The 72,089-nt window shown below is 40.6% G+C and overlaps 1 protein-coding gene across 1 annotated transcript; it reads right to left on the reverse strand.

Moving 5' to 3' along the window:
- Positions 1-4,531: 4,531 nt before the first annotated feature.
- LOC128968111 (interleukin-1 receptor type 1-like) lies at positions 4,532-28,750 on the reverse strand. The gene is made up of 13 exons (XM_054382486.1): positions 28,730-28,750; positions 24,670-24,726; positions 23,935-24,033; positions 22,647-22,713; positions 20,831-21,065; positions 18,609-18,798; positions 17,394-17,568; positions 16,164-16,229; positions 12,234-12,354; positions 8,689-8,834; positions 6,992-7,135; positions 6,491-6,655; positions 4,532-5,195 (listed from the first exon to the last, which is right to left on the reverse strand). The coding sequence occupies exons 1-13, from the start codon at positions 28,748-28,750 to the stop codon at positions 4,819-4,821; spliced, it is 1,863 nt and encodes a 620-aa protein (XP_054238461.1). The 3' UTR covers positions 4,532-4,818.
- Positions 28,751-72,089: the final 43,339 nt, after the last annotated feature.

Raw genomic sequence — 72,089 nt, forward strand, 5'->3', positions numbered from 1 at the left:
CTGCAGCCAGAAGCCTGAACACCAGCATGCTTGCAGAGAAACTCAGTCTGAGAACCTACTGCATGTTTAACACCCTTTGTCCGAGTTGTTACCATGGTAGGTACCTGCAGACAAGAGATCTTAAGATCAGAGATTTTATTGAGGGTTTTGGTTTTTTTTGTTTTTTTTTTTTTCCCCTGTACCCTGTCAGCTGACCTGGCACGTGCAAGCAGGCAAGAAGCCTATAGCTCACCAGCCAAAATGGCGTCGCGCGCTCAGCTCCGCCGGGTTTTAAAAATTCCCGCGGCTGATGTCACAATCCCGAGCAGGCACGCGAGAGGACGACCGCTGGTTGTCGCTCTCTGCCAGGGTCCTTCCGCCCCGCAAACCCCGAAAAGAAACGAAAAGAGAGAGAACCCAAAGCAGGCACAGCGGACCCGGTGTCGATCCTGATCAGCTCACCAGCCAAAATGGCCTATGCATGTGACTGCATTAGCATTTTAATTTGGAGCAGGAAAGTGCATTTAGAGCTGATTTATCTCTCAACCCTATACTTGCATCACTAGGCAAGCCTGGAGCTCATGGAACTGATGCCTTTCAGAAAAGACAAAACTTGAAGACAAGCTCCAAACATTTGAGCCACACAGATAGCCTCTTCTCAACTTGTGCCCTGTGATATGACAAGGGAAAATGGATGTAAACTACAGCACAGGAAGTTCCACCTCAACATGAGGAGGAACTTCTTTACTAGAAGGGTCATAGAGCACTGGAACAGGATCCCCAGAGAGGTTGCAGATCTCCCTCTCTGGAGACTTTCAAGACCCATCTTGAAAGAAACTTAGTTCAAAGGTGCTGTATCTTGGAAGAGGTCAGGAATGAAGAGCACCTTAGCAGAAGCAAATCATTCACCACCTCCCGTTTAAAAAGAATTTGTGCTGTGATGCTGTCAGCATGAAAGTGATGCCTACAATGATCTCCTTCCTAAGGGGGAAGCAACAAATGCATAGGGCCTTCAAACATACATTAATTTACAGCCTGAACTCTTGCCTGGGCTTTAGACAGGTGTATAGTATAGATTGGCCAGAAAACAGCAAAAGCATCATCAATATAGCTCTTGAAAATAACTTCATTTGGAAAATTTCACATGAAAATGCTGATATAAAATACAGAATAGACTTAATGCTGCTGGTTATACAGAAGTTAGCAGAAGTTCTTGGTCCTGAAAAGCAGCCACACAAGTATTTAAAAACTCATTTCAGAGAACTCCTCAAATGGCTTTCTTATCTACTTATCTTTCATGAAAAAAACAGGCCCAGGATTAAACCAGCAAGTAAGCAGAGCAGGCATTACATGTGCTAGAAAGTCAGAAATGGTATTCAGTAGCAGTTTAAGAAGTTCAAAACAATCAAAATGAAGAAAGGACAGACCAAATTTAAAACCTACTTTTATAAGCTCCTTTAGATTGAAATTTATTCTATAAAACCCTATGCTAAGCACGTTAGCTCCTCTAATCAACATGACATCTTGTGCAAGACCAGCCCTTCAGTCCCACTGCCAAGGCCCTTGCTTTCCTTGAGCAGATTAGCATGTCAGGGCTTGCCCAAGGAGACAAGCAGAGAATGCTGTCTTTCCTTTGCTACTGAGAAGCCCTTCACACATCCCCAGTTTGAGCTCTCCTGCATTTCCCCCAGCTCTTGAGGAGCTGCAGCAGGTTGCTCAGGGAGGCACTGCTGGGGACCATTCAGGTCCCAGAGAGAAAAGCAGCAAGCAGCCTTGGGGCTGCTCTAGCTAGCTTTACGTCACTGCAAGGAGAGTCCAGAACAGAGCAGAGCCAAGCTCACAACTCTCATTTGTACAAGCAGGGCAAAGTGGCTAAGGCTAAGGTTGAGCCAAGACCAGATTAACACAGTAGTTAATGAGGCCCTTTTCCTCACACACATTCATCAGTTAGAATGAATATAGCAGTCTTGACACACTTCAAGTCAAGGCTGCTGATTGCTGTTGTTCACTCTCCACGTGCTTTAGTGGAGGAATGAGTTAACAAACCATCAGTGATGTAAGAAAAAAAAAATGTAGTGCCTTTATTGAATTAAAAAAGGACATTTCTACAAAGTGCTTTTACATAATACACATGAAAACTTTAGTATCACTTATATAAATACAAAAGGAACAATTTTATTTTTTTAGAACAGTATTTTGGCTCAGTAAAATAACTTTTCTCTCCCTAAAGGTAGGGATAACAAGTAGCAGTTTTTCATTCAGTCTATTCCAGTCAGCAAAAATAATGAAGGAGGCCTGAGGTCACTGAAAGTCTGTTGGCTGGCTTGTATACTGCAAGCTGTCAAGATGGAAGCCCAAATTCAGTATTATACCCTGGTCCTCAGAGTACAAATACTGTAATTCTGGTGTCTAGTTTTCACATCTGATTCAGGGTTCTTTTTACAGAAAATCAAACTGTACAACTTCCATCCTATTCAAATCTTCCATCAATGTGAATTGTAACAATGAGCCTTGCTCAGATGGGTCTCAAGGCTCTTACTCTAAAACGGGTTGTCACTGAAACACACACATTTAAAAGCAGACTATGCACAACAGCTAACTGAACATGGTACTTCATGAGCAAAACTGACATTCCTGTCTTGACTAAAACACAGAATGAGAATAGAATGTAGCCACATGCCTTGGTCTATACATACAATATATACAGTCATCAATAAACCACTCCAGTACCATGACAGTTTGAAACAGTCTGATGTTTCAAATTCACATTTTTCCCTTCTTATCGTAAGATTAATAGATTCTTATTCCATCCTGGCCAAGCACACACTCAACTCACAAAGCTCAGAAGGTACTGTCTCTCAGAGCAGTGTTTCAAGTTTCCAGCATACACCAAGGGAACCAAAGCACTTCAGCTGGGAGAGTAACCTATTTCCACTGCTTTTGTTACTTAGCAGGCAGAACACAAGGCTCACACCATCCCACATTCCCTGGGCAGTTGTTCCACAGGATGGTATCTCACATTCAATTTTGTTTGGCTGAGGATGGAGGCATAAGGAGGTAAGTGCCATGAAAGAAGAAAAAGACCACACTGCATTGTCAAAATAAGTAGACAAATTTGGAAGGATACAGAACATGAGGTTTTTTTCAGATGAAAAAGTGGAGATACCAAAGGAGCTACCTAAAGGAAAAATTTCTACCTAACACTGTACTAGCAACAGCCTTCAAGGACAGTTCAGAAAGTGATGGAGCTTGACACAATAGTAAATTGCTTGTTCCAAGATAAGGGAGCTGCTTGGGAAATGACAGGCTGGAGTTTGAATCAGGGGAGAGAAAAAAGTGCTGCAATAGAGAAGCTGATAGGACAAATTGGAATTCAGAACTGCAAGCAGCAATGAAAGGTAATAACAGTCAAATCCTGAAGCTTCCATACAAAAATAGCTCTCATAACTTTAAAATACAGTTTTCAAGGACACACTGAAACATACAGGGAAATCTGGCTCTTGCATCTCCTGCTCCTATAAAATTCAAAGCTATAAACGTGGCATTATACAGATTTGATTTTTTTTTTAAATCAGTCAAATCCATTCCCTCACAAAAAAACAATAGATCACTACAAACTACATTGCTGCCTACACACAAGTCAAACAACTTCAGAGTTAATAATTGTGACATACATAATATTGTTAAAAAAAGGAAAGAATTCAACACACTCAGCAAGTTTTAACAACTTCCCTTCCCAAACAGCTGTTTGAAAGCTGCCACTCCTACCTCCCACTGGACTCTCTGGGAACCAGATAAACTCATTAACCTGTGAGAAAACTATACCAAAGAAATGACTACTTCCACATCAGTCTGTCAGCCAGCTTTCAGCTTTGAGAGCTGACAAATGCTAGAGCCAGCACTGTGGCTGGGAACAAAGACCTGCTCTCCTCCAGCAACAGCAACTCACAAGAAGTATCCCAAAGCCACTCGATCCGGAGGCAGATGAAATCAGCCGTCCTGTGCTCTCCATCAGAGAGTCTGTCACTAGCTAATTGTTCCACTTGGGTAAAATATGAACAAATACACTAAGCCACTTAACTGGACAAAAATCCTCTGGAGATGAATGCTTTTACTCAGTACAGCATTATAATGATATTTTTATGATGCCTCTATGGGATAAGTGACTAAAATTTGTACAGTTCTTTAAAATGTAAAAAAGATCAGGGAAGAGCATTTATGCTTTCAGGTTCAATTGCACTTTTGAGGGGCTGGGATTGCCTCTTTTCTCTTGGACAGTAACAGACTGATGCAGTAACACAGAGGGATTTATCTTTCAGCACATTGAACAAGATAAATAACAAACTTGTAATAAAGAAAAGGTTTGTGTCATTTCATTCAAAAAACAACAACAAAAGCATTCATGGGCATCAACCATGCCCATTACATACTATCAAAATTATAATCAATAGATTTTCCTTCATATTCAACCATTAATTTTAAAGACTCAGGTTTCTCATTTGTGTTTTGTTTGTTTGTTTGTTTTTATTATTTTTTCTTCTTCTTCCATTTTTAATACCAAAAGAATTCCACCAAATGATAGTGCAATTCTTGGAAAAGGCCTCCTGTACTTCCTACGCAGCTTCCATGTCATCACTGACAACATTTCAAGGCATTCTGTTGTCCTGGCCAGAAGAAACAAGCAATTCACATCTGTAGATGAAGTCGTAGTACCTTCAACCCAGAACATAGGGATAAGATTGGCTGCAAAGAACAGATGTGTGTGACCTTCCATCAATCCCATCACTGACTGTGAACAGAACCAGTCATTCAGTGTCATGTTCATGTTTCTTTTGTTATTTAGGGAGAACTGAAGTGTTTTGGTAACAAATGTAATCCTGGTGAGGTTCCATTTTTTCTGGATGGCATCTGGTAGCGCACTTTCTTCCAGAATCTGGTACTTGCTGAGTGAGACCTTTCTGAGAAGTCCCCTTTCCATCGGATAGCCCCATGCTTTTGCTTAACATATTGGATGGATTCTGGCATGGTTGCATAATCTTGTATTTTTTCAAGTTCAATGAGAATTACTTTAATGCCATCTTGAATAAGAGCATTATACATGGCTAGCTGCTTTTCAGATACATCTTCTAGAATACTGTAAGAGGAGGGCTCCGGAACCAAAACAATTATCACTCTTCTACTTTGACAGATTTTTTCATCAGCAGTACTGATCACAGCTGAGGGAGGAAAAAAAGTGCAAAATTAAGGCTGTATGAAGTTTTTTGGTTATTTGGGATTTTTTTTTTTTGAGGTGGGGAGGGGGAGGTTTGGTTTGGTGGGGTTTTTTGGGTTTTGTTTTTTTACCAAAATGTTGCAGGTTCATTCATTGTTTAATATTTCACCCCACACACTCTACCTCACATAAAGGGACAGGGAAAGAGCATGCAAGCAGTTACACTGGGTTAGCCAAGTAAAGATTTGTCCAAAGCAACAGTTTGCACAGTTTGCAACACAGTTTGACCCATCGGACTGCATGTCTATATTCTTGTTTTACATGAACAGAGAAGAGCTACCAACAATTTCCTACTTATCTCATGAATGCCATTTTATTACCATCTTAGGTGCAATTTCAAAGAAATAAACAAGTTCCAAAACCATAGGCCTAGATAAAACTATAACATTGTTTCTTCAGCAGTTTGTTCTGCTATGTTTTGTTTATTGCTGTAACAAATTTTTGTCATGTGTAGGTGGAAGAGAAAGCAAAGAATCCTCCCTTCCATGAAATTCCAGACAATGCTAAACCAGCAATATATGGTAAATACCACACAAAAGTCATATGGGCTAACCCCGAAAACAGATTATTGCCTTTTTTGCAACCTGGAAAAATAAAACAGCACTTTAGATTCTACTTCTCAGGAAACTCTTTCTTTATAAATACTGCCTAAAGCCTCCAGATCTAAAAAAGCTGATCTACAAACCATCCCACATAGGTTCCTTCACAACTTTTTTTTTTTTTTTTCTAAACAAAATCTTCTATTTGAGGCCTACTCTGCAAATGTATTCAGTTTCAGCGTTATCTTGTCAAAGTCATAAGACCAGGAAAGATTCAGAAGACTTTCCATTATTTCACCTCACATAAGCAGTAACTGGGACAGACCTGCAATTTTTATTGTCAGATGCTAAAAATTTAATTTTATGCACATATGAACACACAGAAGAAGCCTCCACAAGGATTTCAAATCCTTGAAAGTCAGGCAATGTTTGCAAGAACTTTCACTAGGGACAAATGGTCTTTGATATAGCTGATTGTTCTTGATAACTTAGTGTTGCTCTGCATGGTTGTTCCCCACCTGCAGTATCTAAGATCTAAGGTCTTCAGGCCCATCCCACTGGTTTGACAGCAATTTTCACAGCAGATAAAAAAGGAGAGCAGCCCCCCTGCACCTCAAAGCGATGGGCTTTTTTAACAGCATTCACAAAACATACTTCTCTAAGTTTTCTGCCATTAGCCATCACTCTTCAGATAGCTTACCTTCTCCTGGTAAATCATCCCTCCCAAATATGAAGAGGTTATATCCACACTGCCTTTCTAAGACCTCTGGCAGTATCTTCAGAGCAAAAATATCTGATGAATACAAGCAGCTCTCTCTGTTCTTTGGATATAGAACATAAGCATCATAGATCTTCCCATCTGAAACTAAAGAATAAGCAATAGGAGTGATCTAAAAACAGATTCTAAAGACACAAAAGCAATCAAGCAAACAAACAAACCAACCAAACAAACAAACAATCTCTAAACTCCATTTCCCCCCCCCACTTACATCATTGGTTTAGGCCCTATTCCTGCTTTTAGGTCCTATTCCTGAAATTCTGCTGATTTCTCATATACTTCCCTATCTGAACTAATTCTAAACATCCTAAAAACATATTATCCTTTCAAATATCTCAAGGAAGACCACACACACTCCACAGGGTTAACTCACTGCTTTGCAAGGGAAGGTGGAGGTTTGTTACAACAGTTAAGCAAACATACCTTTTTTACTCAGGAAAGGATGGCAGGAGTCCCGATACCAAAGCACAATATCAACTTTGAAAATCTTGTAGATAAAGAGGGTAAAAAATACTAAAAATACCAAAGAAACTCCTCCTCCAATTAAGTAACCCTGAATGTTCCAAGCTGTGGGAGAGTGGAATAAGAAGAGAGAAAACATACAAAACACAGTTATACACTAGGACCAAAGAAAGACAAAAGAGAAATTAAAAATTCTTTAGTCATTATTATTTTTATAAAGGAAGTAATGAATAGGACTCAAAGTTTTTCCATGTGTGTGTTCTGCAAATACTATTACTTGACATGCCTACTTTTATCTTTCAGAGAAAGTTACATTAGCAGCGTGGCAAATGAGACTACTCTTCAGCCAAACACCAAAATACTGACATCTATCCCACTAGAGCAGTAAAGTGAGAATTCTTGTACAAAATTTTATCAGTCTGAAAGCAAGAAAATCAGGAGTAGGGAGGTGATGTAATGACCATGCTTTTCTCCACAGACCAACCAGGTTTCCATTATCTCTAACCTCTTTGAAGATCTGTCATTGAACCTACTTATTTGCTGTCTTAATGGAGGGTGTTTAAGAACACCAAATCTACAAACTGCATTTTCTACTTCATGCATATTACAGAAGTTCTAAGGATTTTTAAATCCTGCCCTGACAATCTTTATGAAGAACTTACATAACAAGCTAGAGCTCAGATCCACTTTCAGTCAATATTTTTGTTTACAATGTGGCCAGTTAAAAACAAGTTTGAGACTAGCATTTGTTCAAGTATTGGCTCACAGTGGACAAAGTCAGCTCAATTACAAGGTCAATAGACCAGAGGCTCTTCTGCAGCCACATTAAAAAAACAGACACTTAAAATATCTCGTGATTTGCTTTTATGTATATCTGCTTTTAAATAAAAAGAACTAATTTATTCAGCCTTCTATTTGATTTTTTCAAGTTAACTTTACCTTCAAATTAATCTACTAAAATTTCATGCTAATCAGCAAGAGGTCTCTGAAACGCAACACTGGGGATCTCCAACAAGTGCAGCATGCTCCCAGTCAGCACGCATGAGCTTATCTAGAAGGTGGTAAACACAGCACATGCACCAGTAATGGAAACTTGATAGCTTTCCTAAGCAATTTATTTCATTCCTTCACTATCATCATTATATAGTAGGAGAAATTAACAAATAGTCTGTTGGGTATTTTTCTTTCATCTGGTAACCTGAGCTCATTAGTTGTTATTGAAGGACAGGACAACCACATCCACATATATAGTCATATGCTCTTGACAGTCTGTTCTACACTTAGTTACGACTTTCCCCAAGTGCTTTAACTGAACTGGTCTTTTCACTGCTCTTCTAGACACACAATCTCCTCTGATCCACACTTAAGTAGAAATGTATAAAATGAAGCAGAGTATTCCACTGAGGAATACTCAGAGAATTTGCTTCAATTAAAATGAAGTCTTTCATTAATGTCTCCTAAAACACTGAATGAGAAAGACAAAGCAAATTAAATGTGTTACTTCCTTTAATTTTGCTAAGAATATATTAAAAAAACATTACAGAGAAAGGTATTGAGCTGCGTTGCCTACTTTGCACAGTGTTCTATCACAGAGGTTTAGCTCTAAGTAGGGGGCTGTCAAACTGTGAAATATGCATACTCAAGATGAGATCTCTTACCTGGGCGTTCCAATTTGATGTAGGCTGTAAACTGTTGAGAACCATATATGAAATGACAGAAAAATTTATGAGCATAATCCTTCACTTCCACTTTTGAAATGTTAAATTTTGTTCCAGACACTGTGAGTCCATGAGGCAACCCCACTCTGTCATTAAAAAAAACGGTAAATAGGAAGTATCTATAGAGAAAATTAAGTATCAGTGCTTAACATGGGATAGATTCACCTATCCACACATACAAGAACATTCATTCTTTTACTTCTATAAACCTAAGAAGCCAGTGAAGCACAGTAAATATCACCCCTGTAGCACACCGCTTCATGACCAGAGGAGACTTGGAGTTTTCCATATACATTGGGTTGTTGGTTGTTGTTTTATTTTGCTGGGTGGGACAGAGTGGACCATTAGCAGTTTTGCAGATAGACAAAACTCAAAGGGATGGCTGATACATCAGAGGTTCATGCTGCCATCCAAAGGAACCTTGACTGGCTGGAGAGATTAAATGGGCTGAGAGGAACCTCCAGAAGTTCAAAGAAAAATGCAAATCCTGAACCCAAGGAAGAATAATCAGTCCCCAGGCACCTTGGACTTTATTAAGAGTAGCACTGCCAGCAGGTCGAGTGAGAACATCCTTCCCCTCTACTCAGCATTGGTGAGGTCACATGTGGAGCACCAGGGCCAGTTCTGGGCTCCACAGGACAATTGATCTCTGGATTTATTGAAGCAAGTCCAGTGTAGGGCTGTAAAAATTAGTAAGGGAGTGAGGCATCTGTTGTACAAGACAGCAGGGACTGTTCAGTCTGGAGAAGGGTCAGGGGCATGCGGTAGGTGGTGAATCTTATCAATGTGTGCAAATACCTGATGGGAGAGCACGGAAAAGAGGAAGCTAGGCTCCATTCAGTAGTGCCCACTAACAGGACAAGAGAACAAACTGAAGCACTTTCCCATCTGAAATCCCACCTGGACTCTATTTTTACTGTCACAGTGGTAAAACACTGAAACAGGTTGGCCAGAGAAGTTATGAAGTCCCCACCTCTGGAGATATTCAAAACCCAGCTGGACACAGCCCTCAGCAACTTACTCTGACTGTGCTTTAGCAGGGAAGTTGAACTAGACAATCTCAATAGGACCTTTACAAGCAAAATGATTTTGTGAATGAAAGACTATTGAAACCAGTAATAACTAGTATCACAGTACATTAGAGGTTGGAAGGGACCTCAAGAGATCATCGGGTCCAACCCCTCTGCCAAAGCAGGATCCCTTAGGGTAGCCCGCACAGGAATGCATCCAGGTGAGTTTTGAAAGTCTCCAGAGAAGGAGACTCCACAACCCCCCTGGGCAGCCTGTTCCAGTGCTCCATCACCCTCTCTGTAAAGAAGTTTCTCCTCATGTTGAGGTGAAATCTTCTATGCACAAGTTTGAACCTGTTGTTTCTTGTCTTATTAGTGTGCACCACTGAAAGGAGCTTGGCCCCCTCCACCTGACACCCACCCCTCAGATATTTATACACATTGATGAGATCCCCTCTCAGTCTTTTCAAGACTAAAGAGCCCCAGGGATCTCAGTTTCTCTTCATAGGGGAGATGCTCAAGTCCCCTAATCATCCTCATGGCTCTCCATTGGATTCTCTCCAGCAGTTCTCTGTCTTTCTTGAACTGGGGAGCCCAGTTAGACTCTGTGCCACTGATGACATCCCTCTGAATAATAATAATAAAAGTGTCGAGAGAAAAACACCTTCTAGGGTTCTTTATACTGGTGATGAAGCAGAGCCTTTACCAAGCACACTAACAGACTCCCCAGGCCCATATTGTCCACGGTCAATGGAGACAACCAACTTGGGAAATAACAACAAACAAAATTCACAAAGGCTGGGTGACTGTGGTGTCAAATGACAACAAACACAGTGATGCTGCCTTTTTGTCTGGTATCTATTGCCACAAGAAATTTGGTATATAATGTGTTCTTCTGCTAAATACTATCCTGCTTTAAGGTAGATTTACAAGGTGGGAATGGCAGCAAAACTGGCATCCTACTCTATATGAGTCTACGTATCAGTGACATCATCTTTTATACTCAAGGGAGAAAACTCATTTTGCAGAACATCTTGAAGACCGAGTTTCTATTATACATATATATAATTGCCAGCAACGTCTGTCATGGCACACCAATACAAACCTCATTGTGCTCAGATTTGTTTGAGTCAGTTTTAACTTTCCTCCCAGCAGAAGAATTGCCCTGTAGGTGTAAGACCTCAAGTCCATAATCCTGGCTGTGCCTACAGTGCACTTTGCTGCTGGCAAATGCTCCACAGATTTAATTGCTGAGAAATTGCTACTAATTTTTTGAGATCATTATAATTGTAATTAGATACATTAGATACATTTTTCTGATACTGAATAACTTGTATTGAACTGTTAATCATAATTAGAACTTCCACAGGATATATTTTGCACATTTCCATCTCTAGCATAGGAAAATTATCAGGCAAGGTAGCAATTAGAAATAGACAATTACTTCCAAACAGCCAAAACTCTTAACAGATAATTGCTTTAAGTCTGTTAAATGCTTTTCATAAAAATGTGTTTAATAGCAGCACCAAGTTAACTGCAACGTCTTCTGAAACTATTTTAACTTTAAACATAGCTACACAGAGCTGCACTTCTGTCTTAACTGGTGAAGCTGAGAAACTTCATGGCTGAGGGCCCAATATTTGTAGGCTAATACCCAAGTATGCAGACCTGTAATGAAAGTAATCATTTCCCCTAAAGGAACATGAGGACAAACTAGAACTAAAATTCCACAGTCTGCAACCTAACTCTCTAGCCATACATTGCACTGATGATGGCTCATGGTAGAGATGGCAATGCCTCTGTATGAGTATGGATTGATCAACTGAGATTTTTCTTTTTAATTTGCACTATATTTTAAGGGTCGTATTTAACAGCAGTGAACGGTGCGATGCGAAAGCAAACAGTACATCCACACTCTGCTAGAGCACAGACCAGTCACTGAGTAACAAAGGCACTGCTCTCTCTGAAGAATTTCTGGTTTTACAATCTTAAATTTGTGTTTCATTTGTCTGAACGTAAGAAAACCCGTCTGCTTTGAGCTCTTAATCATTAGGAGCTGTGTCTGTACTTTGGAAAGGACCAACTTCAGAAATATATACAAGCTGGGGGATTTTTTTGCTTTTTGCTTTGGAACTATCTATCCTTCATATATTAAAGGGCTGGCTTTAATTTATTAGCAAAAAAGATTGCAAAAGAACAAATACACTAATAAACCTTACAACATTATGTTTCACAACAGCATATAAATACTTACATATGACTGTTTCACTGCATTTGTATCAGATACAGGTGTATTTATAATAAAATATTTGGGGTTTGTTTTGTTTAAACCAAGCAATAAGAATATAACGTACTTGACACAGACTTCTAATCAGAAGTTGACTAGTAGTCAGCTTCACAGCGGATTCAGTGCAAATTACTGCAGATTACTTCACCTACAAATGCATTTACAATTTGCTGTATAAGGATACTTACTCATAAAACTCTTCCCTATAGGTGCTATCAAAATAATCAACATCCTCCTCATTAACTTGCCAGAATGGAATCAAGCCATTTATGCCACTTGATATATTACATTCCATAACTACATGAGAACCTACAAAAAAACACAAGTAAATAGAGCAGTTCAGAGTCTTGTAACAGAAGCAGGATCAGGTGATTGGGGAAGAGCTGGGATATCAAAAAACCCACTTACCTTATGAAACTAAGATTCATTCATTCATAATCCACATTTGGGCGTCTCTGATCTGGATATAAATTCTATCCTAATGCAGATGTCTAAATTTTATGTCTACATGCAAGCCAGATGTCTAAGCTAGAAATGGAGTTCAGTTCTGCTGACGTCTACTCACATTAAAGTAGACGTCTGGACCTTATCAACTGCCAGGTTGTCCAGATTCCATTGACAGATCTTCAGGGCTCAAATCAGTTGCATGTACTCATGTACCTGTGATACCTGAGATGTTCTTCAGCACCCAAAGCATCTGAATGGAATTGGCAGATCAGAGCTTCTGATCTCCAAGACACCTGCACTGCCAGAGTAGCCAGACCAGCCAAAATAGCACATCCATGTGTAGAAAACTGCACTGAGTCCCCACTGATAACAGTATGAATTAAGGACCCTTGCTTATATGCAGATGCCTACATGTAGGTAACTACACCCTGCAGCTGAATTCCATTCTTCGTAAAAACGTTTATCTTTAGTTCCAAATCAGAGTCTTTTGGCCAACACTGATCACTGGGATGGTTTCTGAATATTCTCACACTGCTCCCAGAGCAAGCTCACCTGACACTCATCTCCTTTGCCACCAGGAGTCCAGATCTTATAGAATGCCTCAGCAGTATTAAGAAAGCAAGACAAGTTGCAGAAGATATTAATTGCCAATGTACCTCAGAGAGCTCCATTTACAGGAAGGTAAGCAGCTTTCTTGGAGTCCTTTCCTTGTGCATTTTACGCATGGAAGTTAGGATTTGATAGAAGGTGGGCTCTCAATTCACCTATGTAAAGATCTCAGTGTTTAGTTTTCCTAGAACCACATCAGATCTAGATGCTTCCACCAAGTATGGAATAAACCTTTAGCTCATATGCAAAGCAGTTACTTCAACAAGAGTAGTATATACAGAAATCACAGATACTCCCAAGTCTCTTCCCTCATGCCCTTCCACCACAATGCTGATTTTTTTCTAAAGATGTTTTTTATGCATTGCACAGCTCTTTGATGGGAAGAAAGCCCCTCAAGTGTTCCATGCCCTGCATTTCCATTCATTCAGACATGCACTTTTAAGCTTCTAAACAACCTTCCCCTGCCATTTTTCATTCAAAAAGCAATCAGATTCATGCAGGTGTTTCCAGGTTCTGCCCCACAGCCAAGCATTTAATAGGAGCAAAGACTGTGTTTTCTTTTTCCAGCATCTCCTTAAAGGTGCCAGACAGAGACTACTACTTTTGAATGGCAGTGCCTTTAAAAAAGGAAAAAAGCAAAACAAAACACCACACCGAAACCCCACAAACCCAAAAAAACAACCCGAACCAGAAAAAACAAAGCTAAAACTTAATCAACTTCCTTTAAGGGGTACCCCTGTAGTAGAGAATCATTTGTAGTTCAGAAGCCTCAATAAACTCATTTTGAAGGTGGAGGCATTGTGTCTCCTTTTACTCTCACATGTGACTCCCTTCCTAATGCCTGTAAGGCAGTCAAGGTTTGCTCATCTTAGCTGGTCTGAGGCATCCAATCATACATCAGCAACTTTTAATTAATGTAGGGTCCAAGTCATAACAATTACAGAGCAATGCTGTTCTAAAATAAGGAGTCTAAGCAAGTTGTCCCATAACACATCTTTGCACAGGCTGAGAGGCACAGGCATCCCCTGAGCTAATAAATGCTCAATTCTCCATTTTCTCATCAAATATTATCAAGGATTAAGAAAATCCTAAAGTATGTCCTCAATAAATTAAAGAGCCTTTTAAGGTCCTATGTACAAGAGATGAATTCTGAGTAGCAATTTCATTGGTAAGAACGTTTCTGAATTAAACGGGAAGTCGTAACTTATTACCAGTCAAACTAGGGAAGAGACTTGCATGATATTTTAATGGGTGGGAGATGCAGTACAGGGAAACCCCACCATAATTTTGCTTCATTTTTTTCCACAGTTACAAAGGAAAAGTAAATTTTTCACACAAAGATTGAGGTTATGTAATGCTAAACTACTGTTTAATTTGATGAACAAATTTTCTTATTAGTTGAAGAGCACAAATAAGGTTTTGCAGGCATGCAATTGGAATGAAGCCAGAAATTGTAATGAATTTCCAGAAAAGAAGATGCTGTTGAGCTATTTCAGAGTATTTCCAAACATAATTAAGCAACCATCTGAAGAGTTCAGAACAGAAAGTCTATAAAGTAATACTGTTTGTATCAGATTCTCAGCATTCCCACTGTTTAAAATAAAGCCTTCTAGACTTTGGAAGAACATAATTTCTATTAAAGCTCATTCACTATTGTAGTCAAAAATCTAACTAAAACCTACCCAAGTCAAACAAGTAAAACCACAAAACCCACCAGTGTTGCAGTGTTGTTCACTTCAGTTTAATACTATACACCTAAAGTTAGAATTCGGGCCAGAAAAAATATTTCACATGATGTGAAAAGGAACATGAAACATCAGCATGTGAAAAGAGCACCTGATATACATAGTATCTGTAAGCAGAATGTCAGGAAAAGCAGCAGCAAAAGTAGCTGTCCTGTATGTGGGACTACCATTGGTGTGACATACATAAGAAAAATCCACACTGCTCTGGTTTCAGCTCCCACACACTGCCAGAGCTCAAACACAACCTTTCCTTCTCCAATGATCTAATAATCCTTCCTCAAAAGATTACAAAACAGCTTAGATTCTGTACTAGGAAATTCTAGTGAACAGCCAATCACACTTCTCCAAAATCAGCTAATACCCTTTTAAATAAAATATTTTGTTTAAACAGTTTTCACTTAGTGCAAAACAAACAAAAATTAAAATTACAGTCCTAGATCAAGCAGTTCAAAACCTCATTCTTCTGGACTACATCATTGGAACATAACTCTGTCCAATATATGATGGATAGGTTTGCTTTAGGAAAAGAAAAACATGTATAGGTTTGCTCAGGAAAAGACTTTCATACCATATACTTGGCCCATAGAATCACAGAATATTTGAGGTTGGAAGGGACTTTACAGCTCAAAGCAGGGCCAGCTCCGAGGTCAGAGCATGCTGCTCAGGGCTTTATCCAGTTGAGTTCCAAAACATCCAAGGACAAACTACACAACTTCTCTGGGCATCCTGCTGCACTGCCTGGATGTCCTCTCTGGGAAAAAGTTCTTCCTTATAACCAGAATTTCTTTTTTAAGAAATTTCTAAGTTACACAAAACCTGGGATATCCACCAACTAGCAGCTGACTATTTCACAAAAGATCAGTACTAGAAACCTTTTAATCCCCTAAAATGAGGAATAAAATCCAAATTTGGACAGGGGACACAAGAGGAAGAAAAGCTACTGAACTGATCATCTGGTAACTAATGTGTTACATATTGGTAACCGTATTTCCAAAGATACTGAGGGTATGTCAAGACAAACACTTCAAGGTGATGCAGAGGACAGGTGGCAATAATAAAAAATAAAAATAAATAAAAATAAAAATGCATCCCACCCAGCCCTGCTGGTCAAGAGACTCCAATCTTAGGCAAAGAGTTATTTCACCTGTGAATTACTTGCGGGAATTATATTCTATCTTCTGTCTTCAAGATCTCCTTGATTTATGTGCCTATCTCCCTTGCTGATGTCAGTGGAACTGTTTACATGCTGTTTCAGAAAGGCCAGGAGTTTATTTGTTTCACTGAAAGTTAACGACTTCTTAACTAGCTACTACTTACCAAGTTCTACTTCAATTGTATTGTTCTTTGGATAAATAAACTCTGGTCTTATCTGCTGTGGTCGTTCTAAATAGAAACAAACAAACAAAATCTTCAGGCAAGAAAGGTTCCACAACTTACTTCAACTGACAGCTTTACAATGTTTTTGTTTTATTGTTTAGTAGTACTGTAGTGCCATACTTACTACCAGTTTCAAACTCCCAACAGAAAATCTCATACAATTCACTTTCCAAATCATTCTATTTTAGGTTCCAAGTTAACAAAAGTCTTTCGCTCACCTTACAAATACTTTAAAAATTCTCAAGTTTACTGGCAGTCAAAATGAAAGTAATAGAAAACCAGAAACTCAAAACCGTAAATTGTGATTAGATTTGTCAGAAAGATAGATAAGGAAGAGAAAGAGGGATTTCATCAATGACGTTCTACATCCGGTGAATACATTTAAGTAAAAAAGTAAACAAGCAGCGTACAGATTTGCTGCCAACAACCCAGTGTTCTTGTATCTGTCTACCTACAGTCATAATTTCTATTTTAATCTTAAAAAACAAAACAAAATAAAATAAAAAAACCTCTGTCTCCAGGCAGCTTTTCTGATAGAACTACTATCATGGCACTGGTCAGGTCATCATCAATAAATGACAGTATGAGGAGAGTGAGACAGCCAGTTCTGAGTCCTGTGTACAGAAAAGCATAGCCAAATGCCAACAGTAAGCCAACCCTCTCCAGAGGAAGATTTATTAACTTTATGGTATTTATACAGCTTGTCGTGCCTCCTTTCCCACCAGTTGAGATTCTAGGGAATTCTGTGAGCAAGTTCACTAAAAGGGACAGAAGTGGGCGTTTTGCTGAGATGAACTCAGCAAAAATTACTCTTCTTTTTTAAAAAATAAAATAATAAAAAAAAATAATGGTGCATTCTTTAACAAAAAACAACCCACATATGCACCCCAATAACCACCACTTACTTCTAATTCTCATTCCTAAGACCACTTTTCTCACTTCCCCATGACATTCTCCCTCAGAAGCAATGCTCAAGGGTAGCAACATACATTATGTATTTTAATTGTATATTCAGGAAAAAAAATTTAATTACAGAAAATTTGCAACTCGACGTTCTTTCATAAAACTGAAAAGTAACATGCCAAATGGCTTACAGTCTCTTACATTTACAGTGTAAATGTAAACATTTACAGCAGAGCCAAGAGAAGAGAATAACCTCACCGCACTCACCTTTAACCTCCAGACTGACGGTTCGTGAAACATTGTATTGTTTTCCCATGTATGTGTACACCATACGACAGGTGTAGTTTCCTCTGTCCTGCACAGTTATGTTGCGAACCAAGACAGCATTTTGACCCTCGGCCAAAAGAAGTCGCCCGTCTCCAAGAAATCCAGACTTACACTCCTAAATATATCAGAAGTACCTGTGATTTAAGGAAACTAATCATCTGATAACTTAGTTACTGAACTTCAGTGATTACTAAAATACGTGCCAAATATTTGGGTTTGGTTTTTTTTTTTGAAAGCCACAATGTGGGTTCTTATCCAAGCATCACTACACTCTTAACGTGAAGCCTGATGGAATCTTGCTGTGTTTGCACTTTTTAAAAATCACTGCAGTCAAACCAATTAAGTTTTCAAATGCTGTGGCGTAGTTCACTGCCTTCATTTAATAGCTTGACAGTGATTTGACTCAAGTGTAATGGAAGTTATTACAGATGTAGCAGAGTTTAGGAGTATAATTCATGGGAACGAATGAGAGCTGCTGTAACAGTGCCTCGTGCTGTTAGGTGTGTTACCATTTCTGTGGCAATGCAAACACATTGAAAATCCTCCTTCTTTTCCTCAGCATAGAATCAGTGCAGAATCTCTTTATCTCAAAAGTAGGTCTGTATGTGCAGCACCAAGGTTACTTTACACATACAGGCCCATGTAGCTACTTTAACGCCAGCATCAAAATTAAGAGCTGAACTACTTTAAAATTTTACCTTAACACAGACAAAAATACACGTTTCTTAGCATGCATAGTCACAGAGTATTTTGGCAAAAATCAGAGCAAATAGGCCTAAGAATACCACACTGATCAAGAGATAGGATAAGCCTAATATTCAGTGAAACTGAAATAATCATGCAGAGCCTTATATTTAAGGAAACAAGCTTTTAAATACAAGTTTTAAAATGTATTATCTACACAAACTAATCTAAGGATAAACTAGATTTTCACAAACCAAAGCACAATTTTTATTCTGAAAAAATCTGCAATCCGAAAGTGGACAACCTCCTTACACCTCCCCAAGAGCATAAGAGCAGTTTAATAAGTGCCTTACTCAAACTGTAAAGATAACAAACCTTTCCTTCCAAAAGCTGCTTTTCACAGCTGCATCACAACACATTTGAAATGGATTGTTTCACATCTTGTATACCTGAAATACATGTGCACAATACCTTATACCAGTGTACTTCAGGCTGATTATTATCTTCATCTTTAAAATGTTCTAGATCAGGGCATATAATCTTTCCAGTATTTGTGCTCGTCACTTTTTGTTCAAACTTCATTTTTCCATTAAAACACAAACCATTGTCATTCTTAAAAACTGTTAAATTTATTGTTCTCTTGTTAGAGTGGTTAAGGCTCCTGTAAATTAGAACAGCAGACAAGTCAGGTCAATAACAGTTGAGTTTCCTTGATTCTAGCAGGTTAGAATGTTTACAGAGAAGGACTTCAGCATCTCCACCCACTTTGCCTCTAACACACCTCTTACATCCCCCTAGCTCTTAAATACTACCTTCAGCTCCTCATTCCCTTTTTCAGACCAAGAGATGAGAACAAGCTCTGATTTTGTGTTGTGAGCAGATGTAGGATCTGCTCTGGAAGCACCAGAGGGGATGCCAGGATTTCTCCAAGCTGGAGCTCCTACCACAAACCTAGCCTTGCCATTTTTCAGCACTGTTTGCCAACACACAGCAGTGCAGAGGAACCCAAAACATGTCTGCACTGGGAGACTCTCAGCGCCAAATGAACAGGAGAAGACACGTTCATCCCAGCAGCGACAGGTGTATAAAGAAGAACAGAGTGTAACTCTTAGCAGAAGAGAGACAGAGCTTTTGACTAATAAATATCAAGGCTCAATAACAATGTGAAAACAGCCCACACCAAGAGCTCACAACAATCTGTGGCACAGTAGCTCTGCAGAGCAGAGATAACACCAGAAAACAGAAGCCTACACCATAAGTAAAAGGAATACTTTCTATTAATTCATTCCTCAACTCTTAATTTCTCACCACTATGCTAAGGGAAAAGTTTTCAGACGAGTGAGCTGCATGTTTGACAGCCCTTTCAACTTCTATGTACTGCACCTTGACAAGCTCTCTAATTAAGGTTTAAGTGACAAAACATAGCCTACAGTTAACATAACTAAACTTTATCAAGATTTTTGTCTCCTGTTGACACTACGCAAGCTAGGGATGTGAGGTGCCCAGAGGGACATGTCATACAGCTAGAGTAACTAGAAACACAGCAGGAAAGACTACAATTGAAATTCTTTCACTGAGTAGTTTTGAAACTATTAAATTTGTTTTGACTCCCAGTTTTAGCTTCATTATCGACACTGAGGCAGGAAGGCACACAGGTCTGCAACCTGTGCCTACACTGGAAGTTTTTGCTGATACACATTATTACATTTACAAACCAAACCCCTTCAGCGTAACTGAGGTACTGTATGCACAGCAAAACATGTAACTACACACTACTAAAAACTACCTGAAAAGTCTGCATTGGCTATTGCCAGTGCGCTCCAAGACCATGAAGAAAGAACAATTTTGGTGTACCTTACCAAAATTAATTTCCTTTCGAGCACATAGTGAATTTCAGCCATTATAATTAAGATTTGACCATCTGAATTAGTGAAATCCAGTGCACTAATTTGAGCTGTAAATAGGGCAACAGTTTTAAAAATACCCAAGAGGTGAAAAGAATATATTCCTTTCCTCTTCTCTGTGCACTCAGATCTTTTCAGCAGCACTGGGTACACATCACTTTCACTGCCCGTAAAGATGCCTAGCATACTGCTTTATTCTTCACATGCATTCTCATTTTTAACCAGTGACATTTGGTAACGCTTTAAAGTAAAGCATAAAAAAAAAAGGTCTGGTTGTTAATTTTCAACCTTCTAAAAGGATTCCCAAAAAGTTGCTAAGCTCTAAAGAGGTTGCTGAGTCTGTGTGTTGTGATACTGCATATGTAACACACAGAGCTTGCTCCCCTTAGATCTTTCTTCCATTTAACCATGTCCAATGAAGAAACCAAGGTTTTCTTCTGATCTGTCACTATTAAACACCAATTTGAACACAGGAAAAACTAAAGCAGCTAAGACTTTTCCCCATGACCTTCACTTCATCCAAAGCAAACAAACAAAACAAACAAAACACCTACACAGATGACTGTCAATATTGCCATGCTTTAACATAAAGTGTTCTGTATGAACCACTTCCATGTGTGGGAATAATAAAAAAAAAAAAAAAAAAAAAGGCAGTTTGCAAAAACAAAGGACATAGTCAAAATACTGCTTTTAACTCATCTAAGCTCTCTATGTAGACAAAAAAATTCTATACACTCAAGTTCCATGAATATATTATCAATCTAGTTGTTTCCCTCCTCTCTCCCTTACCTTACAACACATTCATAAGATCCAGAATCTTCCAATGTTGCAGGAATAAGCCAAAGCAAGCCCTCTCGCTGATGGATCCTGGAGTCTCTCTCTGTGGTTACTGGTGTAGCACTACCATTTTTATACCATGTCAGTTTGTAATCGAAGTGAAGCGCTGGCAGTGTAATTACTGGGCAACTAATAGCTGTAGGCTCTCCAACAAGCACAAAGTAATCACAAATAGCACATTCTTCTCCTACACCAAAAAAAGAAAAAAAAGAAACAGTGCCTTTAGTCTGTATACTTTTGGTTTAGAAGTATTAATATCAACCCCAAATTATATGGTATTAGAAAATAAAATCTGTAACAATTCACCATTAAAATACTGCAAGCTATATTGCTTATTTACCACCTTCTTACTGAGGATTAAACCAAAGCTTAAACCACAACTTCCCTCTATGAAGGTAGTCAGCTACAAGCATATGTATGTCAAATAGCCTCAGTGCAAACCAGGGCATAAGGAAATTCATGGGATTCACCAGGCAACATAAGCTTCACAACTCACCTGTTGCATCCTTGTTATTTGAGCATGCTAGCACTTTTGCAGAATTACCAGATTCTTACTGTAGGTACTATCTACAGAAAGCATGGTGCAAACAGCAGCACTGCAGGGCTCCTCACAGTACTCTGCCCATTATGACTATGAGAAAATGTTTTTTTGACCTGAAGCACAGAACAGCATGGAATGAGATCAAGACTTCAACACACCAGAGAAGGATGTGAACCAACACATCCAGATTTCCTTTGTATTATGAGAGAAGCATTGTTTAATTAAGAAGTCTTGACTATAATGTATAATTTCCTTACTACATTTGCAATTTGTCATCTTTATCCAGAAGGCATCAAAGGTATGCATAAACACAATTTTAATAATTATGGCCGCATAACAAGTTAACAAGATATAATCACACAGCCTAGCAAGCAGGTTTTTTTAAATATCAGCCAAAAAAATACCAGAGAAAGAAGCACAGACACTGAAAGAATTTATCAAGAACCCAAAACCATAAGCAAAAACTACTTGGAGAATTCCAGTTTAGCACAAACAGAACAGGTCATATGACTACTTTAAAAGCTTCCTAACTTTTGCACACATGTGCCACACACAGTTCCTAGGAAACTGCAAAACATCTGACAGAACTGACTTTACAAATCTTGATGAATGACTGCATTAATACAAAGCTAATGTATTTCACGTCAAAAAGTCTTCAATAATCTTTGCAGACCCACCACCCTCCTACTACATTATTTAAAGATTTCCAAGTAGATCCCTGTGGAGCTTAAACTAAGGCAGAGACATCAGTACTACACTGCTTATGTCAAGAGCAGCAGGACAAGCATCATTATTTATGTCATCTTAAACTTTACTGAGAAATTAGATCTACTATTAATTAATGGTAATGGAAACCAAGCCTTATTGCTTTGTGGACTAGAGCTACAGCACATATCTTAAAGATGGCATTCAACAACTAAGTAAGTCAAGGAAGCCAATCTCTTCCAGTTTTCATCACAGGAATCAGAGAGAGGCTAAGCAAAGCCTCAGTAGCCTACATTTACGGGGATAGACTTAAACATATTTATGTCAATTTATCCATTCCATCCTCAGAGCAACTTCAGTCCAAAAACAGGTATTCAGCACATCTTCAATATGCTGAAGCAAAGACAAGCACCAAATTTACTGTTTATTCTCAGTTAAGTCTTTCCTACTAAATACATACAACTTTCTCTTGTAGGTTTGGGGGTTTTTTAAATGGTAATTTCAGCAATGCATTTAACTTACCAGTACTGAACAGAGGTATCAGCAGAGTGAGATGACCAATAAGCAAAAACGTAGATGTCATCTTTTGCTGCAAAGAAGAAATTTTTCCATTAGCAAGGCAAGAGCATTCAAGTTGCACTGTCCTCTGCACCCTGCATTACTCCTTTAAAAACAAAAAACCCCAAACTAAAATCAGGAGAAGTATTAGTCATCTTGAGGAAGTCAAGCCCCAGGCTTTGAAGATTTCATGTACAGGAATTGCTGGCCTCCACCGAAGACTGCTCAGTTTTTCAACTTTCTAATGATTTTTTTCAAAATTTTGCTTGGAATAACTCTTGCATGAAGTGAGATTTTCTTTTGCCAGGAAAGTCAAGCCAAAAGAACCCAAACCCAATCCTTTAGCACAGACAAATTTTGCTAGCATACAGCAATTTAGGCTATACTATGGAATTCAGAGACTAAGCTTGATTAAGCCACTCTTCTTCCCACATGTTTACAAGAGACACAATCACAGAGATGTATGAGGTTTCATTCCTTGAACTATTCTTGTACAGGTGAGGCAGTACTGCTTTTAAGCGCAGGTGAGCTTGAAGTTCTTTGCAGGAAGACAGAATCACAGAAAACATTTGGCTGGAAAAGACCTCAAAGATCATCCACTCCAACTTTCTACCCACTTTAGGGTTAATCCTAAACAATGTCCCTAAGTGCCAGGTCCACATGCTGCTTTAACATCTGCAGGGACAGCAACTCCACCACTGCCCTGGGGAGACCATTCCCTCTCTGTGAAGAAATATTTCCTAGTATCCAGCCTGAACCTCCCCAGCACAGCTTGAAACCGTTTCCTCTAGTCCTGTCGCTTGCCACCAAGGAGAAGAGGCTGGCCTCCTCCTCATTCCAACCTCCCTTCAGCTGGTTGTAGAGAGTGATGATGTCTCCTCTCAGCTTCCTCTTTTATAGATTGAGCAACCACAGCTCCCTCAGATGCTCCTCACAGGCCATGTGCTCCAGGCCCTTCACAAGCCTTGCTGTCCTTCTCTGAACATGCTTCAGAACCTCAATGTCCCTCATGTAGTGAATGGCCCTGAAGTGAACACAGTACTTGAGGTGTGGCCTCACCAGTGCTGAGTACAGAGGGATGATCACCTCCCTGTTCCTGCTGGCCACCATGTTTCTAATACAAGCCAGGATGCCATTGGCCTTCTTGGCCACCTGGGCACACTGCTGACTCATATTCAGTCAACTGTCAACCAATACCTCCAGGTCCCTCTCCAAGTCACAGCTTTCCAGCCTCCCCCAATCTGTAGCTTACCATGGGGTTCTTGTGACTCAGGTGGAGAACCTGGCACTTGGCCTTGTTGAACTTCATACAGTGAGTCTTGGCCCATTGGTCTAACCTGTCCACGTCCCGCTGTTAGACACACTAACTTCAGCATGATCTGACACTTAAATTGGTGTCTGAAGTCCAACAAGTGGAAACCACAGCTTATACAATTTGCCGTGGTCAGACATAAACCAAAACATTCAACTTCTGACCCCGATCTTCTTTGCAGCTTTCTCCAACAAAAGCATGACTGAACAGACAGACACCACCCTCATGGCCAGCAAGTGGCTTCCATAAAACCTCTAAATCTTAAGGAAGTCCTTCTTCCCTCTCAGATGTCCCTGTCTTTTCTTGGCAAGATGTCATCAGAGCCCCTGCGGTCTGCACTTAGCTGTCTGGCTTTTCTTCAAATCCCAACTATTTTACACACTGCTTCTCCTCACTCTGAAGCAATCTGGTTTCCCACATAGCACTCCATTGCAAAACACTCATTGCTCAGGGTCTAGTTAATATTTGTCTTCCACTCAGCTAGAAATGGCTGGAAAAAGAGACAGTATTCCCTGAAAAGAAAAAAATGCACATGGCCTTGACTTACTTTTACATAAAATGCAGTTCACTTCAGTGACAAATAAGTCACGCTAGGTCCTTCTTTTGAAACATTTCAAATGCAGAAGTGTTGAGGTAGTAGGAAGGGAAACCATAGCCTATTTAGTTGCCTTGTACATATTTTTCCTGTAACTTGCCAATCAGCTGATCATCATTCTTGGAGTTAGAATTTACCTGTAAAGAGTGAAGAAGGGGAGTGCAGAAAGGGTTTAACAAAACATATGGCTTGAACAGTAGCATACATACACAAAACCAAATTTTCTACAAACACCCTAAATACAAAAGCAAGAGCCTCCCTTTGCCCACATTAAAGAGATTACTTAAAACAAAAGAGCAACAACAAAACTTGGTTTAAAGATTGATCAAAAATTCTAGCAAAGACCTTTGGAAAATTAATTTATGTCAAAAACAAGGTAACATTACACACATGTCAAAGAAGCAACAAAACCAGACATAAGTAGCCACTTTCTAAGACAGATTTAACCACCAAAAGGAAACAAGGAATAATTAAATTTAGGGCAAGATATGAATAACTAAGCTAACCACCAGGTTAACCTTTACATTTTGCACCCACGACTGGTCTCTAGTACTGGAAGTTGGAGTACCTTTCCAATACTTCCTGCTAAAGCTCAACTTTTAAAACATCCTGTTCTTTGAAAATTCACACCCACACACCCCTTCAAAGCTTAAAAAAACTCTAGAAAGAAGAGAAGAAGCCTTTAGCTTTTGTAGTTGCAATACCTCAAAGTATATGAAGCATTTTTGTTCTGGTCAGTATGGTTTCAAATGATCACACAAGATTTTTACATTTTTCCTTAAGCAGAACAGTCAGAGAAACGCTACGCAAAATCTACAAATGAGAAACAGCAACCTTTGTTTAAAAACCAAATGCTTATTTACCTACCTAACAACTTCAGCTTTGTAGTGCCCTCTGTCTCAGTCTTAGCAATATGAAATGCCCCTGGGATCAAACCACAAAAGCTCAGAATCTTGTTTATGTAGAGAGAATGCCAAGTTCACTGATGACACTGCCTACATGCTTAGTTTTGAAAACTCTTTCAGCTCAAAATTTGCTAAACTTAAAGAAAAAAAAGTGTATGAAGTCTTTTATGAAATAAGGGGAAAAAGATAACAAATAAACAAAACCCCACACTACCAATCAGGTCTGTGGCTCAAGCTATTAAAACAGAAAAGGTCTGATTTCCAAGTTACTTTCCTAATATTTATATTCCCATTGTTAAAATATAACTTACTACTGCTCCTTCAAACTTCTAAAATTGCCATCTTGAAAACAAAAATAGAAAACATGTAGACTTAACTCAAGATTAGGACATTTTGGTCTTTGCAGAATGTCTGTCTTCATAGAACTTGCCCTTTTACTTGCCTTATGCATGCTGCCAGCTTTAAAAGTCATAGAACATATCTAGAGACATACTGGGCCCCTTAGTCTGCAGGCAGTGGAATTCGCAAATCTGTCCTTCAGGAAGCTTTGCAAAACATGTAATTGTGTTCTCCAAATGTTCTGTCTCAAATTTTTCATACATGGACATGACAGATCTTTGCAAGGTCAACATAATGAGACAAGCAGGATAGAAAACATCCACAGCACATCACATCAGCACATCACTACTAATTTAAGTCAGTTTCAAAATTATCATTCTCTATGCAGACTCTGTCCTGCATGACATCTTTGTCTTTAAATTGGAGAGACATGGATTTGACGGATGGACCACTTAATGGACAAGGAATTGGCTGGACAATCAGAGTTGCAGTCAGTGCTCAGTGTCCAAGAGAAGACTACTAACAAGTGGCATCCTTCAGTCTACAGAAGAAAAGGCTTCAGGAAGACCTTACAGTGGCCTTTCAGTACTTTAAAGGAAAGCACAGGACAAATGGCTCAGGACTCTTTATCAGGGAGTACAGCAATAGGACAAGGAGTAATGGTTTAAAACTATAAGAGTTTACCGTATATCGGGTAGATAGAGATTAGATACCAGGATTCTCTACTGGTGAGGCATTGGAACAGGTTGTCCAGACAGGTTGTGCATGCCCCCTCCCTGGAAGTGTTCAAGGCCAGGCTAGTGTGGCTTTTAGCAATGTGGTCTAGGTGGCAGGGAGGTTAGAACAAGATAATCCTTAAGGTGCCTCCCAACCCAAATCATTCTATAGTTCTATGACTCTTTATAACAAGGGCAACCAATAGAACCTTAGCCATACAGAAGACAGAAAATGTGATTCAAAAGCACCTCATTATCATCTCTACAAACAAAATAAGAGCATAAAGTGTCCCAATTTAGTGGCATACCTATATGAAAGAAGCACATTAATTTTTTTAAGTAAAACTTTAATGCAGTTTAATTGCAATGTGGGGAAATGGAGAACCAAACCATATATGGCCACTTGTTCCAAAGTAGAACCAGGACAAAATTCAACCTACCACAATTCATATAGCTCACATATTGTTCCTCAATGTGCTTACTCCTGTAAACAAGAGTGAGCTGTCAACAGATGTAAGCTATTGCCTACCACAGTTAAACCACAACAGCAAAGTAAGATAAAATCTCTAAAAGTCTATACCCTGTTTCCAGTCTACACTTTGCTGAGGTCCCAAGTTTTCTGCCTAACATGCTCAATATATAAACAAATTGAAGGTGACCATTTCACAAGGGCATGTGTGAACACCGAGTCACACGAAACTATACAAAAGCACTCTCTAAAAGCAGATCTGGTTATCCACTGTGGTATTCTGACACTGAAGTGATGACCGCAAATTTTAGCCCTTACATGCCACCTTTCCAGCTGAGTCTGTGAGCTGCAGGACTGCAGAAAAGTAATTTTAAGGAAAACCCATTCTCCAAAACATTCTGTTGAAGCTACACCAAAATGAAGTAACAGAAAACAAAGAATACAGAAAAAGAGTATGTTCACTAAGAAGCCTGCAATGGTTAAATCTTCCTGAGATAAACTCTATTTCAACTTTGCAACAAAGTATTAACTGTTCTAAATCTGAACTAAGTGTTTGTTACACGTACTGCTCCAACTTCCAGCAAAACACAGAAGGGGAAAGAAAAAAGTAACAGGCCATCACTGGCTGATTCTAGTACAGTGAAAAACTACCTATTTACCCGCTTCCACCTCATGCCAAAACCATCTTGAAAGGAGTGATCTCATCAGTACTCGAATGAAGGGAAAACAGTACCTCCTTTCAGCATCAAATGGAGAGAGCTCATTTTGCAGTCAGCTTTTTGAAGACTTTTCTATGTCATTTCAAATCCTGATACCTGTTAATATAAAGTAATGCATGCTTTAGTGTAGAATATTTCTTAAGTCTAAAGTAAATTACCACTTTTCCACTGGTATTTTGAAAAAATGCAGTTAAGAGCCATTTAAAAGGAACAGAAGGGCTCATAGAAATAAAACTGTAGGTATCAAAAATACAGTGATGCAAAGTATTACAAAAATTAATGTATCAGTCATAGGGGCAGGGGGTGGGAGCAGGGAGGGAGTGGGAAGGGAGGTGGAATGATAATTTTGCTTACCCAAAAAATGGTAATGTGTATTTCTCATTTAAGGATTAATTTTAAATACCAGAATTAAGGATTCTGCATCATAAACCAGGTTTTGTGCAAAAGTTTTATGTCAATTTCTCCAGCTTTTACAGCACTGCAATTTTGCAATCTATATGAAAGATGAGCATGTTCATTTAGCAATGGTTCAAGTCAAACAAGCACGACAAAAATAAAACACATCCAGCAGCATTTTCGTCAAGTCCCTGGTGAAAACTCTCCAAACTTAAGAGCTGCTGCTGGAAACCTCGATACAGCTCAGTAGCTTTTAATGGGACAGCTCACTCCAACATGTTGTGGCTCCACAGGGTGCTGCCAACCACCATCTCGGCTGCGACTAGCACAGGTCCGGGACCGTCAGACCAGCACCCCGCTATATAAATACTGGTGGTATTTCTGCAGACATCTTTCGCCCAAAGCCTTGCTCTTGTAGTCATACAAGCAGTTAAAAAAGAGCTCATATTTGATCACGCTTATGCAATAAATAGTTTCTGTCGTGTTTTACTAGGTCAAGAAGAATTATGCCAAGTTTTATCCGGCTTCCTGTTACAAGTACTTTAAAAAATGTACAAGCGTTCAAGCACTCCAAGCCTTCATTTGTTATACCATACTTCCGACCTAGGTTTGCACATCGCGGCACACAACGAGGAAGCAGACACAACTGCAAAATAAAAAATACTTCCGAGGAATTTGTTTGGTGCCATGGAAGCTGGAAAAGCAGCAGCCACACGCAGAGGTTGTGGGACTCTTCAGAACTACCGCGCACCGAAACAAGTGGCCTCAAAACACGTCTTAAGTTAACAGAAACCGAGGGGTTTGGAGTTGTGTTTTCAGAAACCAGCAGCACTGCAGTCTACCTGCCGAGGAGCTGATCCTCACCTCCGCCGCAATCCATCCACACCCCGACCGGCCTGAGGACGCCGAGCGGCGGCGGGGGGGAGGGAGGACGACACGAACCTCGTGGCACTTGCCCCCTCCCTACGCTGCCTTACACAGGACCCAAAGGAGCCACGGAGCGGCGGGTGACACAGAAAAAGCTGCCCCCCACCCAGCCCACGCCACAGCCGAACATCCTGCTGCCCTCCCCGACACGCTGGAAATCGAGTCGAGCCCCAGGAGAGAGCAAGGTGGCTGGCCATGTACCTCCCGTCTCCCTTACCTCAGCTCCCTTCGCTCCTCGTGCCTCCCTGGCCGCACCGGCCTCCCCGACCCCCGCCACATAGCGGGCGGCCCAGCATCAAGCCCCGCCTCGCCCGGCGAACCACGGCCGCGTCCGGCGCCTCGCCCCTCCCAGCAGCACCGTCCCAAGCCCGGCCCACCGCCTGCACCGCCCAAGGACCCGCCCGCTGTCCGGTGGCTGTGGGTAAGGGCGAGGGTTGGGTTGTTCTGGCCGGGCTGAATGGCTGTGAGGAGCCCGGCGATTCAGCGACTCTCCACTGGCGCAGGGCACCAGACCCTTATGGGTCTTTGGGACTTCACCCTGAAATTTGAGTTAACCCTGTTTTCTCTGGCACCAACCCACTTTCTTTAGCTGCCACGCCTGGATTTAGTTCCCCTTCAAGCTGTGATTCCAAGATGTCTGAGACGACTTCAGCGCTGTGTGGACACCAGTTTCCCCCAGGCTGCCGTCTGGACTTATGGCTAAACCTGACCAGGCTGATCTTGGAAAGCATGAGAACCCCATGGCCAACTCAGTGCACAGGCTTTGCCACAGCACAGGGCTAATGCCCATTTGGCAGCCTGCTGGGAGCCCAGACATTTCATGTCTTCAAGCCATCCATACAGCATGGTGCATCAAGAACATGCCGAACATAACCATACTACATAGGGAACCTGTATGGCACAACCAAAACCCATCCTTGGTGAATTCAGCACTATACTCATGAAGTGAGTGCAGGGTGAGTACCTGGTGCCACCATTCCCATATTCCAGCACCTAAAATTGCTCAAGGTCTCTATTTGGAGCAGAGATTTGTTTGCTTTCCATTGTGAAAGTGTTGGGGTTTTTATGGTTTGATCAGCTGTCCCTTCCACAGTGTCCAGGTGTCACTTTTTTGTTTCAAACAATAGTTTCTTCCTTCAGGGTTGGGATAATAACTCTATATGGTTCTCATTCTTTAGATTGATCATAAAATTAAACACGTTCAAACACAAATGCAGTCAGGCAGAAGTCTCTCTGTAATTGTCTCCTTCACCACAGTTTTCAATTCAGTGCCTTTTCCTCCTTGAGTTTACCTTCAGCTCCTTCATTTTGGTTCCCATAAACTTACTTTTAGTCATTCCTCAAGAAATTACTGTATGGTACTCAGACTGATTTCTTACCCCCACCTCTACTTTAATTCAAGATCTGCATGCATTAGCTTTATTTACATTTCAGCTGCAGTAAAAATATATTTGAATATGAATTGTAAAAATGTAAGAAGAAGTTTGATCTTGGGTGTTGAACAATTTCCAAACCAATGTGAAGGGACGGACAACTTGATTAGGGGTTTGGAAATATATGGGAAGGGGTGTTTTAACTTACTAAATGGTAAAGGAGATCCTCTGTTTCAGTCTTACAGAACTATTACTCTCTCCAAGTTGGAAGCTAAGGCTTTTGGGGGGTAGAAGGGTTAGTTTGCCTCCCTCTTAGTTTCATTAATAGTAAATAGAGGAAAGAAAAGAGTCTTACACTGGCCTTCTTCCATGTTGGTAACATCAGTATGAAGAGCTGGCTTGAACCACAGAGCTTTCAAAGAGGAAAGCTATGAAATGTTTAGCAGCTTATCCAATGATATAAATGGGGAGAAAACCCTTTCTTGGATGAGTTGGATGGGTACATTCCTGTTCCTGTGGCTGTGTGTGTGATTATAAGCCTTTGAAAGCCTTCTTTCAAAGATTCTCTTTCTTAGACTATTCTAGCTATGCAAGTTGTTTCTGTCTTTTTGAGTTAAGGGTGCTGTTACGATGACTGGCTAGATTGGGGGAACTTCATAGGCCATAGCAATCTTACGAACAAAGATATTAGAGTGCTCTAATTGTTTGTCTGCACAATACCTGATTCCACAATATCCAGTGCATAACAGCAATGCTCCAATTAGGCTGCACAAAGTTTGAAAGTTGATCACACAGCAGAGTTCAGAAAAAGAAGTGTCTCCCAGTAGCTATCAATGACCAGGAAAGCTCTCCACCTTGTAGCAAGAGAATAGGGAGCACACCAAAACCTCATCAGTCTCAAGAAAGAGTAACACTTATATATTGGATGTATATAATACTTAATATGTGTTGAAGATAAAATGGTAATCTGTAGAACTTACAACACATCACTACTGCCACAATTCTGATATCCCACGTCTGTTATGACCACACTTTTAAAATAAAAATCCAAAGTACTCTCTGGCGCTCATTTTAGAGAAACTCATTGCTTTAAACTGAAAGTTAAACACTTCCAAAAGAACACACGCAAGTGTCAGCACTGCCAAATCATGAATCAGAAGCAAAGGGTGTGTTTTTCTTAGAGCAGAGGGTTTTCTAGAGATTCCTGAGAGTACTGTAATCTTGTAAATTTCTGTTCTTGTTTTCTCAAGTGAATTTTACGACTCAAGCTGCTACCTGAGTTGCACAGTCAGTTGTGTCAGTGTACCTAGATGCTGGGTTCACAGGTAATTGGGAAAAGCCTGCTGTTGTTTCCAGCTGCAAGCTTCTGAGGCATGTTTCAGGGCTCAGACCACTGGATCTATGCCAAGTTGCTGCTAGCAAGACTGCATTGTTCAGAAATCAGTCAGCACCAAGAAGCCAGACAGAGGTGTGTGTCCTTCAGTATCCTGGAGTAACTGGCCAGGGTGAACTTCAGAGCAACCCAGTAAGTTATTCAGGTTGACCCTGAAAGATATGGCTCCTAACACATCAATCACAGATGTTTGAAGTGATGACTATGTCCTGATCATTAATTCAAAAGCAGTCTGGTAATTCCTCTGAAGTCTCTGTAATTTAGCATAGGTTAATGTGGCAAACAAGCAAGAAACACAGATTTATGCCAGAAAGCCTGTGTATTAAATCTTGCTACAGCTTGCTGCAGCACCAGAAGCTCATTGAAAAGATCACCAGAAGATCATTGAAAACAAGCCATTTCCAAGTCTACAATCTGAACACACCTGTTTTACTACAACAACAGGGCTTGTATCCTCCAAGATCCTCATTCCAGAAAATCTCAAATCTAGGGATGGTTGATTTTCTGGTTGGCCAAGTCCAAAGTCCAAATCAAAACTGAGTAGCTGTGTATCCTACTAGAGCCCTTCCATTGATGCACTCTTATACACAGCTCTTGATTCTTGGAGAGGACAGTACCGGTAGCAAGAGAAACATCAGGACACAGACATCACATTGCACTCATAACAGTGCTTTCAGTGTGACTCCTTCAAAGGTGGGTTAGACCTATTTTGTACATATAGCAGTAACTTAAGACGTGTTTTCAGTCAAGGTCTCCACCATTTACACACAGAAGAGAGTTCCTCCTATAACCATCTGCACTTAAAGCAAGTGATGCTGATCTCAGACTGACATTTTAGTAAGTGAAAAACATGAACACACCAGTTATCTCAAAAAGCAGCTTTTGCATCAGATTCTCATTTAAAATAAAAATAGATACTTGACTTTTATTTTTTAAAAGATCTTTCATCAGCTCTACATGTTTTCATGTGCAATTCCATTTAAGTGGAGGAGGTTTCTGCAGTTATTATGATTGTCACTGCAATGCTTAACCAGGAATGAATGCTGGGAATGCCTTTCTCCTCCTGTCCATCTAGAATCACTGTGGATTTCTTTACAGGCTACTTGTCTCTGTCTTTTCTGTGATTCTTTTCTATGCCTCCTGAGAGCAATGCTGACAGTAGTTGGGGATTTTTCCTTTTTGCCTTCAGCATGCAGAAGACCTATAGGCTTGTTCATTTCCAATGTGCCTAAGAAGGTCTAAACCCCTGCTTTATTTTTGCTTTACCACATTACTACTTAAATAAATTGGTACTGCTTGTATTACTGACATTACCTCAATAGTTTTGGTTAGAACTGATGCAGTTCTCAAGGCAATTCCCCGAATGACTTCAAGGTTACTCTTGGCCTCCTTAGGACTTCCTTGAGATGGAGGCATTATGTTGGCATGACAATACTCATCAGACTGAAAACAAGTGAACTGGTGGGTGAGTCATTGAAATGAAAATCAAGTTTTGCAACTTGATATCTGCCTGACACGCAACCACCTCAAGATCTTATCCTGTTTTGTGGGCTAGAGCTCTTAGAGTCATCAGAAGTGCAACTGGCTGTAACTAATTTGCAGTAAGGCCTGTAAGATGGATGCAGTGGTTTATCTCTCATATATATCTAGTGTGAGCTTAGAACATCCTTGTCTGTAATGGTGTGATCTGTCTGCTGTTCTGATGGAGCAGCTCTCTAACTTCTGCTTTTGCAATTTGCTATGTACAGTGTGCTCTCAGAAATCATTCTGGAATGCTGTATGGTGAAGGGCAACTTGCTGGGAAGGCAGCTGAAACTATGAGCAAAGGGAATCCTAGATTTAGCCTTCTCACCCAGCCAGAAAGGGACAGCACACAATAAAATCTAGACAAACTGTACAACGGCTGCAAGTCTATGGTCAGATTATAGAGTGTCTTGCTACAATACTATTGAAAGTTTTAAAAAACAACAAGTAAGGTATATAAACAATGTGGCCTGAAGAAACCCATACAAGAATATTCTTTTTTAAATTGCTAAGAAAATGTGAAAAGGATGCACAGCAGACCTTAAAATATGGTGATTGGAAGAATCTCTAGGAACAGTATCTTGCAGTGGATTGAGCTCTGAAAAATAAACCTTTGTCTCAGGAGACACAAGGGTATGTTGGTGATTTCACCTTATATTAGAAGGAAAGATTAGTTGCCTTAGAAGCACGTAGAAATGACCACACTGCTGCTTTCTCCAACCACCTGTATAAGCTGTAACCTCAGAACAGCACGAGACATAGGAAAGAAAATACAGAGCTGCTTTTGTGTCAACTATGACATTCCTTGCAGCACAAAAAGCAAGAAAATCAAAGTAGTGGTTGTGTGGAAGATAATGATCACGATAAAGTAAGATAAATATCTACAGCAATTGATTTCCCATGGCTAGAACATGAACCTTTTGCCTTTAGAGAGTAATTTACTTTCACAGAGCTGAGCTTTAACTGTATGTGCATGAATCGCTGTGCTAAGTCCTGTCACAAATGCTTCCAGAGACTAGGCAGAATGCTTTGATTAATATTTTCCCAAGCAGGCAATCTTTTTGCTGTTGCAAGTGTGTTTACGGGTCCTGTGCTAGCATAGTCACTGAGTTCTTGCAGAAAGTTTGATCTTGGTTTTGTTAAAGTGTCATCACAAATAAGCAGAATTGCTATTGTTAGTAGCTTATAATTGATTAGTCATCAAGCTTTGTGTACAAACCAAATGGGGTTCCAACCCTAGCCTAACTGCAAGGAAGTCCTAGGAAAATCCTAAGTAAGCTGTAGTGGTGAACACAGCTGGGACTCCAGCATGATCCCTCATTCAAAAATTTTATACTCGGAGGCTGCTTGTGGAACATGGCTCATAAGTTATGCTTCTCACTACATTTTTATTTCTCTGTTAGCACCTATCCATTAGTCTTTAATACATGTTGTAAAATCCAAAATACAGTTCTTGACACAGCAATTTTTCTTTGCAAGCCCTATATACCTACACCACCCTACCATAAATCTCTGTTGTAAAAAGGGGAGCCAAAGGCAAAGAGGAAGGACAACAAGGAGAGTCAGATTATAAATAAGAAGTAAAAAATGTTTTTCAGTCATCTAATTAGCAGTTCATGTGAAGGGAAGTGAACAAAACCACTTTAAACAGAAGACTGCTATGGCTGTCTCATGCTATAGCTTTTGCTCAGTGCTGGCATATTAACTCTAATTAAGATTGATCCACCTTAAAAATGGACAGATTTAAGGCAGATTTTCATTGCTGTTAGAGCATATATATAAAAAAAGCTTACCTATGACAGAGCCTTCTCTGTGGCATCCCTATCGCTTATCATAGCCACTGGTCAGGATACACTTATTTTATCATTAGGCTTTTAGTCATCAGTGGTATTCATAACACAGAACACTACATAGATGTTTTTGATTCTTTCCTTTTCCTTCCATGTGTCCTTCGAACACTAACATTAGCTCCAGATTTCATGAGATTAACCTTACAATTCTCCTGATCTTACCCCAGAGAGACCAATTTGTTCCAGTACAGCAGCTTCTCCTAAATTCTCTCTGTCTTACAGCCCTCAGCAGAAACTAAAACAGTCTCCAGCTTTCCTGCTGCCAAGGCATCAGTGTCCCCCTGCCACACTCCTCTCCTTACATTTTCCTTCTTCCCATTCCCCAGCTGTTTAGGTCGCATCCATCCTTACAACCCTCCTTTCAGGGTAAATTCTTCATCACTTTTAGCTCCTAGGTCTCTCAGGCTTTCACAAATCCTGACTTGAGCACTTAGAACAGAGTTAATCTCAGCAGAGTTAATCTTCTGGGATCAGCAAGAGTCACAGGCAACAATCCTCTGATCTGTTCCCCTCTGCTTATCAGCCATAGATACCTATCTGTACTGTCTATGTCTATACTACAGAAGATTAATCCAAACCTCAGACCTACCTAAACAGCCTGCAGCATCTCTAATACATTTTATGCCTTTTTAATTATTTATTTTATGATAATTCTTGTTATTGGATCATGTTACAGAAGAGAAAGAGGATGATTTTCCTCATTTGCTGCATTATGTTTTGAACTAATAATTTCTTATTTCTTATAGAAGTACCTGAAGGAGCTTTTTTTATTCTCTGCTGAAATTTTCTGCTGCCTGAAAAGCTGCCATGCTCCTCAGCCAAAAGAAAGCCATCAGTGATGAGGAATACAAAAGTAGTTCGTGAGATGGTTTTCTGTCAGTGGAACCTTTAAAAACAAGTTGGCAAATGCTGACTGTGGTGTTTAGCAATCCTAGCTCCAACTAGCATTATGCTTTCTCTCTTGGAAACATCAATTCTGCGTGGTTTTATTGCTATAAAACACAAGCAAACCACAGCAATAAATTGGCAAATGGAGGTGGAGGGAATTAAAAAAAATTCACAAAATAATAATAAGAGGAAAGGAAAGAACAGGAAAACACACATACCCCTCGATACTGTTACTTTCAGCAGCCACAGAGATCTTTTCTGCTGAAATTCATGAATATGTCTTCATTTTTCCTATTAGCAGTCACTCAAGGACTGTCTTGTTATGGGACCAGAATTACAAATGCAGTGTGTATTCTTTTGCCCAGCTTAAATGTGCTTGCTTAAATGTGTTAGCAACTGGCCCACAACACAAAAATTATGGTAAAGTACTGGTGCTATGTTCATTGAGTTATTGGGCTAGGGATTATATTTTGCCTGGATTTTAGTAAAAACTAGCTTCCCACCAGTAGTAAATACAAATGTAGAAGGCACAGTAAACTGCTGTGTTCCAGAATAAATGATAAATGGTCCACACTAGTTCTACAATTTTCATCGTCTCATGTGCTGGTTTAAACAATTAGTTTGTCTGATGGGAGTAAATTACATCTTACAGGTGTCTCCTGAAAATGACTTTAGGAGGAAAACTAATGTAATAGATAAATAGTATTTGGGAAAGGAAAAAAAAATTAAAAAAATAAAGCAAATGCTGAAGAGGATTCAACTAAGCAAAGAGATAAGGAAAGTGGGAATGATTTGGGGCTGTTTTAGGCTGTGGTTTATTGAGAATTTCTGCCTTTGGTTTTGCTGGTTATATTTTTAAAGAGCACAGCTCCTAAGAAATTTCCTGAGCCAGAAGAAGTCTGTGTTGCTTATGCCAAGCTCTTCTTTCAGTGAACCAGACAGAGGCTTAAATATTCTTTTCCAACCAAAACAAGTTGACAATTCTATAATGCTTACTTTTTTATAGTAGGCCAGACTACATACAAAATATATAGGTTTATTTATATACCCTGGCATTCAAGGTAGCAAAACAACTCACCAGCTTAATACCTAACATTTGTGAACTTAATGTTAAACTTAAAAACATAAACTATTTTCTTCTTCTCTTTGTGGTATATGAAGTCTGTTCGCACCCTAAGTATCAGGTTCCTATATTGTATGAGGTTTAGAAACAAGAGAATGTGCATCCCATATGCATCCTGAGTTCAAATAATTCAGTGACAACAGGTAAAAATTCTTCAAATAATGTGACTTGTCTCTACTGCAGCAGAAGCTTTTTTTTTCTTTTCATGAGATGTCAGGCACAATAAAGACCGATAGTGTAAGAAGACTTTTGCTGGCCTTCCTGCCATCTAGTACCCTACAGGAGGAAGCAGCCTTCTCTGAAACACCCAGACCTTTCTGCCACAAAGTGTAGAGCTTATGTCAATGCTCTAGAAACTTACCAAGATTTAAGTGCTGGAGTCCCTTAGTTATACAGATTTCTGATTCTAGTGCCCCTTGCCATTTTTTAACAGAGCTTTACCATGATATGTCTGGTGGGTTGAAAATTCCCCACAACATTAAATTTTGCCAGACCAGCTCAGCTGGAAGCAAATGAAAGCTGTATTTACAGGCAAAACTACAATCTACAATGAAATGCAATGAATATGTACAAAATATACAGTATTTACAATATTTACAAGTATTTACAATTAATAAAGAGCACAAGGACCCTCCTGGCCAAAGACCAGGGCAGCTGCAACAGCTTCTTCCCCCCTGTCTTCCCCTTAACTCCCTGTATAAAAGGGACAAGAGAAAAAGCAAGAGAGATATTTTGTTAGACACAACAATGCAGCCGAAACAATGCAGCCATGGTCAAGCAGAAGCCAGCAGAAGCACAAAATTAGTCTCTCCCAGCCTGAGGAAGCGGGATTGTTAAAATCACCAATGGGATTGTTTAAAATCATCATTATTTTCCTTTTCATACCCGATAGTGATTTTTTTACATTCTACTACTTTCTGTTTGAGATCTGTGAAAAAAAAAAAAATTTAAGGTATAGCCTAAAACTACCAAAATACATGTTATTTCTGATCAGCATTTTTATAATACTACATTAACCAAAGCAACAAGCAAACAGCTGCGATGTACACTTTTGCTCAAAAGAGCATGGAATTCATGTAAAACTAAAGAATGTAACCAAGACATTTTTATATGGGAGGACAAAGATGGTGATAACAATGAAGATACTTTCTATGGTCTTCCAAAGGTGACAATGCAGTTTGTTCCAAGCCTCCTGTTCTAAGGCTGTTTATTTTTTGATAATTTCAAGTCTATAGAAAATAATACTGTCTCAACCATTGTCTTAGACAGTCAAAGCTTGTCAGATAAGCCAGATTTGTATAAGGAAGAGGATGCAAATCTGCTTGGATATAGAAATATCCATTTGAAAAAGATGGTATTATGGTGCTGAGTGAACGGTGAGAAGAGTTTGTATTAGCAGGGAGAAAGCAGCAGAAGACCAGAGGGCAGGCCAGATTTATGGGGAGAAGAAAAATTAAGAAAAGTGAAGTAGAGCAAGGCTGTGCTTACAAGTAAAATTTCCTCATGATCCTCTGCAAAAGAGTAACTGAGAGTTTTAAGAATAAGATTACAACAAATATTTTAACTTGAAATCCTAATTCAAATTCATCGTTCAAATGCTGAGCTGAGGCAGGGGATTAGAGTGGTACAAACAGCAGCCACAGCTTTGACTCAGAGGTTAACCACTGTTTTACCATCAAGCGTAGGTGGAGGCTGAAAAATGTGTACCTGAGCTTTGTTATTCTTTCTGTTTCTTGATCACTTCAACTGAGTTTTTTGGACTTGGGTGGCAGAGTGTTGCTATTTGTCTATGTGAAGTGTCAAAAAAAAGCTGTTAAATAATCAGGGAGGAGCTAGTATTGTTTGAGGAAGCCTGATCTTATTCACAGGATCCATTGTAGCTTAAAGGAGATTGTTACTGATGTTATTTGCAACAGGATGTAATCTTGTAGTCTCCAGTCTGATAGTTGCTTTCTTTCATTCAACAATTACTATTTTTTACTGCTGTTATGAAATCAGTTTTTGATGATGTGGTGGCTTGAAATTCCCTGCAATATAAAATTACCAGACCAGCTCAGTTGACAGCAAATGAAGCTATATTTACAAGCAAAACTACAATCTAAAATATGAAATGCAATGAATAGGTACAAAATATACAATATTTACATATCTTTACAATTTATAAACAACACAAGAACCTCCCCTGGACAAAACCAGGGGGTTACCAACAGCTTCCTCCTCTTCCCCCCCAATTCCCCTTTGTACGCAGGACAAGAGAAAGAGTAGATGGTAGCTTGTTAGTACTTAGCCACAACAAAGGAACACAGCCAAGGTCAGCAAGCCAGCAGAAACACCAGCTAGAGTGAAGGAAGCCGGAAAGAGCAAGAGTTAGTGTACACAACTAACTTTATGCTTTACTAACTTTTATAATCAGACCAATGGGATTATTTAGACCTTATCAATATTTTCCTTTTTACATCCAATGGTAATTTATTTACATTCTATCACTTTCTGTTCAAAATCTGTGGAAAATTTTCCTAGACACAGCCTAAAATTACCACAGATAATTTAACTCTTTTTGCAAGATTCAGTCATGAATTTTGGTTCAGCCCATTAACCACTGCTCACAGCAGCCTTGATGTTTCTCCAGCTCAAAGGAACCACGCTGAGGTGAGGAAGATCCAGGCCTGTGAGTTTAAGCAATATGACCAGTTTAAGAAAACAGAAGAGAATGAATGCACAATCCACTTCAAAGCTGTCTCCTTTGGGACATTCCCTAAAATTGGTGCTAAATCACTGTCTGAGTGTTAGCTTAAACAAAGTGGATGAACAGAATGTCTGATTCGAGAGGAGGCAAAAAATCTGGATTAGAGATTCCTGTTTAACTGGTATCACACTTGTAGTTGGAGGTGGTGGTAGTGTAAGCTATTAAACTGGAAATAAAAAGCTCTCATGAGAGCTAAGCATGGAGTTTGAAAGTGAATTGAAACAGACAAAGCAGCTATGCCTTTTTTAATGCTTTGTTTGGGTCACATGAATTAGTTTGTTCCCACACAGAGATCTCCTCTGGCACTTCCAGGTCTCTGACCACTCTTTGTAGAGCTATGAAGGTGATACCATGTGAAGAAACATCTCTCTTATCCATGGAGCCAATGGGAGAAACAGTTCTGAGCTCTCTCAGCCTCCTTTATGCAATCAAGTGATAAGTGAGCTTCAAATCCACCTGATTTCAGTTTCTTGCTCCTCAGCAGAAGCTTGAAGGAGGGAAGAGGAGCCAGACCACAACACTATGTTTTGTTGTTTGTGCTTTTTCTTAAACAGAACATGCTGAGAGTGGAAATTCACATTACATGCAGGCAAGCTAGAAACAACAATTTTTTTTCACATGATTCAATGGTAAGAACTCTCTTTATTTCTTCACCCCTCATTTGTGCGGTTTGTGCTGCGCTGCTTGGCAGCATTGCAGGGAACGGTTTCAGCATGACAGAGTACTTTGGAGAGGGAGCAAACCAGGAGAAGGATACCAGCGAAAGGACAAGCTAAAGGGAAGAAGTCAAACCTGTGCTTTAGATAAGCTGTCTCTAACATAGATCTCATTGTACAACAGGCCTAGTCTCCATTTTTAGAAAGTGGCCTGCCTCCATTTTCAGAAGTTAAGCATATAGGTCTAACAAGTTACAAAGCTGGCCTTTTCCCTTGTTTCAATTAGCAGAAACGCCTCAAAGCTTCTTTTGCTTTCTTCAAGAGCAATTTTTCAAGGACATGTTTCAGTTTATCAAAAACATTACAAATCTGACACATACTTTTGTGTCTGCTGGATGAGACCGATCTTCTCCCTTCCTCCTGCCCTGCATTTGGGAAAGTAAATGAATAATTCCCCCCTCTTCTGAGATCAACCCACTCCCAACACCATGGCAAATGGGTGCCTTTGTGTGGCTGGAGAGCTGCTACCACTGCCTGCCTCCCTCTGCTGGGCTTCATGGCATCTCTGGGTTTCTTCACTGACGAAGGAAGGAGACCTGGCAAAAGAAGGCCCCAGAAGGCCCCACTGCCAGTGGCCCTTCACACTGCAGTATCCCCTCACTCTCTGGGATTATCCAGGTGATGGAATCAGCATGAGCAGGCCAAGTCAGCTGACAGTACCTGCAGTGGGAGAGCAGGGTCCTTGGGAGGGGGCTAAAAGGTATGCCCTAAAGTGAGAGCAAGCTGATTACAAGGGCAGATGGCTCTCTCCCTTCAGCTTTCTTCCTCAAGTTTTGCCATCCAGGATCACTAAGCTGAGACCACTAGCCCAGACTCTGGCTGGCACTGCAATCCCATCTTTGGGGCAAGCACAAACTACAGGTCCAGGCTCTCTGTGATGGGAGAGGCCTTCTCAACACATCTGAGGGGGTCCTGACCATGACACACAACAGAGTCCAGCAGGCAAATCCAGCCACGGGAGTTACAATCGAGCAAGGAGTCAGTGCTAGAGGGCACATCAATGTATTTCCCTAAGGGTATCTGGACCATTAGTCTAATTGCTTTTTGAACCTGCTGATACTGTCTACCTTCACCAGTACAGGTCAGGAGGTGATCTGCTGGAGAGCAGTCCTGTGGAGCAGGACCTGGGAGTCCTAGTGGATAACAAGTTATCCATGGGCGAGCAATGTGCCCTTGTGGACAAGAAGGCCAATGGGATCCTGGCGTGCATTAAGAGGAGTGTGTCCAGCAGATCAAGGAAAGTTCTTCTCCCTCTCTGCTCTGCCCTTGTGAGGCCCCACCTGGAATATTGCATCCAGTTCTGGGCTTCCCAGTTCAAGAGGGACAGGGATCTACTTGAGAGAGTCCAACGGAGGGCTAGAAGGATGATTAAGGGACTGGAGCACTGCCTTACAAGGAAAGGCTGAGAGACCTGGGGCTTTTTAATCCAGAGAGGAGAAGACTGAGAGGGGATCTAATAAATCTATATAAATATATGGGGGCTGGGTCTCAAGAAGGAAGGGACAGCCTCTTCTCACTTGCATCCTGTGACGCATGAGGAAGAACTTTACTGTAAGGGTCATGGACCACTGGAACAGGCTCCCCAGAGAGGTTGTGGAGTTTCCTTCTCTGGAGACTTTCAAGACCCATCTGGATGTGTTCCTGTGTGGTGTGACCTATGCTAGATTATATGGTCCTGCTCTGGCAGGAGGGTTGGACCCAAAGATCTCCAGAGGTCCCTTCCAACCTCTAACATCCTGTGATGTGTGTTCAGCAAGGCTAAAATCTTCAGAATTGTAGATTGCCAAACCCCAAAAGACTCTCCTGGACACAGTATTGTGGAATTCTCCATTGTCTAGAAAAGCAGGAATTTGACATTTAACATCTGACATCATCTCATATTTCTCAAATGCATTTCATAAGTGAACTATCAACACTGAACACAGTCAGTCTCACCTCTGTGCCCGGTAAGATCATGGAGCAGATCCTCCTGGAGGCACTGATGGGACAGAAGAATAATGAAGAGGTGAGTGGGTACAATCAGCACGGGTTCACCAAGGGCAAATCCTGCCTGACAAACCTGGTGGCCTTCTATGACAAGGTCATAACATTAATAGTTGAAGGCCAAACAACTGACGTCATTTACCTGGACCTGAGCAAAGCCTTCGACACTTTCCTGCACCACATCCTGGTCTCCAAGCTGGTGCAGTCTGGGTTAGATGGATGGACCATTCAGTGGATAAAGAACTGGCTTGATGGCCACACCCAAAGAGTGGGTCCGTGTCCAGGTGGAGGCCAGTGACAAGTGGAGTGCCTCCAGGATTAGTGCTAGGACCAGTCTTGTCCAACATCTTTGTTGGTGACATGGACAGTGACATTGAGTGCACCCTCAGCAAGTTTGCTGACAACACCAAGCTGTGTGGTGCACCAGACACACTGGAGGGAAGGGATGCCATCCAGAGACACCTTGACAGGCTGGAGAGGTGGGCCCATGACAACCTCAGGAGGTTCAACAAGACCAAGTGCAAGGTCCTACATCTGGGTCGGGGCAATCCGGAGCACCGATATAGACTGGGCAGTGACTGGCTTGAGAAGAGCCCTGAAGAAAGGGACTTGGGGGTGCTGGTGGATGAGAAGCTGAACATGAGCCACCAGTGTGCACTTGCAGCCTGGAAAGCCAATCACATCCTGGGCTACATCAATAGAAGCATAGTCAGCAGGTCAAGGGAGGTGATTCTCCCCCTCTACTCAGCTCTGGTGAGACCCCACCTGGAGTACTGCATCCAGTTCTGGAGCCCTTATTACAAGAAGAATCTGGAGGTGCTTGAAGGTGTCCAGAGAAGGGCCACAAGGATGATCAGAGGGCTGGAGCACCTCTCCTATGAGGACAGACTGAAAGAGTTGGGGCTGTTCAGTCTGGAGAAGAGAAGGCTCTGAAGTGACCTTATTGTGGCCTTCCAGTATCTGAAGGGGGCCTACAAGAAAGCTGGGGAGGGACTTTTTAGGGTGTTAGGTAGTGACAAGACTAGGGGGAATGGAGCAAAACTAGAAGTGGGTAGATTCAGATTGGATGTTAGGAAGAAGTTTTACACCATGAGGATGGTGAAACACTGGAAGAGGTTGCCCAGGGAGGTGGTAGAAGCCCCATCCCTGGAAGTTTTTAAGGCCAGGCTGGATGTGGCTCTGATCTAGTGTGAGGTGTCCCTGCCCATTGCAGGGGGATTGGAACTAGATGATCCTTGAGGTCCCTTCCAACCATAACAATTCTATGATTCTATGATTCTGGTGTTTTAGTTTCAAAGTTCCTAAATTCTCAAAATGATGAAAGCAACTAGGACTGGATTAAACAAATTGGGAAAGGACAATCATCATGTACATAATGATTGTAATTGTCTATGTGTAGTGCACCTTTATCCTGAAGTAAGGGTACCATACAATACCCTAATGGCAAACCCAATGTAAAAAAAAAAAACAGAAGGGAAAAGGAGCATTTGATCCAGAAAAGAACTGAGTATACAGATGTAGAAATGCCATGTGTGCTTAGTTTTACCAGGGAAGCAAAATAAATTATAGAACGAAAATAAGCAAGAATAGATAATAGAAACAAACAAAAAAAAAAATTTGTAGATGTTACAGAAAAAGATATCATTGTAAAAAAAAAAAGAAACCAACCAAATATTTCAAATTTCATGTAAACTAGTAGCTGAACTTATGAAAGCCTGAAAAAGGGCATTTTATTTCAAGATGATAAAAAGAAAATGGGAATTAGGCTGAGGTAAAGAAGAGAAAAACAGAACAGAAGAAAGGTGATGGCTACAGACAGAACATTAATGACTCCGGAGTGTTTCAAAGTATTACCATAAAGTACATGAGCTGTAACTTTCTGAGAAGCCACCAAAGGACATGCTTACAGAGGAAGTGAAGCATGTGCCTTTGTGGTTAGCTGACCCAATTAGTGATGAAATTGACCTGTTTTAGTAAGCAGATGTGCTTTTATAAATCACTGTCTTAGATATCATCTGTATTTTACCTGCTTTAACAACTTAGTTTTGATGCTTGATGGTGCTTTCTGTTGAAAATGGCTTTGGGGGGCATTTTTCTTGCACACAGTGCTAAGCATGCCAGTACTTCAAGTACTTCACAAAGTCTTTACTGAAAGTAGTAGACTGTATTTTCATTAGGTGAAATGCTTTGTGAGGTCTTTTGTCTTACAGATCAGATTCATCGTCCATTTTGCTGGGTCAATCTTGAATAAACAGCGGAGCCAACTTCAAATACAAATGGCTCCTTACCTTAATTTTACAAGAAAAAACTCTAAAGAATGGCATCATTTAGTCTGAACCTAGGAGGAGGGCAAAGATCTGCTCAAAAAGACTGAGCAAGTGGTCAGTCTTTCTCACAAGTGGTCAAAGTTCTATAATTAAAACATAATCTGTGACAGTCATTTTAATCTAGAATTTTCTTCCAGAATTACAGCAAAACACATTAAAGATTACTGAGATAATTTTTTGCACAATATAAAATCCAGCTGTTTAGCGTGGAGGAGGGATTTTGGCTATAGTAGGCACCATTTAAATCATGCAGCACACTGCCAATACTCAACTAGTTTTGATTAAACCCGAAGTGTCTGTCATCATTCCATCTCTAATGCATCCTTTTCCCTCCCCACCTTATCCTGTTCCTCTCTTTCACGCCCTAGAGTTTATTAACCCATGCATAACTTAGAAATAATTTTAAGCCTCTTTGAAGTTGGAAACTCATTTTCACTGTATGAGCTTATCAAACTATGAGCAGCTAAGTCTGTTGAGATGATGGTGTTTGTGCTTCTCTTTCTCATTTCTAAGCAACTGGAAAAGTATATGACAATGAAAATATGTGCTGGAGGTTCCTGTTTTATTTCCTTATTTTATGTATGGTGAGGAAAAATAGAAGATGCTGCCAAATTATCTTCCTCTGTTTTCAAGCTCTGCATATTTTTAGACTTGAACAATAGCATTTGACTTGAGAGCAATTCCCTGGCTATCTAAAAAACTGACAGTGTGATGTCACAACATTTACATCCCTTAGAGTTATTTTTTCAGTTTTCTTACAGCTTCAGAATTGAGAAAGTGGACAGCACACCTTGTCCCCTCTGCCTTGACAGAGATGTACTGGAGTTGCAAGCAGAATGGCACTCTCAGGGATGTCTTCTATAATTAGTGCAGCTGCCTCCATCAAGGTGTGGATCACCTCACCCTTCCCCCTAACCTGCTTCAGCCTTGTGAGAGAAACAGAGGCCACCCATGAAATACCACATCTAACTGATGAGAGTATTTGCACCTCCTGGCACATATGTGTGTACACACCCTAAGAAGTGGAGTACAAATCTCTGCTGTGCTGTGTAATTGGCAAAGTTGGTTGCACCTAAACTACTAATAAGGTCACCATATCCTTTATGAAGACTACAAAGTATGAACTTACTATAAATGAAAAAGATGCAGATTGCACTTTCTGTTGTTCCAGGCAGATGCCAGTGTCATTACTGGGGTGGAGGTAGAGGGTGGGTCTGTACTAGCAGCGTAGCACACAGCAGAAATTCTTTACAGATGTGTAAAACTTTTCTACATCCCTAATTGGGAGTTACACCTTTTTCAAGCTGAAGGAACATTATATTGCAATCTTTAAAGCTGCATTTCTCATATTTTACCATGTTATTACCCTGCCCCTTTATCTTTTCAGCCAAAAGGAAATGCAGCTTTCACAACACAGTTTGAAACTACTCCATAAACCTGCATCCCTGTGAGTGTTCACTCAACAGCTGGTCAGATTTTGCCTAGCACACAGCTCATACTAAGGCATGATGTATGTTGGGAACAGTGCCACTAGGTCAAACTGAGGACAGCACGTAGGCAGGACATGGTGACCAGTAAGGGCTACAGGTCATTATGCAGCCACTATCACCTTCAGCTTAACGTCTCCTGCAGCCATCATCTTTGTCTGGCAGTTTCTTCAGAATCCAGTAACTCATGGAAACTGCATAGGCCAAAATTCCAAGGTGAAAGCTGTTAATACATTAGCTTACCCTAAAGAAACCCCTTTTAAGCAGATCCAAGGGCAGCTGGACTACTGAGGCTTTTGTGGTACAGAGGCTTTTGTGAGGCTTCCCATTGTGGTACAGAGGCTGTCCACTCCATCACATAGAGGAAGAAGGATGAATCCTCTCACAGTCAGCTAGGTAATTGTTTTGCTCATAGGCTGCATGAGTTACATGTTGTGAGTTTTGAATTAGAGAACTTCTGATTTAGAAACATCATGAATTAATTGATGAGCTAGTGAATTCACATGGCAGGCTAGTCTGCACAAAGGGGAATGAGTCTTGTTTATTGAGTTCTTTTCTTTCCTAATGATCATAAAATAAAGTTTAATTTACAGACTATGTTGTCCTGTAAATTTGAGAGATCCAGATAGACCGTGACAATTCTGTTCTCTTAGTACAAATAAATTAATGGGACAGAGAAGAGGTTGTCAGAAGTCTCTCTCCATGCAGCTAAACTAGACTCCAAAGAGTGTCATCATAAAGGTGTCCTCAGCTTCACTTCTGACTGGGAAGAGCCTGGGCAAGTCCCTTTACCACAGCAGGTATTTCCTAGCAAAGTGCTAGCTTGCACAAGCCAGAAGTGTGCCAGAGACAGCAATTGTCTCTCTGCCATGAACCACTTTCATTCATGAGCACATACGTAGGCTCCATATCTCAAAAGGGATTTCTGAACACCACATGATAAACCTTCAAACAAACAATTTACCTGAAATTCCTCCATATAGAATAGAAAGAAAAATAAAAAGCATTAGGCATGCACTGACTTTTTAAGATGTTTTTTTCTTTTTGAAGTTTGTTGATTCCTGTCAAAAAGACTTTTATTAGAGGCTGATAAACCATAGCTTCTGGAACTATACCCTTACTGCTATGAGCAGGAATTACACTCTGCATTGTACCAGTAGAGAAAGTAACAAACAGAAAATGCAGTAAGGATTATATGCAGTATATATATTATGTGCAGTATATATATTATATGCAGTATATATTATAAATGCAGTAAGAAAATAATAACCCCAACATATTTTCTTGCGGGCTGTATTGAACCCCAGGAGTCAGGCCATGCTGCAGCCTTTTAAAAAATGGGATGGAAAGGGAGTAATTTGGTTCAATGTGAAAAATGTCAGGAAGTGATAAGACTCCAGATATCCTCCTCATACCCTGCCAAGAGCACACAAAGCATGAAGGAAGACTTACTTGTTTGTACTCCTTAAATACAAGGAATTTAGAAAAATATTTTCAATTCAGTTCTGAGTAATAGAGCAGATACCACTGTTCTGTGTGTCTTATAATCTATTTCCAAGTAAGCCAATTTCTTCCTCATGAAAACTGAGGGGGAGGGAGACAAAACCAAAGAACAAACACCACCCCCGCAAAAATAAAACCAAAACTCAAAAAAACAATTTAAAAAAATCCGAACCAAAACCCTCAAAAGACAAAAACCAAAAAAACAAACAAACAAACAAAAACACCACCAAAAACAACCCAGCAAAACTAATGATTTGTTTCCCAATACATACAGAAAAAATCTCATCATCCCTGGTCTGCTTCCACAACCAGAGTACTCTACTCCATGATATTCTGACAGATTTGAATGAGATGCTGTGTACAAAGCAGCCTTTACAATATCAAAACTTTACCAAGGCATGCACATACAACAGAAATAACCAGCCTAAATCTGTAAGAGAGGCACTCAAGGTAGTTTATCTTGACTGACCTTGATTTTCCAGTCAGATGCTGAAACAGCCATCTGAAGTGAGTCACTGGACCGACTTGAGTAACTGCTTGAGATCAGCAAGATAAATTAAAGTTGGATAACTTTGAATCATCTACACAGAAGAATAGTCTGTATATGAAAGTAAAAAATAATAAATAATTTATGGTCATCTTTTTGTACTTCACTTATGAAAATACTCACAGAGGTAACAATGATATCCATATTAACCATGTGAGCCAGGGTGTATAGTTAAAAGATGGCATCATCTTCTGTGAAATAACATCTGCTTTTATTGCATCCCCATGCTTAGGAATTTTAATTGTTCTTCTTTTTAAATTTATTTCTATGTTTTGAAAATAAAATTATTTCTACATTTACACACCTAATACAGATTACAATATAAATAACTGAATTATAGATTATCATATTAATTTTTTCATATACAGGAATAGTTCATGAACGATTCACTTATTATTTCTTTTACTGAGTCTAACAGTTTGAAGACATTCAACACATGCTTTTCAAAACCCTTTGAACGATTACTATCCCCCTTGTCAGAATCAGAACTTAATCCTTGTGAAAAGGTTTATTCACTAACCTCTTTTTTTTCTACATTTTAACACTGGTTCTGCCTCTCACCCTTTTAATTGGTGTTTATACAAGAAGTCATACTTAAAATTTTACTTCAGTTCCAGTTCGTTGCTGTCAGTGCAACACTGTGGACGTTTGTTAAATATTCATCTAAAAACATCTTTATTGTAATACTAGAAAGAAAAATAATATGAATGTCATGTAAGAAGTTTTTAAATTAAATTGTTGATTGCTGATACTCCTAAGAGGAAATGTCAAGTGTGACCAGTGCTCAAGTCTCCCAGAATACAGTATGGTTTCTACCTGCCTTTGTTTTAAAATCAGACCAAAAGGATGGCTTAGAAACATTCTTGTCTAGAAAAGTCCTTTTGGAAAGGGTTCAGGCATGTCCAAGTACCCTCCATAAAAATGTGCAATATTGCTACACAGCCTGAACTCAGGCTGAGTTCAAAGAGCTTGAAAGATGCAGGAGTGATGTTGGCATCTCCTGCAAGTCTGGTGCGTTCCCAAGAGCTCTCAGCCAGGCACAGTGCAAACTTGGCCACCTACTGCAATGGCCAAAATTCCCTGCATTAAGTGCAGTTGTTCCTTCTAAGTCTCAACAGATTGAGCCAGAAAAGTCACTTTCCCTACAACAAAACTCTTCCAGTGCCTTTCAAAGGCTCTGAGTTCCAGTCCATCAGTTGTTTGAACATTGCAAAGTGAACTGTCTATCTCTAATTACATGTATTTTTAACAAAGGCTTTTAATAGATAGACAGAAACCATGGTGATAACACAAGTTTTAAGATATAGTTTACATATTAAACTGTATATTTAAATACAGCCTCAGAAAGATTTATAGGAGAAACAAAAAAAACACACATCAGATAATTTTAAGTGCCTTTTTTTTTAAAAAAAAGGTACCCCATTTATTCCATTTCCTATGACACTGTTTCAAACTTAATTAGGAGTCTCATTGCTAAAGGTTAAAAATAACTCTAGCTGATGACTTAGACTCCCTTTGATTACACAGGGGAGATAGGGGCTCTTAAAGAGCACAGGAAGGCAGGCAGCATTCTGGCATTTGGAAGAAAACAGTAATCTGAAGAAGTGGAAGTACAGAGCATGCGGTCACTTAGGACTTGCAGAGCTTGAATCTCTGCACCCCTGCCTGTGAATCCAGGTGAACTGAAGAACTAGCAAAATCCAAGAAAATTTCTGTATTGAAATTAGCAGAGAATTCCACAGGGCACTATACTTTTCATTTTGCAGCACTCCATCTGAACTCTTTTCTTTCATATTTTAAGAACAGTTAGTACTTCATCTGGTCTCTTCTGACTTCATCCAAAGAGAGTTTTCCTTTTGAAAATACTGGGGCATCATTCAGCAAAAAGAACCTCTTGCTGCTCTGTCATGCCATGCCTATGGATTCCCTACAGCCTGCACACATGGGTTTTGCCCACAGAAGCCTCTACTGAAAAAGAGGATGAAGGAGACTGTTTTATACTATGTTCAGCTTCTTCCTCTTTTTAAATTGAGCTTTGAAGAAGTTTTTCTTATCCTTCTAGCCAAAACCCCATGACTTTACTTATTCCGTGAGGTTTTGTTCAGGGCACAGATTTTGAGTTTCCTGTTGGACAGCATGTACTTGAAGTTCTCTCATTATTCATCCTTGGAGCTCTTCCACCTTCTTTCACAATCCTGATTCTGCAGTTTATGAACAGTACATGAATAGACATTCACAGCCCACATGGTGGGAGCACTCCATGCTTTGAAGTCCATAAGAGCTCTCTTTTGTTTTTGCCTACAGTTCCAGCACAATATGTACATTTGAAGAGCATCATACCATCCCTCTCATGTTCTGCTAACACCCTGTTCCCTGAAGTCCATGTCTGCGGCATGTCCCTGAGGTCACAACATGTCTAACCTCTGCCAACTGTCCAGCCCAAACCTGGAAGCCCTACTGAACAGCAGATTATGGGACTCAGCTTTTTGTAGCTACCTTTTTGTAGCTCTTGCATTTTACCCATTTTTGGCAGAGTTTGAGCACAGGAAGACTACTTTTTGTCATGCCACAGTTCTGTCCTACATTATGTCTCGTCAGAAGAGAGAGCTGGGACTCTTAAAAGAGCTTTACAAGACAATGTTGCAAACACTATGGTCATACCTCTAACTGTATGATTATTTGCCACACTGTGTAGAAACTGCCACACATGCCGCAAGGCATAAAATATGCTTATGGAGCTCAGACTGTTAAGAAGAAATTACAAAAGCTGTGGAGGTAAAAAGGTGGAGACCTCTGTCTTGGAAAGGTCAGCTGTCAGCCATAGGAATGTTTGCTGTCCACAGTGCACTTTTTCTACAGATAGTATCATTTCTTTAATGTAAATCCCTGCCAGGTATCATGTCCATAAAAGCAGAAAATAGTCAGGTCAACACTGCTGTCCAGAGCCATCAGTTCCTGAAGTAGGTGCCCTTTCTGTCATTTGCAGGAAATGCCTGTGGCTCTTGGGACGCCAAATCCTGTTGGGATAAGGCAGACCATTTGTTCTGCTTTTTCTCTGTTCTGCATCCAATTCCTGGTGACTCTGACAACAGTGTCAGTGCTCCAGGCATTCTAGTTTTCTGCTTTCAACAGAATACTTCTAGATGACAACCTGTGCTTTTGCACCTGCTGTTCCACAACACGGCATTGTTGGTTAGTCTCGGTTCACAGGATTGCTTTCCCATTTTGATGCAGTGATCTGTGAGCCCACTGGGTCAAAACAGTGACCAGTAATAGTGACCAGCCTAAAAGCCAGCTTTCCTGAAAACTGTTCAAACACAATTACCATCAAGCTTCAGCTAATACTGAGAAGTTGTATAGCAAATACACAGCATATCATTAAATCTGGAATTTATAATTCAAGAATAAATTTAATAAACTAATAAAACTCACTGAATGAGGATTTGGAACAGTGAGTAAGAACAGTTTCCTACACAAGCACTCTGTGGTCAGGAAATAAGACTTTGCAAAACATGAACAGAGATAAGTGCATCAGAGATATCTGAGTCCATCACCAATCACTCTTCCAGATAGAGACAACCCACAGGATGCTGAATTTTGGTTAACCAAGTAGGTCAAAAAAGCAGCACAAGTGAGATATTGTACAGGTTATTTTGGGAGTTTCAAGAGGTAAAATGATCTTAAGTCCCCCAAGCTGGAATGGAAAGTAGAACTGGAAACCCCATAAGGTGGCTCAAACACTACCACAATTCTGTGCTGACTTTTGTAATGTATAATTCTGTAACATAATGATATTACAGTAATGGGACCACATAAGCCACAGAAAGATTAAAAAAGCCAAAAGGTTTGTTGGAAGAGAAACTCTTCTGTGCATCATGACAACAGATAGCACATTATGGCCCTAAGCATTTAAAGTTTCCCTAGCAACATGTTCAAACTCTTGTGGACAAGAGCCCAACCTTTTCTCTTCTCTTTGCATCCTGTTATGAGTTTACATTGATTTTGTGAAGATCTTCATAGCTTATTGCCACTAGTCTTGAGGTTTTATCACCTAAGAGCTCAATGGGTCCCTATGGTCCCATCTGCAAGCTTCAGCCATGCTTTGAACTGAACCCATATCAGGGAGATGCTACAGAACATGGTAAAGCCCCTCCATCCCATATTTTTTATAGAAAATACCTTGCTTTGAGGACTACAGTGACCTTTTTTTTTTTTCAGGTGCACAATGCCAAAGCCTGGAAATCCAGATCTCAATGGAATGACACAGCACATGCTTCTTTTGAATCTAGGGAGGTGGTGAAAGGATAGTTAAGAGTTCAGATAGTTGGCCAAAATGTGGTTATTATACTGCATAAGTATATGATAAGGACTGAGAACTAGAATGTTAATTTCTTGTGAGTTTGAATTCACATCAGCAGAGGATGGGATTGTTCAGTGCAAGGTTATGGAACAGGTCATCCTGAGTGCCATCCCACGGCACATACAAGACAACCATGCGATCAGGCCCAGTCAGCGTGGGTTTATGAAAGGCAGCTCCTGCATGACTAATCTGATCTCCTTCCACCATAAGGTGAGCTGCCTAGTGGATGAGGTAAATGCCATGAACATTGTCTACCTGGACTTTAGTAAAGCCTTTAACACTGTCTCCCACAGCATTCTCCTTCAGAAACTCAGGGCATAAGGCTTGGATAAGTGCACTCTGCATTGGATTAAAAACTGGCAGGATGGCCAGGCCCAGAGAGCAATGGTGAACAGAATTAAGTCTGGCTGGCACACTGTTACTAGTGGTGTCCCCCAGGGTTCAGTACTGGGGCCTGTCCTCTTTAATGTCTTTATCAATGTTCTGGATGAGGGGATTGAGTGCACCCTCAGTAGATTTGCAGATGACACCAAGCTGGGTGGCTGTGTCGATCTGCTAGAGAGTAGGGAAGCTTTACAACAGGATCCAGACAGGTTAGACCGATGGGCCAAGGCTAACTGTATGAAGTTCAACAAGGCCAAGCGCCAGGTCCTCCACCTGGGTCACAACAACCCCATGGTAAGCTACAGATTGGGGGAGGCTGGAAAGCTGTGACTTGGAGAGGGACCTGGGGGTGTTGGTTGACAGTCAACTGAATATGAGTCAGCAGTGTGCCCAGGTGGCCAAGAAGGCCAATGGCATCCTGGCTTGTATTAGAAACATGGTGGCCAGCAGGAACAGGATCATCCCTCTGTACTCAGCACTGGTGAGGCCACACCTCAAGTACTGTGTTCACTTCAGGGCCATTCACTACATGAGGGACATTGAGGTTCTGAAGCATGTTCAGAGAAGGACAACAAGGCTTGTGAAGGGCCTGGAGCACATGGCCTGTGAGGAGCATCTGAGGGAGCTGGGGTTGCTCAATCTAGAGAAGAGGAGGCTGAGAGGAGACCTCATCACTCTACAACCAGCTGAAGGGAGGTTGGAATGAGGAGGAGGCCAGCCTCTTCTCCTTGGTGGCAATCGACAGGACTAGAGGAGATGGTTTCAAGCTGTGCCAGGGGAGATTCAGGCTGGGTATTAGGAAATATTTCTTCACTCAAAAGGTTATCAGACATTGGAATGGTCTGCCCAGGGCAGTGGTGGAGTTGCTGTCTCTGGAGATATTTAAGCAGCATGTCACCTGGCACTTAGGGACACATTTTAGTGTTGACCCTTCAGTGCTGGGCTGAGGGTTGGACTGGATGATCTTCCAAGCTGATGTTTTCTGTGATTCTGTGAATCTGTGGTTTTCATAACAGAGCTGCAATGTTATTCTGCAAGGACAATTTAAACATAGCAGTGTGTTTATAGGTAAACAATCTGAGCTGACAGAAGCTATGTGAATTCCTGCAGCCCTGCAGCTCTAGGCTGTCCAGTGCATGACTTGGGGTTCAGAATGGTACAGTTAAGTCTTTCCAATAACATGGTTTCTGTAACACCTGTGGGTCAGCCTGTCTAACATCTATGAAAGACCATGAGTCTCTTGCATCTTTTGCTTACTAGGTTGCTTCTAATTTTAGAAAGAAGAGTTTGCTCGTGTCTTGTTTAGATTTTACTGTGCAAAAGCACAAAAAACCCCATTAACATCTTCCATGTGTATGTTAGGAATGGTGATCTTAGCAAAGGATCTGGTCAGCAACTGTCATTACTTGAAGGTGACAATGATACCCCAGCAGATATCAGAGGTATATCTGGTATCATTCTCGCTGTTTGTGTGTTTATCATCTATGATGGTAGACTATCTGTAGTCTGCCTTTACCCATGCACAAGTCACACACAATCATTTAAGCCAATCAGCTCTTCATGCCTGCTATGATGCCTTCAGTGATGAGAAATCACTGCAGAGTATAAATTTTATATGAATATATACAGCTTGAAGATCTTATCCCAAGTGTATGAAGCAGAGGAGAACTACACTGCCTTCCAACAGCTCTGGTTTAGCTCCTAACCAGGAGTCAGGGAACATCATAAATGGTTGTCAGCTTAGAAACACTCTAAAAAATGTCAAATGTTTGACTAATGCTGCCTAACACAAAGATTGGTTTATTACAAGCAGAACAGGATCTTCATTGTTTCTTTCTTGCATGACAAGTCTAACTTCTAGTGAAGAATACATAGCTATGGCTGTGTCCTTTAAAATAAGGTAATGACCAAATTCATGACAAAAGTATTTTCATTTGGTAAAGATTAAAAGGATAAGGAATTGGCTGTATGGTCATACTCAGATAGTTGTGTTCAATGGTGCGATGTCCAGATGGAGACCAGTGACAAGTGGCATCCTTCAGGGGTCAGTACTGGGACCAGTGCTGTTTAGCATCTTCGTCAGCGACATGGACAGGGAGATTGAGTGCACCCTCAGCAAGTTTGCAGAGATCACCAAGCTGTGTGGTCTGGTTGACACATCAGAGGGAAGGGATGCCATTCAGAGGGACCTGGACAGACTTGAGAGGTGTGCCCAAACTAACCTTATGAAGTTCAACAAGGCCAAGTGCAAAGTCCTACATCAGGGCCAGGGCAATCTCAAGCACAGATATAGGCTGGGCAAGGTGTGGCTTAAGAGCAGTCTTGAGGAAAAGGACTTGGAGATGTCAGTTGATGAAAAACTCAACATTAGCCAACAATGTGCACTTGCAGCCCAAAAGGCCAACTGTGTCCTGGGCTTCATTAAAAGCAGGATGAGGGAGGTGATTCTTCCTCTCTGCTCTGGTTTTGTGAGACCCCAGCTGGAGTATTGCACCCAATTCTGGTGTCTTCGGGGTAAGAAGGGGCTGTTCAGCCTGAAGAAAAGAAGGCTATGCAGAGACCTTGTAGAAGCCTTTCAGTACCCGAAGGGGGCCTACAAGAAAGCCAGGACAGGACTTTCTAGAAGGACTTAAAGTGATAGGACAAGAGGGAATGGCTTCAAGCTTGAGGAGAGTAGATTTAGACTGGGGATTAGGAAGAAATTCTTTGAAGTGGGGGTGGTGAGACATTGGAACAGGTTGCCCAGGGATGTCATGGATGCCCCCTCTCTAGAGGTATTCAAGGTCAGGTTGGATGAGCAACCTGGTATAGTAGAAGGTGTCTCTGCCCATGGCAGGGGAGGGTTGGCACTAGATGATCTTTAAGGTCCCTTCCAACCTAAGCCATTCTATGAATCTCTGAATGTATGAAAATGCCTCAAGTACAAACTTGCACAGTCCAGATACTGGAGAACACAAGCAGAGTGCTGTCTCACTATTTCTGTGTTTGGGGAAGAGCCAAAGGAGAAAACAAAGTGCTATATAGGTGATAATCCCTTCATTATGCTGCATCATTTACTGCTCCCAGGAGACTAAGCCACCTGTATTTCTAAGGAGCCCCAGAAGACAGCAGAACATAAGACTTTGTTATGATATGATAACCAGAATGAGCACATTACATTATTTTAACCTCATTCTCTTACTTGCCCACTGAATAACTGAGCAAGGGTACGGTCTAGGCACAGACGTATAGCATTAATATTTAATACAGATTTGAAACCTTTTCATATCTTCTCTGCATTGAAGCTGTCTTCCCACTTTCCTTTGTGTTGATATGCACAGATAGGATGTTACCTCATCTCATGATGATTCTTTATCTGTTTCTAGTGAAGCTAATCCTCTTTTTTTTTTTCCCAGCAATCACTGATAAATAAACCATTGGCCTGTCTTTGTTCTGCACAGCTGCTTATAGATTAACAAAATACAAGCATTTAAAAATCATCACTAGCTACAGCTAATGTGGCAAAGGAATAGTCACGAAAGATGTAATCTAGAGTCCATACAACCCCTGAGACAATTGCTTGTCTCTTACTATGGCCAGTGCAGGTACTTGTGAAAATAGCTGAACAAAGCTAACAAGAGTTTGTTGGTATTTGTTATGCTCTCCCGTTTTCCAGTAACAGCACTGCAGTCATCCCATCAGTGAAAGGTCATTCAGCAGTTACTAATTAACTTTCCCTCCACAGCTCTCTCTAGTCCCTTTTTAAACTTCTTATCTTTCTTGCCCCCACAACATCCCATGGAAATGACTTGCACATTAATCACTAAACACTAGCCACATGTTGTGATTAAAAAAGGAACACTCTGCTGCTTTTTCTTAATCTACTTTTCTTAATCACTCAATAATTTAGCTATGCACCCTTCACTGGTTTTCTGAGAAAGAATGAATGTATATTTTCCTGCTCACTTTCTCCATTACCGTTCATGACTCAGAAGATCCTCTCAGCATTGCCAGGCTGAAGAGTCTTGTAACAAAGCTGCTCCATACTACTGCTCATCTGTGACACCTTCCTCTGTACTGTATTTGGTGATGGGAAAACGAGAACTAAATGCTCTTTCCAAGACACGAGTGTGCTTGCTTTGATGCAGCCACCTAACTTTTTTTGATGTACGTAACCCTACACTGAATCTTGACCTTTTTAGTACCATTCCTCATTCCTTTCGTAATAACACAAGACAACCCATCTGACAGACCGTTGCTCATCACTAAGATGATGCTTTCAGAGAACTAGTCACAGTGACATCAATGTGCCTTTCCTGAACAGACAGCTGTTGGTACAGCTAATACTGTTTCTCCATAGGCACAAAAAAGGCTTTATATTTTTCCACAGTAATTTTAAATCTCTGACTTGGCAGTCCTGTGACAAGATTTAGTAAGACCCTTCCATAGCTTGTACAGTATGTTTTATTGTGTTTGAATAGCCTAAACGATTCTGTAGCACACACAAACTCTGTTACCTCACCTTTCTGAGAGTAACAGGCTGAAAGTCCCAGATCACAGCACAGATATTGGTAGGATCCTACTGAGAGCATTTCTGTCAGGTTAGCAGCACCAGTGACTTGAACCAGCATCAGTCAGACAGTGTGATATGCCATGATTTTGTACATAACAGTACTCAAATGAAATTGCAAAATAAAGTGCCTCTATCACCAGTGGGAGGGAAAGAGGATGCCAGTCTCTTCTCTGTCTTGTAGAAGCCTAGTGCTGTCATTCAAGAAGAAAAAAAGTGGTTCCAGGCTAGAAGTGATAAGACTTTGCAACTTATCTCAGGTGATGAGAGATCAACCCCATGTGACTTTACAGATAATGGAGGAAATTCTTGCAAGACAGAATTAAAAAATGGGCTAACATGCAATATTGGAAGCATCATGGAAATCTGATTCCTGTGGCATTTCTATAGGTCAGTGATTAATACGACAGTTAAGCCATTCTTGTGTGAATTACATTCACCCTGTGGCTGACATATAAAAGTGCCAGGTTTAATGTAAGAAGCACCAGTGTCTCACACTGTGACACACTGAAGCTGTTTCTGGTCTGTGCCAGCAGTGTTCCAGCTATTACAACCTATGAATGAATTCTCAGACTGAAGAAGCCAAGAAAGTTGTGAAAACATTGCTATTTCTTATTGCTTTATCAGTAGAGACTGAGAGGAAATGCAAAAACATCTGTGGCAAGCTATGTGTTCCTATAATACCTTGAACTTTGAGATGAACTGGAAGGGCAACTACCAGTGAAATAGCTGAATTAGTGCAGAAGCTCACTCCAAAATCCAAATTATTTATGAGGAAACAGAAAACATCTTTTCAGCAAAGATATTAAAGAGCTGGATATTTCTTAGCATATTCAATTAAATCTTCACAAGTTTTTCAACAGAAAACCTAAAGGACATCCTAGCTCCTGAGGAAAAGCCAGAGTTGCAGGGGTGAGATTCATAGAATCATAAAATCAACAGGTTGGAAGAGACCTCCAGGATCACCCAGCCCTATCCAATCAACTACACCATGGCACTAAGTGCCTCATCCAGTCTTCTCTTGAACATTTCCAGGGACAGCGACTCCACCACCTCCCTGGGCAGCACATTCCAATGGCCAACCACTCTCTCTGTGAAGAACTTTCTCCTCACCTCCAGCCTATACCTCCCCTGGCACAACTTGAGACTGTGTCCTCTTGTTCTGCTGCTGGTTGCCTGGGAGAAGCGACCAACCCCCACCTGCCTACAACCTCCACTCAGGTAGTTGTAGACAGCAATGAGGTCACCCCTGAGCCTCCTCTTCTCCAGGCTAAACACCCCCAGCTCCCTCAGCTGATCCTCATAGGGCTTGCATTCCAGGCCCCTCACCAGCTTTGTTGCCCTTCTCTGGTCATGTTCCAGTACCTCAACATCTCTCTTGAACTGAGGAGCCCAGAACTGGACACAGTACTCAAGGTGTGGCCTGACCAGAGCTGAGTACAGGGGAAGAATAACCTCCCCTGTCCTGCTGGCTGCACTATTCCTGATACAGGCCAGGATGCCATTGGCCTTCCTGGCCACCTGGGCACACTGCTGGCTCATGTTCAGCCTACTATCAACCAGTACCCCCAGGTCCCTTTCTGCCTGGCTGCTCTCCAGCCACTCTGTCCCCAGCCTGTAGCTCTGCATGGGGTTGTTGTGGCCAAAATTCAATCTAATGCTTTACTTGCATTGGGACATAGAAGTCAGCTCAGCTCTCCCACTCCCCAGGCAAAGTTTCTTTCTGAAAATTAATTTGGTTAACATTAATTACTTTTTAAGAGAAGTTTGTATTTTAATGAATTGCTATTTTCCAATGACTAAAGTTTATTCAATAAAACTCTGTTCTTGTCCAATAACACTGGATTCTCCCACAGTGAAGGAAAACTTGCCATTTACTTTATGGAGTTGCCTAGTTAAGTAATTCCCTGTTACTTGCAGTCAGAACAGCTTTAAACTGAACCCAAAAGTTACAGTGTTTGATCATTGTACTATAGACATAGCCAAAAATGATCCTAACTGCTTAAGCACCGATGCCAGCTACTTCTGCCTTTGCAGAGCTTGTGAAAATCAGAAAGTTCTGTCTGTGATTTTACCATTTATTTGATATGACAGTGACATACAAAAGAGAAAAAAAATTACTGCAATCAGGATCTTAAATGAGCTACAATAAAACTAAAGCTCTGGTTTTCAGTACACAAGCTCATGTTCTGCAGGTAAAGCCTACCTGGATCAATGATCACTTGTCCAAAAGGAAGAAAACTTTCTTTCTCTTGTTTAGCTACAATCTTCATGTAGTGGAAACTTAACAGTTAAATATTTTAAGGTCTGGTAAGGAAAAGTGGGAAGCTGCCAAATTCACATTTATGGGAGCATAAGTCAAGTGAAGGCTTGCTTTTCTCAATATTATCACATATCTTGTTCATACACATAGTCTGCCACCAGGACAATTCTCACTGTGCTTGTGCATGCAGAATAAGACCTAAAGGGAGCTGTGACATTGTTTTGAGTGGGAATCCCTAAAAACTATTTGCTCCATTCAGGTTCGATGTGTCATCTGCTCACACTTTATGCCATTGACTAGGAGCAAGATTTGCTTTCTGGTAGCTGACTGCATATGCTAATTATTGAGGCAAACCTTTAGACCCTTCCTATGTAAGAACTGCTTCAGCAAGCTGTTCTCCAGCATGAGTCCTATTTGTTCTGAGCTTTTTGTGCAAGAGTTTCAGGCAAATGGATTTACTGGAAAAGGCATCTGCAAGGCTTCCTTATAATTCTCAGAAACTATTGTTTAAAAGAAGAGTTGTCACACGTTACAACTGAGTGCTCTAGGAAAATTCCCCTCCAAAGTTATTTGATTTTTTTCCCTGCGCTTTTGAAGGCCATTCTTATTGCACAGCTCCACTTTTCACAGAAAAGTGCTATGTATCCCAGTGAAATATGCATGTCTTTCATGTGGCTTCTTTTACTTAAAGACCTGATCTTCTTCTGAGTGAAGTTATTGGAAAGGTTCCCATCACTTGCAGGACAATGTTGATGGAAAACTAGAGAATGACTGAAGTTTTAAACAGACTTGAAGAGACCACAAAATATGCCTATCTGTCTAAAGGCAAATCAGTTTCTCTTTTGCTTCCCATTCTATAAGGTACAGAGGCAGCTCTGATCCCACTTGCACAACTAATGCAGCAGAAATAATGAATGACTGCAAGACTACTTGAGTGCAACTACTAGTATGTATAGATTTTGTACAAACTGCAGCCCACAGTAACAATCCACAATTGCTCTTGAGAATCTCAACTGTCTCCAGTTTTTGCTGAAGACTTTTCCACTGTGTTTTGGGAAGACAAAAATCTCAACCCCTATTCACTGCATGTCTTTCCTGACCTAGGTCTTGTAAAGCCCTTGTACTTCTAGGTTCAACTTACCCACTGAGTTCATATACCCACCAAGTCCTTAATCTGAAGAGAAGTGGCACTGAAGCTAGGATAGTACGAAGAAAGAAAGCAAGCCTAAGGGGCTTATTGAACATCTACAGTTATCCATACTCTGATCAAGCTGCTGCCAATTTGTCTTCCTTTCCTCCAGGTATTGCTTCTTTCCAGAACTGCAGCATAAGTTTCTAAAATTTTAGAATTACAGAACCTTGCAAATTGGAAGGGAAGAGACCCATAAGCGTCATCAAGGCCAACTCTCTTCTCCTTCCAAGACTACCTAAAAATAAATCCTATTACTAAGAGCATGATGCTAAATCTTGTTTTGCTTTTGGATAGGGCTGGTTTTGTTCTAGCACAATTTGAATAGTACCATGTCACAAGTATTTAATTTGATACTGTTACCAAAGCAGACATGTCAGAGTGGCATGTCCCTGTTCTAGAGCCTTCAAAAGTAATGCAGCTTCTGAAAACAGCCCAAGAGGCTTCTGAGCTAGAGTAGTGCTTGAATGACAGGCATGCTTTGGTCAACAGCAATCAGCAGACTAGGGATGAACTGAAAGGGCAGCTGTCAGAAAGGAAGAAAGGGCTTCTGATCTCAGTGTGTTTCAGGTTTCAGCCAATTAGTCTCAGGCCAAATTCTCACTGAACAGTTAGTATTCAGTCAATACTACTGAACAATCTCTCTGAATGAGATCTTCTGACACAATTCTATTTTTCTAAGAGAAAACTTAATGAAAACTTTGGGATATTCCCCAGCACACTCCACTGCATCACTGAATCAAAAGCTGCTGCCCGCTCTCACACATTGTTCTTTCCACTGCTGCTGGCAGGGATAGTATCATGCCATACTCAGCAGCTAATCACTACAAATTTCATCCAGCCTTTGACTAACTCTTAGAGGCATTTCAGCCCTGTGCAACTCATCCCATCTAGATGCCAAGCCATGTACTTGTGGTTGGCATGTTACAGTACGTTCATCACGGATGTGCACGAAAAATGTATATGGCCAGGAGGAGGTTTTGCTTTCCTTGGAGGCTCCGTCTCCTGTTTTGCCATTTCAAGGCTTTTGCAGAAAAACTTCTTTCAGTTCTTCAGTCAGACATGCCTGTTACAGACACAACATTTCTCTCCACAGAGAGGCAGGAGTTCATGGTTTTTACCGTCTGCAGCTTTATAACCAGGCCAATCTCTAACACTTCACTGTCTGCAGAAAGGTGGGCACAGGAGGAGGGAAAGTTCTTCCTTGTCACATTGCCGTTTATTTCTAGAATATAACTGGAGTTTGTTTCAGCTGATTTTCAACTTTGGCATGTAAAAGTCCCATGAATCAACTGAATGTGATGAAAGAAAAGGGAAGGGAAGGGAAGGGAAGGGAAGGGAAGGGAAGGGAAGGGAAGGGAAGGGAAGGGAAGGGAAGGGAAGGGAAGGGAAGGGAAGGGAAGGGAAGGGAAGGGAAGGGAAGGGAAGGGAAGGGAAGGGAAGGGAAGGGAAGGGAAGGGAAGGGAAGGGAAGGGAAGGGAAGGGAAGGGAAGGGAAGGGAAGGGAAGGGAAGGGAAGGGAAGGGAAGGGAAGGGAAGGGAAGGGAAAAGAAAAGAAAAGAAAAAAGAAAAGAAAAGAAAAGAAAAGAAAAGAAAAGAAAAGAAAAGAAAAGAAAAGAAAAGAAAAGAAAAGAAAAGAAAAGAAAAGAAAAGAAAAGAAAAGAAAAGAAAAGAAAAGAAAAGAAAAGAAAAGAAAAGAGAAAAGAGAAGAAAAGAAAAGAAAAGAGAAGAAAAGAGAAGAAAAGAAAAAAGGGAAAATGAAACAAACAAAAATTAAAAAACAACAAACAACCCCCACACACAATCATTAAAGGAGTTTGCTTTATAATTAGTTATATTAGGAAAAGTTTGTGCAGTGATCTGATTAGGAAAGGTATTTCTTATGATGATATAGACATTAGAAACCTGCACTCGGGCTATGACGTAGTTCTGAACCACGAATTTCAGGCATATTTTAATGAAACTATTTTTAATTGCTTTTTCTTTTAAATTCCTTGCAAGTAATATTAGGGGATTTATAGCATCTGCAACTGAAAATGGGAATGTGCTTATTTGAGACTGGTTAAAAAATTACCAGAGGACAATCAGAACTCACATGCAATAGAAGAGCCTTGAGCAACTTTTACAGGGTTCATGATCAATACAATTGTCAATGTCAATAACTTAATGTTTGTTAACTAGCTGCTGACGTCCAAATTCCTGCAGCCAAAAGAGCCATTGTGTAAATCATCCCCAAAAAAACAAACAATGAAGGGAAGAAACTACTGTGTTTCCCTGGTTAAAACAAATAACATAGGATGGAAGATTATACATAAAGAAAAAAGAAAAAAAGAAGGAAAATATTTTAAAAGGAAATGTTAAATAAAAACTCTTTCATGTTAATTGCAATTTGGTTGGTGAACCTGAACTAAAATGAATTGTATGTTTATATAAAATATGTACTTGTATCCACAGACTTGGAAAGGAAGCATGGGGAAGACCTGCTGCGGTGAATTTTGCATACTGCAATTTGTAAATGTCACTGAAGGCTTCTGAAGAAAACCTCTTAGATTTTGTGCCATACCAAGTTCAAACATCCAGGATTGAAATGCAGCATCAGAGTACCAAAAGTACAACTGATTCTTCCATTTAGAGGTTAAACTACATATCTGTCCTTAGTCAGAACAGACTTGGGCAGCTGGAAGGGACTCCGCTGTCCGTTGCAGATTGAGTCTCATTTTTGTTCATTTAAGTTTTTCTTTTTAAGGAATGCTTCGAGCATGCTCCAGGACAAGCTCTGGTTTTGTCAGGACAAGACATGGACTAATGCAGTAACAAAGAGTGTGCTTCAGGACACATAAAGTAGAGGTTAACTTGGAAGTAGTGCCCAGAAAATTCTAATAAAGCTACAGGCAGAAGCCTGGTAACAAACAACCTGACATGCTGAACTAATACATGGGTACATTGCTGCCTGGGAGGAGGAGGGAAGGTCTTCACAAACCTTTCCATAGGACCTTGGAGGAAAAAACTGGGATGCAGCTTGAGAGGATTTCACAAGATCATCTAATCTGTGCTTTTGTCCTGATCTATGGCTAGTAGACCTGCAATGTCCAGATGGATATTTAACAAACTCATAAAGATTTCATAGTCCCTGCCATCAGAGACTGTTTCTGTGCTTAAACTAGAAGCACTTGCTTCAGCCATAGAGTTTTATGTTTTCCCAATACAGTACATAAGTGTTTTTATACCTGTACAAAACCAAAGCGATTACTGCTTGTCCTAATCCAGTGAAGATGGCAAACAACTGCTTGCTATCTTCTTGCCATTTTGGAAGTCTGTTATCATGTTGTCAATATTCCTTTAGACTCCTTATATAAACAAAGTCAGTTGTTTAAATTTGTTCCAAATAAATCACATATTCCAAAACTCTTCTTTCTGGACCTCTGCTCTGGATTTTTTCCAGTTTCTGTGCACCTTCTTCAAACTATTATTTTAAAATTCAATAAAGTTTAAGTTCCACATGAGATGTTCCTAGTAAGGACAGAGTAGAATAAATGCCTCTCATATGAAAAAGAATCCTGTTAGCACATTTCAGTACAAATTGTCTTTGTTGCAACTGCTTTGCTTTATTGACTAACTGAATTTCTGATTGACGCTGTTTTCCATATGCCTTGCAGAGCTGCTGTTGCCTAATCAGTTCCCCAAATACCATTACATTTTTCCCTTAGTTTTATCTTTCTTGGCTTTATCTTCATGTACCACCACCCCAACATACTAGACCCTCTTTGACCTTTGCTATTTGTCTTCAAAGTGCTTCCACCCTTTCTTACTGTAATTTGAAGTATAAATTCACAAAACTATTCCCTAGTCCATCACCAACATTGTTAGTCTAAATGATTAGATTACTTAGAGGCAAAGGAGTTCTAAGAATTAAATTTTCCACATTTTCTTGAAATATCCCCCATTTCACAGAAATCCATTGTTGACTGCTCTAGGAGTACAGTTTTCCACCTAACTGAGCATCAGCCTTACATTCCCAGCATTTCCAGCACATGTCCCTAGCTTATGTATGGCGATCTACAAAACCCTTACTAAAGCTGAGCTATACCATAACTGCTGCTCCCTGTTTAATGGTTAAGTCAGTTACCCTGGAGAAGAGGAAAAGAACTGCTAAGGCGTGTTTTTTTTTTCTTGGCAAACCCATCTTGTTTGTAATGAATTTTTGTCTCTTGCTTGTGTTCTTGCTCCTTAGATATTCCTTAGAATTTCTTCCAAAGATATCCTCCTACCTGTCTGCCTCACATCAGGCTTCCTTCCTTTATTTGGAACACTATTGTTTTGTAGTCTCCTATAATTCACATTACCATCTGACCTTTGGCTGAATTAAATTTCAAACAGATTTAATTACTGCCCCTTATCTAGTAACTTCCTCTGTGTCTACAATAAGAAGTTGCTACTAATACATTCCCAGAACCTGCTGAATCATCTGTACTCTCTTCTGTTTCTCTCCCAACAGATATTTGAATAGTTCAGATCTCCACTACTAGCAAATACTTAACTCGGTCTTGACTGTAAGACTGAATATCTCCTTTTTATTTTTATTGAAAAAACATTGAAGAAGTCTGTCTTCCATCTCTAGCTGGACTTCAGAAAGGTCCAGAGGGGCCTTGATATGCTGGAGAGGTGGACCCAGGGCAAACTCATGAGGTTCAATGAGACCAAGTGCAGGGTCCTGCATCTGGGTCAGGGCAATCCCAGCACCATATAGGCTGGGCAGTGACTGGCTTGACAGCAGCCCTGAAGAAAAGGCCTTGGGGATGCTGGTGGATGAGAAGCTCAACATGAGCCAGCAGTGTACACCTGCAGCCCAGAAAGCCAACCAGATCCTGGGCTGTATCAGGAGAAGCAGGGCCAGTAGGATGAGAGAGGTGATTTTCCCCTCTGCACCACTCTGGTGAGACCTCACCTGGAGTACTGTGTCCAGTTCTGGAGCCTATTACAAGAAAGATATGGATGTGCTGGAATGTGTACAGAGGAGGGCCACAAGGATGATCAGAGGGCTGGAGCACCTCTGCTATGAGGACAGGCTGAGAGAGTTGGGGATGTTCAGTCTAGAGAAGAGAAGGCTCTGAGGAGACCTTGTTGTGGCCTTCCAGTATCTGAAGAGGGCCTACAAGAAAGCTGGGGAGGGACTTTTTAGGATATTAGGTAGTGATAGGAGGAGGGGGAATGGATCCAAGCTAGAGGAGGGTAGATTTAGATTAGCTGTTAGGAAGAAGTTCCTTACCATAAGGGTGGTCAGACACTGGACAGGTTGCCCAGGGAGGTGGTGGAAGCCCCAGTCCTGGATGGTTTTAAGGCCAGGCTGGATGTGGATCTGGGCAACCTGATCTAGTGGAAGGTGTCCCTGCCCATAGAAGGGGGTCTGGAACTAGATGATCCTTGGGCTCCCTTCCAATCCTGACAATTCTGTGATTCTGTGACTGTGCAGCCAAAACCCTTTCATATGCCTTTCTTGTCCTCTTCTGTACTTTTGCAAACCAGCACCCTAGTGTAATCTAACTATGTTATTAACTGGGCAGCTGCAATAGAATATATCACGGTGTCTTGGGAAAAAGGAAAAGAGGAAGAATTCTATGAAACTGCAGAATAAAGTAAGAAAGAATATGAGATAAAAATACAGGGATAAATATATAAATATGTATCTCTGTACTGTTTCTAACATGTATTTATATATAAAGGAATAAATTCAGAGGAAAAACTGTTTTATTTGAAATCATGGAACATTAAATCTTCATTTAAAATCAGGTATTAACTACTAAAATGGTTTTTAATGTTTATTTTGAAAGACTTTTATCATGTGGAACATATTTATCTCTCCGACACAATCTGTAAGCAGGAAATTAACTAGCAAAAAGTATGTTTCTTGCACTTCTTCCGTTTTCTCTAATCGTGTCATTATGAATCAGGGATTATATAAATCAATCAGTACCACAAGTTGCAGAAGACTGGCAGAATCTTTGATCCAAAAAAAAAATGCAATTAGCCTAATATTCTCTTGGGAGGAAATCTGAGGCTTTCCTAGGAAAAAACAAACAACCACAAACAGCAATGACAACAAACCCACAAACAAGCAAACAAACAATAAATAAAAAAAAACAAAACCAAGTAACCAAAAAGACCAACCCAAAACTTCAGTAGAGAAGAGCTACCAGAACTGATGAAATGTCAAACAATCTTGCTGTAATTGGAGGTTTTAAAGTAGGCAAGGACCAAGAAGGTTGCATAAGGAGATCTTTAATGACTTTCAAATGCAAAATAAATTGTACAAAAATTGAGAACTAGGATCAACAGCCACAGCTGAAAATAAATAGTCTGAATTCATAAAACCCAAAAAGCTAACAGACAGAACTAAACATAACTAATTTATTTCTTTATGTGAAGAACTAGGAAAGGAGACTTAAGAAGGAGTGGCCCTTCTCCATTTTCCCCAAATCCTTCTCTTTCCAGGGAGGCAGAGGAAATGGGTAAAAGCAAGCTGGGGAGAGTGAGCCAGAAGAGCTCCCTGGGAAGTGTCAGGGCTGCAGAACTTCTCTCCCCACACTCTGGGATGAGCCTGCATTCTACATTAACTACTTGTCAGAAGAAGAAAGCTGTGACAGTCACTGGACCACACATTTGCACCCCCTGCCCTATTCCCAGCTGTTTCAGGTATGTGGCACTCACACTGGAAGCAAGGTGCCTCAAGTACTATACAAAGGCAGGAGCCATCAACATCTATGGCTGTGTCAAAGTCCAGATTTCAGGCTGCCCCTTGGTACCAAACGTTTCTCTGCAGAAGTCTAAATATTGGCCTATCTCTAATAGCACATTGCCTTACAGCACACACTTCTGTGCATGTGTCAGCCTCCTACTGCTGGCAATTAGGGAATTCTCAGAGCACACAGAATTAGAAATGCTAGAAATTAGGAGGTGGAGTTGTTGGATGTACAGACCAAGGTGCAGGATGTGCAAAACTTGGACAAGATGCAAGTTCAGGGAGTCAAATTTCACATATAAAGAATAAGATGGTATTTCAGTCTGTAGTTCTGGTTGGCCTAGTGCAAGTGAGAATGGAGACTGACAGATGACCTCTGTTTTGAGATGTGGATGAGAGAATATAATTGAAAGTCAAACACAATCTCTCCACTGTCCGTGCAGTGTAGAAGGATGCAACTTAAGATGCAAAGTTCTTAACAGTTTGCGAAAAAAGCAGCTCAGAAACCCAATGGCATTAGCTTATGCCTTTCCTAGAAAAAGTGTAGGATCGTTTCCAGATAAGGAAGGAAAAGTACCTCTTTATGGGAACCAAGCAGCTATTCCAGTTTAAGCAGTTATCGGCTGGCAGATGTTTGTGGAAAAGCTTTCCTTCTCCACTGAAGCCAGGAAAGCAGTACAGAGATGCTGAGAGAGAACATATGGAATGATTTCACATTATATCTCCTTGTAGCCAAATTACAAGAGACAGCTAGCCGCAAAACAGGAAGGAAAGATGTGAAAAATGTCAGGGTGGAGACTAAGACTAGATGCAGTCAGAACTGGACCAAGGCAGAGAGTCATAAACAGTAGCAGAGGGGTCAGGATTGGTGGAAGTCACCACACAAGAGTCAAACAGTAGATATAACACCATGATCTCTAACTCCAAATTACAACATTTTCCTGTGTCCACCCACAGTAAATGTGTTATGCATTGCAGTACTATTTTTCTAATTGGTATCCTTGATCCCTTTGACTCCAGCTGGGCCTGACTTGGCTAACATTCAACTTACCACTGTGAATTTTTAATAAACAAAAAAAGATATTTCATGCAAACATACATGCAAACAGAAAAAAAATGTTTGAAGAACATAAATGTGACTGCAAAATCAAGCCTTCTGAAATTGGGCAATATAAGAATTGATGACTCAGACACACTAAGTTAAAATCTTTAAATGCATGAAGTATTATATTCCTTTCTCCACCTCGCAAAGCACAGGGTGCGCCAAACTATGGAAGTGAATCAGGCCCACACCATACAGGAGGTTGCTAATGGTAGGATTCCTTTCTTATACACTGCAAAACCTGGAAGCTAGTAAGAGATGAATCAGGGAATGGAGAGAAAGAAAGAGAAGAATGATTATTTATTTTAAGTATGTGATTGTTTCCTCTGAGAATTAGATTTCATCCTCAGCCCTGTGGAATGATAAATAAGTCACCTAAGCCAAAGACACATTGGTCATTATTAATGTTGTGTCCATCCTTTGACACCAGCTGGATCATTAAATTATTTCACACAAATGATGCAGCCAAGTGTGGTGGATTTACCACGGCTGGACACCAGTTGCCCACCAAAGCTGTGTTATCACTTACCTTCCTCAGCTGGACAGGAGGAGAGAAAGGCTCATAGGTCAAGTAAAGGACAGAGACATCACTCAGCAATTGCCATCACAGGTAAAACAAACTCAGCTTGGGGAAATTATTCTAATTGATTGCCAGTGCAGGGTAATGAGAAATAAACTCAGAAAAACACCTTCCCCTCACCCCTACCTTATTCCCAGGCTCAACATCTGATATTTTCTACCTACTTCCCTTCAGTGGCACAGGGACACAAGGACCGGGAGTTGTAGTCACTTCATCACACATCTCTGCCACTCCTTCCTCCTCAGGAGAAGGACTCCTCACATTCTTCCTGTGCTCCAGAATGGAGTTCCTCCCACAGGAAGTCCTCCGTGAACTTCTACAACACGAGTCCTTCTCACAGACTATAGTTCTGCAGGAACTGCTCCAGCACTGGTCACTTGATGTGCAGTACTTCAGGAGTCACAAGTCCTGCTAGCAAACCTACTCCAGCATGGGCTCCTCTTTCCACCTGTCCACAGGTCCTGCCAGGAGCTTGCTCCAGCGTGACCACAGGGTCACAGCTGTCTTCAGGCATCCACCTGCTCTGTTATGGAGTCCTTCTTGGGCTACAGGTGGATATCTACTCCACCATTAATCTCCATGGGCTGCAAGGTGGGTATTCACTGTGGGTCATAGAGGAATCTATGCTCCGGTGCCTGAAGCATCACCTCCCCCTCCTTTTTCACTGACCTTGGTGTCTGCAGAGTTGTTTCTCTCATATATTCACTTCTCTCTCTGGCTGAAACTGCCATTATTCACGGGTGGTTTTCCCCTTCTTAAATATGTTATCACAGATGCACTACTGCCATCACTGATGGAATCTGCCTTCTTCAGTGGCAGATCCTTCTGGCATTGACTCTATTGGATACGAGGAGAGCTTCTAGCAGTTTCTCACAGAAGCCACCCCTGTAGTCTTCCACTACCAAATTCATTAACTTTTTTGGAAATAATGTATTGAGCTATTGAATAGTAGTTGCAAAAGTCTGAAATAACTCAGAGGGAACTATGGGTCCCTCAGGCTAATGGCATGCCAAACTAAAATATCCAGGCTTGGGTTTAATCTAATTCTGCTATGTCTCTGAATATAAATGTAAGCAAAGCCAACGACTTTTGAATGCAAGGAGGTTAAAAGGTGACTGAAAAAAAAATTACATGCAGTAAAAAAATAACTATTGTGACTTTAAAATTGCTCTTTTCTTCAACCAGAACATGTACGCATTAACTGCTTGTCCTAAAAGGACAAGTTCAGACCAAGTGAAAAAAAGCTACAACTACATTAATCACCTCTTAACAATTTATTGTGTTTCATAGGGAGTCTGACATTTATTTCACAACCTAGATTTAGCTCTCCCCCATGAACCATGATGGATTCATCACCTTTATAATGTTTGAATGACACGAGAGATGCAGAAGTTTGAAAATACAATACTACCAACAACTGCATTTTTTTTTAAATCCATGAAAACACCCAAGCTCACATTTTTTTTATTGTAATACACAAATACTTGCGGTCTCTAATCTCATGCATTAAAGCATTACTCAGCTCACATGGAAAGGTTGAATGACAGTATATGACCACAAGCATCCATGAGTCAGCATCATATTTTGGTTAATGTAAAAAAAAAATCAATTATGTGCCCAATTTCATGTTAGATATAAAGGGAAGAGCCAAAGGCTTCTACCTTGTGAGCCAATCTGAACAGCATCACCTCTGAGGAAAACATCCCTGCATTAGGAATTGACGTCAAAGTAACTGCACCCAAACACCCACACAGGGAGAGGAACAGCCTGGCTTGAGGCACCATATTGGTTTCACATCACCTGGGACTTCAGCTAACCAGAGAAAATTGCCTGAAATGTGTCTGGCTGTGCCAAAGAAGTAGAGATGGGACACTGGTGTAACAGGGCTTCCCCCTTTCTCATAGGAGGTAGTACAAGAGATGGGCTCTGGAAGGCAGGCAGGGTGTCCTGACCACCATGAGGAGTGGGATGTAAGAGAATGGGAGATGGGGAAGTCTGTGCTTCTCCCAAATAAAAGCATATTTGTTTCATGCTACAGTGATATTGTGGTCCAATACGCCTGTGTCAGCTGCCCACTCGTTTTCAACTCCTTCTCTTTCAATGATTGAGCAAAATGTTTTGTTTTGAAGGGAAAAAATGAGTGCCCAGTAACTCACGGGCTCCAAAGAGATGAAAAGAGCATTCAATGCTGCCAAATTTTGGACTATGAGGTCCTGTCTACCCCACACCAGAGCAGCAAGATCTAAGATCTTCACTCAGGTCTCCCATCCATTCACCATGCAGGTTGCTCTGTTTGTTTTTTTTCCCCCATGTAGGAAGCTGGGTCCCACTGTGTGCCCCCCTCCCATTCTCCTCTGCCCTGCCAGAGCAAAGGAAGAGGTGTGAGAAAACGAAGTAGATTTTTCTT

This window comes from Indicator indicator, chromosome 1, assembly GCF_027791375.1.
Source record: "Indicator indicator isolate 239-I01 chromosome 1, UM_Iind_1.1, whole genome shotgun sequence".
Classification (NCBI taxonomy): domain Eukaryota; kingdom Metazoa; phylum Chordata; class Aves; order Piciformes; family Indicatoridae; genus Indicator; species Indicator indicator.

Coding starts and splice junctions, on each gene's coding strand:
- LOC128968111 (XM_054382486.1), bottom strand. CDS start 28,750: ATGTGCAAACCTAGGTCGGAA. Junction 22,714..23,934: donor TGAGTCACAAGAACCCCATG/GTAAGCTACAGA, acceptor TCTTCTTTGCAG/CAAAAGATGACATCTACGTT. Junction 5,196..6,490: donor GGATGATTTACCAGGAGAAG/GTAAGCTATCTG, acceptor TTCCTCCCTCAG/CTGTGATCAGTACTGCTGAT.